The sequence below is a fragment of the Cyprinus carpio genome, chromosome A20 (assembly GCF_018340385.1).
Source record: "Cyprinus carpio isolate SPL01 chromosome A20, ASM1834038v1, whole genome shotgun sequence".
Classification (NCBI taxonomy): Eukaryota; Metazoa; Chordata; class Actinopteri; order Cypriniformes; family Cyprinidae; genus Cyprinus; species Cyprinus carpio.
In genome coordinates, this window is record NC_056591.1 from 7,076,969 (window position 1) to 7,149,057 (window position 72,089).

General features: G+C 36.3%; 1 long non-coding RNA gene across 3 annotated transcripts; it reads right to left on the minus strand.

Annotated features, from left to right (window-relative positions):
* Window positions 1-15,828: 15,828 nt before the first annotated feature.
* On the minus strand, window positions 15,829-32,262 carry LOC122148940. Of its 3 annotated transcripts, none has more exons than XR_006162729.1 (4): window positions 32,120-32,262; window positions 21,745-21,922; window positions 16,632-16,689; window positions 15,829-15,968 (listed from the first exon to the last, which is right to left on the minus strand). It is a non-coding gene; the product is annotated as an uncharacterized LOC122148940 (long non-coding RNA). The 3 variants fall into 3 exon arrangements; XR_006162728.1 differs by having other exon boundaries at window positions 21,745-21,954; XR_006162727.1 differs by lacking the exon at window positions 21,745-21,922.
* Between the last annotated feature and the right edge of the window lie 39,827 nt (window positions 32,263-72,089).

Here is a 72,089-nt window from a genome sequence, read left to right on the forward strand (position 1 = left end):
CTATTATTAATAGTGCGCAATAGGCTATACATGGTTACCATGACAACTTAACACGCTGGCTGCTGCTCTTTATTCTGTATTAATATTCTTAATTTGATATATTTTTGTAATAATTTTAATATTTAAAGCAGATGTGACCGCCATCCACACTACTTTGTAAGACTAATTTACGCCAGTGTGTCCAATAGCCTAAACACTTGCGTTACAGAGATGGATTTGTTATTTTATAGGCTATAGGCCTACCTCCATTTGTGTCCATCTGAAGAAAGAAAATAATTTAGCCTACATCTAGGACAGCATGAGGGCAGCTTGGGCAAGTAGATAAGAGAATGGTCTTTTTTGGGTGGTGCATCCCTTAAAATGTTAAATGTGGTTAAATGAGACATCAGGTTTTTCTCGTAGGCTACTGTTTTGACTTAGGTCTAGCCTAACTGTTATCGCATACGCTTTAAGGGAAGCCACAAACATCTTAAATCTCAGAAGGAAAGGAAAAGAGAAAGGATGAACTATGTGTGTAATGAGCTGACAGCATTATACGCCTAATTCTATGTTTGTGAAGTGTCAGTGAAAAAGATTTTGAAGAGGCATGCTGGGACTCTCCATACACACATTGTTGGCTTAAAGGAAAAACAAGACGGAAAATTTAAATATTGTTAAATAATGAAAACATTATGCTGTTTCCAGCACCTCAGTAAACTAAATATCCATGAACCTTTGCAAGCACTAGCGTGTAACATCTGTCCATGAATATAGGCTATAATCTGGAATTTTATTGTGTATCAATCTAAGACTGTGTTAAAAAAAAATAAAAAATAATAATAATAATTGAAAGACGTTGGCCGACCATCAAGCTGAATAGTTGACCAAAAAATTAAAATTATACCAAAAAAACTGTTCGGTTACCACATTCTTCAAAGTATCTTTCGTGCAGAAGAAAAGGATAAATAAAAAGATAAATAAAATTATATTTATTGTAATTAAACTAGAATATGTTGTATGAGAGTGCTCAGTATATTTAAATCATGCAAAATGCATTAATAATAATACATTTATAATATTATATTTTAATTTAATATTTAATATTATAATAATATTTAATATTATATTTTAAGTTAAGTTATAATTATTATTATTATTATTATTATTATTATTATTATTATTATTATATTATTATTATAGAAGACTAAGAGCTTTTAGCCGGCAATCTCATGTTGCATCGGCCAGCCGATGAGGTAAGTGTGTAAAAATGATTGAGGCTATCGGTCTGAATAATAAGCCAAACACAGTTAAACTAGAGCATCCTCCACACACGGCCTCTGGCTCGATGCGTTTGGAAGGGGATGGTTTTTTCGGGGTTTCAGTCTGCTCCCTCCTCCGCCTTTCACAGCTTATAAAGGCGCGGCGTTTCTTCTCAAGGCAGTTGAAGTCAATCCGTCCGTCAGTCGGTATGGACTCAAAGGATGCTCAAGAGAGTTTAGAGAGCGGCGGCGGTGGCGCGCGCTGTCGCTGTAGCAACGGGCGGAGGTCCGCGGCGGCGGTGTTCGTCATCCAGAGTTTATTAACGGCCGCTTGTGCCGCCTTCAGCCTCAACGTCTTCCTCAACCAGCAGCACGTAAGATTTCGTTTCTTTTTTAATTTGTGTTCTTTATATATATATATATATATAATATATATATATATATATATATATATCATATATATATATATATATATAATATAACATTGATTTGAGTGTTGTAGATGGTGTACGAGTGTAGTAAGTGCGTTTGAAAGTCCTTTAGAGGGCGGTGTTGACCGTGGTGATGGTTGGCTTGATGAAGTTCTTCAGACCTGAGATTATTACAGGAGATTTCTTAATGTCATAATTGTAGATTATTTAATGGCTTTCAATGACTGCCGTTTGTGTGAAGTCAGTTAAACCACTTGTCTCAGGTGTGTTCTTTCATGTGGTCATGTTGTGTATCTCCAAATGTGGTGTACTTGAGCTTTGCCTTGGCATGTCCCATCGGGGAAACCCCCTGTTTGACATCTCAACCATCTTTGTTTTTAAAATCATCCATTAAATGAATGATAACTGTTGAGGTCAGGAGACTAACTTATTTCAAATTCGGCTTACACTGATTTCAGATAATGGTACCCACAAAAGACACTTACTAAATGATCCATTTAAGTCAGGATGCGCACACTGTTTGGGTTGTGTGCCAAGTCCTGAGAAACAGCCTGAGAGGGCATTTTTTTGCTGGGCAAAGATGTTCCCCTTTCTCTGTGCAGGCCTTTTCAGCCCACATGTTCCACAACTGCCCTCTGGTCCATGAAAGTGTTTGTTTGTGATTCTGTTCGATTTGACACGGGATGGAATTTTCCATGTCTTACAGAATGAGTGTGTCTGTTATTTCTCATCACTTTGATCATAACCATTTCCGTATCTTGAATCAGCTTCACGGGCCCAAATTTTTACACTGGAAACCAAGTGGTGACCCAAAACAGTAACAAAAGTGTTTACTGTGAAAAAAAGTCTACCCTCTGGGCCTCTTCGGTCATTTTTGCCCGAAAATTTTTATATTTTGACATTTTTTAAATCATAGCTTCATCAGAATGAGATGACATTTGGTGGCTTTTGTTGCATTAGCTATGTGAACACACACACACAAAATCATGGACATGATTCGGGTATGTTAAAGAATCAAAAAAAAAAAAAAAGTCACTCTTGGGTCCTTCGTGGTCAAAAATGACAGACATAGGAAATGAATGGGAAATGCAAAAAAATACAATCTTTGGTGGTACAAACTACAAATCAGCCACTGGGCAGAAAAAAAGTGCACAGCAAACAAGGGGTGACTAAAATATCAAGAGTGCAAAATCAAGAGACGTACACACTCACAGAAATGACGTGGTAAGACTGCAACAAGCTAATTTTGAGAATATGTGAAGTAAAATGAATAAATGAATCTCTCTCTCTCTCATAGACACACACGCACACACACATAAAATTGCAAACTTCTACTGAATTACTCTCGGTTGCATGTGCAGCAATGCATAGTTTGTATGTAAATTAGATTTTTTTCAGAATTTTACTGTTTGATAATTATTGTGTTTGTTCTTATTTTAACCTAACAGGTGTTCCGTGATATCTGAGTAACAAAAATGCTTCCCACGTAATACCTATACAAAAACATCTAAATGTAAAACCTAATAAAATAATACAAAACCTGATATTTATCTAACCAAAAATATCTAAACCTTGACAAAAAGTAGTCTTTTAGAATATCTATACATATACATCTAAATGTAAAACCTAATAAAATGATGAAATTATGTCTAAAAACAATAGGAATCCAAAAGCCTATGTACAGGGAGCTATACAGGAGGTTACGTGACATTACATACGTTTTTATTTTTTTTAATGCCACCAGATGGCACAATTCCCTCTTCAAAAAATGTATTTTAAACGCTTTCATTCTGTTTTAATATGAACTATTGCATTTTTTTCTGAAAACGAATGAATTAATAATTAAATGACAAAAAAATATATTAATTCTAATGGAAAAATAGCTTGTTAAAATTTGTATAAATATTGAATAAGTATCATAAAATCCCATTAAAATTCTAAATAATAATCAGAAAATATTATTGAACAAAAATATATTACATTAATTTTCCTGAAGAAAAAAAAAAGTTACATTTCAAGGTGTATACACACACACACACACACACACACACACACAAACACACACACACTTGCATTTGTGGTTTACGGGACTCTCCATAGGCGTAATGGTGTTTATTCTGTACAAACTGTATTTTATATCGCTCTACACTAAAACTACTGCCAATTTTTTGAATTTCATAAATCATTGTTTTGTATGTTTTTTTTTTTTTTTTTTTTTAAACCTTTTGTTTTACGGGGACACAGGAAGTGTCCTCATAAACCATGTTTACGTTGTAGTACCCATGTCATTATACACATTTATGTCATCATAAACCATATATACCAGTACACACACACATACCATATCATGGCTTTATAGCTAGTAAATGGCTGATATTATAAATATGAGGTTTTATTACCATTTTTTAGTTGTTTAAAACTTTTTTTTTTTTTTTTTGGCAGCATCAGCAGCAACCGGGTCAACAAAGGACAGAGGGATATTCATGCAAATAGGAGGTAAGTGTTCCTATTATCCTATTATTCAGATTTAAATTCTGTAAAGAAATAATAAATTCTCATATAATGAGTTATAATTCTCATATAATCAGGACTATGCTATATACCACGGAAGTCTGTGATAATTATATACTAGTAAGTCTTTAATTAGTGACATCATCTGGTCTTTTTTGTCAGATCTATGATTTTATTAAAAAAAAATAGATTAAATTTTTTTTTTCTCTCTCTCTCTCTCTCTCTCTCTCTATATATATATATATATTTTATAATTAAGATTTAATTACATGTATGTAAGGGTTAATGCAAATATTTTATTACTTTTAATTTTTTTTTTTTTTTTTTTGGTTACACCCAAACATTTTAAAAGTTGTAATTAGCCTGTTTATGTCAATCTTAGAGGATACCACATCTAGATCTAGAAGAAAACCGAACAGCCATTTAATTCTCACCTCTTTCTGTACGTCTGTGTGTGTGTATGTGTGTGTGTGTCAGGCACAGAGTTAGGTGAGCTGAAAATTCATGGCGCTCTGGAACCACAGTGTTGATCTAAACAATGAGAAGACGGTGAAGCTGTCCTGTGCCGGACCGTACATTGTCTATCTGTGGGCATGTGTGAACAGCTACAACACTGACACAGTTGTCAACCTGACATTGGAACAGGGGAATCAATCCTTCCACCTGCAGACCCTGCAAAAAAAAGAGTGCAAGGAGATGCAAGGAGTTTTCATGCTCTCTAATAGAAACGAAGTCACGTTGAAAGTCAGTCACATCAAAGACACCTTCAAGATCGAAGACCTCTTCTTAGGCCTGCACTACATGCTAGGAGCACAGTGCTTCCATCATCCACTTCTTGATGAAAAATAGAAACAATTTTTGGATATAAAGCTTTTTAAGGTGCTCGTTCTTCAGAAGAGCTGTTTAAATGATAAAACTATGACATGACCCTCAGTGTGAGTTACCATTTAGAAATATCTCTTGTTTTCCCCGATTTGAAACTTTCCTGTGTTTGAAGTATAATGATGATGCCATAGTCAGACTTTTCCTGGACCAAAAGTATAACCATGAAGCTAAAGAAGAAGATTCAGAGAGCTGCAAAGACATTTTTTATTTTAACTTTTTTCGTAGTGGAAGAGTGTGTTATTTTTCCACACTGTACTGAAGCGTCCTGGCTCTTCAAGACGGACTAGTTGTGAAACACCTACTGCATCACAGTGGAAGTGGGCGATGACGTGGTATCAACCGTAATGGCACTATGTCAGGGTCAAAGAGATCACAACTCACCACAATTTGGATTAGTGGCGGTTCCATAAGCTCATTGAATGTATTGATACTCTGTGGATGAAAGAGAATTTATATGAAGTAACCAATTGCAGAAAATTTTTTCAAGCTACTTCTGATCAATGTACATAGTACTGTAATTTGAGCAGAAATTATTAGAACACCCTCAGATATTGTCCTTTTACAGTGTTCAAATAGTGACATAGCAATAATGTTCTCAATGTTTGTCATTATCATTATATTTATGTAAAAACTGAAAGAAAACCCCATGTATGAAAGGAAATACCAAAGGGTGACATTTCTATTTTAGTTTAGGCTTTGGAACAGATATAGAAATTAAGGTTTGTTTTTTAAGATTTTTTAATGATCTAAAACAGTTTAATTTTTGTAAACTGTATGTGATTGAATGTTTGATGATTTATTTAAATCAGAGTCATTGGATAATGTAAGGATTTAATCCACGCTGTTAGAAACTTTTGATAGTGTGCTTTCCTTTCAAGAGTACATGTTGGAAAATGTATTTATTGAAATTAAATTAAAGTATGTTTTTTATTTAATCAGACCACTATTATTGTGATGGCGAAGAAAAGCACTAAAGACCTCAAAAGCAAAACCAAACAAATCTTGTATCATCCACATCGCATCCATTCACTCATCACATAAACAAATTACAAATCTTAATTACATTTTCATCTATTTTTAGTTTATCAAGCATGATCTTAAATGTCTAACCTGCTCAATCAAACCCCTGCTGCAAATTCTCTAGCTATGCTTTATTTATACAGCAAAGTTTGCACTTTTATATCATAAATATTATTATAAACATCAATAAAAATGCAATATGCTGAAATATTTAAGTCGTTTTCATGTATTTTACAATGTTGCCTAATTTAGTATATTCTTAGCTAAATATCTTTATCTTGTTTTCCAGTAAATTTCATTCTTAAACAAGATAAATTTACCTCATAAGACATTGAGACTTGCCAAAATGCATGTTAAATATGCGTTTAAATATCGTCTTGTGGCAATAGCTGATTTTTTAAAAATACATGGGTAACACTTTATAAGGTTCAGTTCATTAAAGTTTGCATTAGGTATTGTGAACTAACAATTAGCAACAGTTTATAATTTACAAATACGACATTGTTAATGTTTACAACTTGAAATGTAGTTTATGTTGAAATTATCATGATTATTAAATGCTAATTCACAATACCTAATGCATTATAGTAATGTATTATTCTAATCAAATATTCATGTTCACTTATATTCAATACATTCTCTGAAAACAAAACTCAAGTTTTATCAGGTCAATCAATCATGTTCATTTTTCCCTTTTTACCTCATAGTTATTGTCAGACTAGCATGACAATATTGTCTCCTTTCGCCTCCCACTTCACTCCCTCATTTCAGTCTTTCCTGCCAGCACATGCCCTTTTTCTTTCTAGCCAGTGAAAGTGAAAATACGTTGTTCGTGTTTGTGTACTGTTTTCCTTTGTGAATGTGCCACTGTAATATTACACCATGCTTGAGTGTGACGTTGTACAGAGGAATCTCCTGTTGTTCACCAGGGAATGACGTGGAACTACACACAGTCTAGACATCACACAGACCCTGAAAAAGTGAAAAAAAGTGACGTGACATACAGCCAAGTATGGTGACCCGTACTCAGAATTCGTGCTCTGCATTTAACCCATCCAAAGTCCACACACACAGCAGTGAACACACACCCGGAGCAGTGGGCAGCCATTTATGCTGCAGCGCCCGGGGAGCAGTTCGAGGTTCGGTGCCTTGCTCAAGGGCACCTCAGTCGTGGTATTGCCGGCCCGAGACTCGAACCCACAACCTTAGGGTTAGGACTTAAACTCTCTAACCACTAGGCCACGACTTCCCCTACTGATGTTGCATCGACCCCTATAATGTCGCTTTAGTTATAATGAAAACTTTGAACCTGATTAATCTGTAAACATATAGGTGTGAGTCTGCTGTAGTCATATGACCAGTGTCAGAGAAATAAGTATGCCTAAATTTAAAATTCCATTGTACAATTACAGAAAATAAAGGAAAATATAATGCAAAGCCAAGATGTTACATAAAATGAGTGAGACGTTTTTAAGTGACAAATAAATATGTGACTTTACAGACAATCAGATGCAATAGGATCATTCAACACACAAAGTGCAAGGTTTCGATTCCCGAAGCATCAATTTTTATCAACTCAGAAATCAGATCACTTTCTGTTGCATCATGCTAGGAAGTGCCACTCACTCTGCAATCTCATTGGTAAAAAATCCTGCTCCACATAATTGCAAATATAAGTGTAAAGCATGTTTCAACATGTTCTGTCAAACCCTGAGCTTCAAGAATCTGACACATTATGCAACTATTCTTAGTAAATCCACAATGAAAAGCTCAGGAGCACACACACACATGCACATGACTGTTAAGATTGCACAAGCAAATAGGCACACTCTTTATTCAGTAAATGGGATACGCTCAGCGTATAATAATAATGTCATCATTAACACACGCTCAAGTCATTCCAAACTGGCCAAACTTACTTCTCTGGAAGATTTCTGTCCCTCCACTGACAATCCATGTTAGACTTTTTATTGTAATTTTGCTAATGTAACTGCCTCTTTAGAGTAGCTTACCACAATTACATTTTACAGTATAACGCTCTTACCACGATTTAATTTTACAGTACTATATACTTACTGTTACCAATGGCGCGGGAAGGGGGGTGCTGCGGGGGCTGCAGCCCCCCTCGTCATAGCATCAGCCCCCCCTGGTGGGGGGCTGTGGATTAACCTAATATTGTACTTAAAAACGTGAAAAAAATAAAAAAAATAAAAAACAGACATAACAATGTGTTTAATGTGGGATTAAGATATAGTGTATAAGATATAAACTAATGATTAATTATTTTAATATTTCTGTGTCGCTGCAAAGACGATGCGGACTCGCCATGAACGCCAGAGAGAAATGCACATTTCATATGGATTAGGCCTACATATTCAGAGAGTAGCCTATTTCTTTTCGTTTTTGAATATTTTCGTTTAAAAGTAGACATTTTTAAGCTTTCTATAATAGATAGCCTATATTTCTCAAAACTGTCTGTGAGGCACAAGCTGTGTTTCTGCGCCCTCCAGTTCACGTGCAATACAAGTGATGTGCTGGCACCTTATTACATTGTCTGCTAATATATTTGCTTGTTTATTAAATACAGACAATGGGTTGATAAAATATTGATCAAAATTAAGATACAATTTATACAAAACGAAAATCTTTTAAACAGAGTCTTTCTACAAAAACAAAACTCAATAAAGTGGTCAAAATCATGTCTTACCCACTCCATGTCTCATAGGCTATTGCGCATGATGTATCATATCTTTCTCATGCTGCATGCTCACTTTCATAATAAACATTTATTAAATAAATAAAAAAATTACATTAGCCTATAATATTTAAACAAATATGAAACCCAAATATGTTTTCTTTAATGGCTACAACACATAGCCTAAACACAGTACAGAGATTTTTTTTTATTATTATTTTTTTATTTATCTATTTTTTTATTAAACATCAAAGTACAAGTACATCAAGTAGGCTACAATTTTTGTGTATAAAACAGTAACAATCACGCCAGGGGAGAAGACTAGTAAGAAATTTCATGTCGTCAGTCACAACATAATGACGTCACATATTTTCCAACCCAGCCCTCAGCCCCCCCCGCATGAAACAGCTTCCAGCGCGCCTGACTGTTACTTAGCTTTATATTATATTATAAGGTATAATAATATTACAGTAATTTACTGTAATTTATATTACACTATTTATTACAAAACCTTTCAATATTTTACATGAATGTCATGTATATATATATATATATATATATATATATATATATATATATATATATATATAGAGAGAGAGAGAGAGAGAGAGAGAGAGAGAGAGAGAGAGAGAACTGAATTCATATCAAATCAAAGCACATATCATGAAAATATGGCAACAAAAACGGCAACAAATAGCATCCCAGTTGGTCTTGGCTAGCATCCATAGCCACTGACGGCTGATCTGAAAACAAAACAAAGTGGAAATGTGTGGGAAATGATCACAAGTTTCTCTCATCTAAATTTGTTGATGGACAGACGAGGTAACAACTTGTGCAACAGCAGTTATTCCCAGTACAGTACTATTTAAACAGTATAGCATCCTTGTCAGTGAACTTCATTACTTGGCTGAATAACCAAAATGAATGCTAGATCAAGGTTAATTGGCTGGCATCAAATTCTCAGAAATATTTTCAAATACTTCCAAACGAATCAATCCAATTAAATTTTGTGGAAACTGGAATCAGAATAAGAGAATAAGAATAATTATAAATCAGATTGAATAGGGTGTCGAACATCCCCTGACCAAACCTGGAAGACAGGCCTCATCACTCCCACTTGTCCGAGAAAGTGCTAACAGCCGTATTAAATAATGGCGATATCTACAGACTTTTTACGTAATGAGTTAAACTAGCTAGCTGTTTTTTATCATTGACGTTTTTATTCAATTTAATATCTAAATGTTAGTGAAAGAATAAAAATAAAAAAACTTTTAGATATCAATCCGCATATGTGATGGATGTTGGTTATGATCATCTTTGTATCTACTTTGACTGAAGGCATCTTGAGTAAAAACAGCTTCATATTTAATGAAGCATATGCAAAATGCTTGAACTGGAAGCGATGAGACCTATTTAACAGTTTACAGAAGTTTGTTGAGCATAGAATTTAAGATCAGAACTGAATTAAGAACTTGTGAATCAAATGGAATCGTGAAATTTGTATCAATCTATATCAATATATATCACATATATATATATATATATATATATATATATATATATATATATATATATATATATATATATATATATATATATTTGCATTTTAATTTTTTTTTTTTTTTTTGCAAAACATCTCTTTATTTATTAAGACTTTTCTGAATACTCTAATTTGCTTCATAGCATAGCATAGCTGCAGTAATGTCTAATACTGAGTCTGATAGTTTAAAACAAAAACCCATACTTACAAAACCAAATATGCTCAGTGCTGTAGCTCTTAAAAGAGCCTTTGGGGTGTATTAGCTCCTGTTGAAACAAGCAAAAGAGAGAAAAAGAAGAATCTTCATTTTTACTCTGTGATTAATGAGTAATCACTATACGTCATAAACATGATAAACCACAGATCTAGGAAGACTGCTAGATTGATCACTAACGCAATCAGATGACAAACAACACTGAAAAAAGAGAGAAGAGAATATATACAAAAACATGTAAAAATAAATTAATATGAATATTCAGAGCACTGACTTTGATGAGACCTTGCTTCTATTAACAATTAAGAAGCCATAATAAGGAATGCATTTAAAAAAAAAATAATAATGAAACAATTTAGTCTATAATAACCTACAATACAGCAATTGATTAAAGTAATCAAATTTAAAAATAAAACACTGTGTAGACTTCACCATTTAAATTAAATTGAATCATAACAAAGTAATACAATATTCAACAAAGATCAGTGAATAATTATCTCATTTTCTTTTGTTGTTTGATGAACAGATGACAGACAGCAGCAGGTTTACACAGTAGGATGCTGTCAACAGAATGCACAGATTCTGACTAGCATTCCATTACTTTTCAAACTGTTTTATTTTCACTAAAGACATAACTGACTGTGTTAAGTGAAATCTCATCCAAGACCAAATACAGTCTATGACCAAGACAGACATTTTAACATATACAAAGCACAGCGTAGCCAATATTTGTCTGTGTTTCAGTCATTCTCGAATCACGCACAATGTACTTAAATACACCTTGCAGTGCAACCTGGACACCTCGTCAGCAATGGTCCCGGGGTCATAGGGTGTTTCGGGTCTTACATCAGACACCCTCACCCAGGCGACCCAGCAATTACAGACTTGTTTGGATGATGCTGTTTGCTGATGTTAATACCAGTGCAGATGGCGTCTGCTACTGCCTTCAGGATCTGGTCATGGCACCAACGATAACATCCATTTTCTAAGGCTTTGAGCAGCAGCTGAGGATATGCTCTAATGATCCTCTTTTCTGGCAGAGTTGGCAAGCAGGTGAATCCACCAGGCCCCAGGTGAACAGGTTGGCAGGACTAGGGAGGACATCATACACTGACTGAACCAATAACTTAAAATGGTGTGGTTCCGCCTTCCAGAGCTCTGCCCAAGTGATCTTGCAGCCAGCTGTTTTCTCCCACCTTGTCCAGGCCCCCTGCTTGGACATGCCTACCACTCTGCTGAAGCGAGCTTCCTCCACCTCGGCCCGTACCTCCTCCTGGATAAGATTCCGCTTCTCCTTCCCTCTGGCCTTGATGTAGCATGGCTTGGGATTGCTACCAAGCCCAGCCCGCCCCGTAGCCACCGTACCCACCAGGGTGCTATGCCGCAGCCTTGCCTCTGCCCGTTCCACTGCATCCTGGGCACGCCACTTTCTTCCTGTTCTGACCTCTACCCCTGCTGTGGAGACCTTGGTGTCAACTGAGTCTCAATAGAGCAGGACTTCTCTGGCTCGTGTGACCTTGAACTCCTCTGTCAGACTACTAAAGGGAAGCTGTAGCTTGGTGTTATGGCCAAAGAGAGCAATGCTGCTTAGGCTCCGTGGCAAGCCCAGCCACCTGCGCAGAGATCTGCTGACCTTCCGCTTGAAGCCCTCCACGGTGGTAATTGGGACTTCGTAGATCAGCAGTGGCCAGAGGAGACGAGGAAGAATGCCATGCTGGTAAATCCAGGCCTTGAACCTACCAGGAAGTCCTGACTTATCCACTGCCGAGAGCCATGTGTCCAGGTACATCGCTGGTACCCTGCCGAGCAGCGGTGTCCTTCAGATTGTGAGTGAAGAGTTTGCCCAGGCTCTTCACTGGCTTTTCCGACACTGATGGAATTCTGGTGTCTCCCAACATAAAGCGGAACTGATCAGCTACTTTTCCTTTCCTCAGGACCAGGGACCTGGATTTCACAGGCTTGAAGCTCATTCTTGCCCACGTGATGATCCGTTCGAGGCCTTGCAGAAGCCACCTGCATCCGGGCACTGTGGTTGTGGTGACCTAAACCTCGTCCATGAATGCTCTAAGGTCTTGCTCCCTCTTGCCATCGCTATAGATGTGGTGGATATAACGGTTGATATCCTCCTCAGGACATGAGAGTTTGACCGCTACGTTTTCTCTCCCAGCAGCTTCCCTTGTAAAACCAAATGGATCCGCAATGAAGGCACTGCGCCTACGGGGCTCTTTCCTTGCCCCTCTTCCTGTGCCCACTCATCCCGCCGAAGGGTAATTAGCCTCTTCCTTACCACACCCCCCTAAGTTCTGCCAGGGCTGCCTTCCTCCTCCTCGCTTGCCTTTCGGTACTGGCTCCTGAGTGTCCTCAGGTCTTGTCTATGTTGGGTAATCTTTGACCTCTCGTCGGGTCGGAATTGGTGCTGCAGTAGACGTCTTGGTGGCGCGTTGTTCCTTGGCGCCAAATCTTTCTGAAGCGATGCTGATTATGAACATGCTCATGGTTTGGAGCCTCTGGTCCACACCACCCTTGGCTGTTGCTTCAAGGGCTGCATCAACATCTTCATCAAACTGTCGCCACACTGACTCTTTGTTGGCAGGAGGCCACAAAAACTGGCGCCGCTCTGATGGTCTGCTCTGAAGTGTAGCTTGTGGTGCTTGGAGGCTCTGGGCACTGTGGTGTGTGTCCGGGCCTGGTTCCTCTTCCATCTCACCAGGTGCCGTACTGAGTACTGGCACTGTGCATTGCATCACAAGCTTCCCTAGGCAGCCCATCTTGCTCTGGTGTATTTTTAGACCAGTCTTGTTTTTGCAGACCTTGCAAAAAATACATACTCCACACCTAATTGAAAATCCAACTCCATTATAAGTAACCAGAAAAAAAAGCTATCCCGAAAAAGACAATCCACCACACATCATTTCAACGGCGAGCCTGTATATGACAAGTCACGGTACATGATTTGACTGATTTGGATGTTACATAGAAAAGGTGACAGTGACAGCATGAAGTTTGATATATAATGATGATGCCATTGTTTCCCTGGGCCAAAAGTATAACCATGAAGCTAAAGAAGAAGATTTGGAGAGCTGCAAAAGCGTCCTGGATCTTCAAAGACGGACTATTTGTGAAACACCTACTGCATCACGATGGAAGTGGGCGATGATGTGTGATCTCTAATGTCTCTTTAATTTTCCCCGTAGTTATTGTCAGACTAGAATGTGATTGTCTCCTTTCGCCTCCCACTTCACTCTGATATATGTCTTTCTTGCCAATGCATGTCCTTTGCTTCTAGATAGTTATTTCATCAGCGAAAGTGAAAGTACGTTCCTATTCATTTTTGTGTACTGTTTTCCTTTGTAAAGGTGCCACTGTATTACTACGCAATGCATGATTGTGATGTCATACAAAGGAATTTCCTGTTTTTCATCAAGGAATGATGTGGAACTAGACACACAGACGCTGCTGTTGCATCAAAGCCAACTCTCCTGACCTGAACCCCATGGAGAATCTGTGGGATATTGTGAAGAGAAAGTTGAGAGATGCAAGACCCAACACTCTGGATGAGCTTAAGGCCGCTATCGAAGCATCCTGGGCCTGAAATATGCAAATTTTTTGAGATAGGAATTTTGGGTTTTCATGAGCTGTATGCCAAAATCATCAGTATTAAAACAATAAAAGACCTGAAATATTTCAGTTGGTGTGCAATGAATCTAAAATATATGAAAGTTTAATTTTTTATCATTACATTATGGAAAATTATGAACTTGTTCACAATATGCTAATTTTTTGAGAAGGACCTGTATATATATATATATATATATATATATATATATATATATATAGAGGAGAGAGAGAGAGAGAGAGAGAGAGGGAGAGAGAGAGAGAGAGGAGAAAGAGAGAGAGAGAGAGAAAGAGAGAGAGAGAGAGAGAGAGAGAGAGAAAGAGAGAGACAGAGAGAACTGAATTCATAAATCAAAGCACAGATCATGAAAATATGGCAACAAAAAAGGCAACAAATAGCATCCCAGTTGGTCTTGGCTAGCATCAATAGCCACTGACGGCTGATCTGAAAAACAAAACAAAGTGGAAATGTGTGAGAAATGATCACAAGTTTCTCTCATCTAAATTTGTTGATGGACAGACGAGGGTAACAACTTGTGCAACAGCAGTTATTCCCGGGACAGTACTTTTTAAACAGTATAGCATCCAGTGAACTCCATTAATTGGCTGAATAACCAAAATGAATGCTAAATCAAGGTTAATTGGCTGGCATCAAAATTCTCAGAAATACAGGTCCTTCTCAAAAAATTAGCATATTGTGAAAAAGTTCATTATTTTCCATAATGTAATAATAAAAAATTAAACTTTCATATATTTTAGATTCATTGCACACCAACTGAAATATTTCAGGTCTTTTTATTGTTTTAATACTGATGATTTTGGCATACAGCTCATGAAAACCCAAAAAATCTCAAAAAAAATGCATATTTCATCCGACCAATAAAAGAAAAGTGTTTTTAATACAAAAAAAGTCAACCTTCAAATAATTATGTTCAGTTATGCACTCAATACTTGGTCGGGGGAATCCTTTTGCAAAAAATGACTGCTTCAATGCGGCGTGGCATGGAGGCAATCAGCCTGTGGCACATGCTGAGGTGTTATTATGGAGGCCCAGGATGCTTCGATAGCGGCCTTAAGCTCATCCAGAGTGTTGGGTCTTGCATCTCTCAACTTTCTCTTCACAATATCCCACAGATTCTCTATGGGGCTCAGGTCAGGAGAGTTGGCAGGCCAATTGAGCACAGTAATACCATGGTCAGTAAAACCATTTACCAGTGGTTTTGGCACTGTGAGCAGGTGCCAGGTCGTGCTGAAAAAACGAAAATCTTCATCTCCATAAAGCTTTTCAGCAGATGGAAGCATGAAGTGCTCCAAAATCTCCTGATAGCTAGCTGCATTGACCCTGCCCTTGATAAAACACACAGTGGACCAACACCAGCAGCTGACACGGCACCCCAGACCATCACTGACTGTGGGTACTTGACACTGGACTTCAGGCATTTTGGCATTTCCTTCTCCCCAGTCTTCCTCCAGACTCTGGCACCTTGATTTCCGAATGACATGCAAAAATTTGCTTTCATCCGAAAAAAAAAAAAAATACTTTGGACCACTGAGCAACAGTCCAGTGCTGCTTCTCTGTAGCCCAGGTCAGGCGCTTCTGCCGCTGTTTTCTGGTTCAAAAGCAAACGCCTGTGCATGGTGGCTCTGGATGTTTCTACTCCAGACTCAGTCCACTGCTTCCGCAGGGTCCCCCAAGGTCTGGAATCGGTCCTTCTCCACAATCTTCCTCAGGGTCCAGTCACCTCTTCTCGTTGTTTTGAGAAGGACCTGTATTTTCAAATACTTCCAAACGAATCAATCCAATTAAATTTTGTGGAAACTGGAATCAGAATAAGAGAATAAGAATAATTATAAATCAGATTGGATAGGGTGTCGAACATCCCCTGACCAAACCTGGAAGACAGGCCTCATCACTCCCACTTGTCCGAGAAAGTGCAAACAGCCGTATTAAATAATGGCGATATCTACAGACTTTTTAGGTAATGAGTTAAACTAGCTAGCTGTTTTTATCATTGACGTTTTATTCAATTTAATATCTAAATGTTAGTGAAAAGAATAAAAATAAAAAACTTTTAGTTATCAATCCGCATATGTGATGGACGTTGGTTATGATCATCTTTGTATCTACTTTGACTGAAGGCATCTTGAGTAAAACAGCTTCATATTTAATGAAGCATATGCAAAATGCTTGAACTGGAAGCGATGAGACCTATTTAACAGTTTACAGAAGTTTGTTGAGCATAGAATTAAGATCAGAACTGAATTAAGAACTTGTGAATCAAATGGAATCGTGAAATTTGTATCAATCTATATCAATATATATATATATATTTGCATTTTAATTTTTTTTTTTTTTTTTTTTTTTCTGCAAAACATCTCTTTATTTATTAAGACATTTCTGAATACTCTAATTTGCTTCATAGCATAGCATAGCTGCAGTAATGTCTAATACTGAGTCTGATAGTTTAAAACCCATACTTACAAAAGCAAATATGCTCAGTGCTGTAGCTCTTAAAAGAGCCTTTGGGGTGTATTAGCTCCTGTTGAAACAAGCAAAAGAGAGAAAAAGAAGAATCTTCATTTTTACTCTGTGATTAATGAGTAATCACTATACGTCATAAACATGATAAACCACAGATCTAGGAAGACTGCTAGATTGATCACTAACGCAATCAGATGACAAACAACACTGAAAAAAGAGAGAAGAGAATATATACAAAAATATGTAAAAATAAATTAATATGAATATTCAGAGCACTGACTTTGATGAGACCTTGCTTCTATTAACAATTAAGAAGCCATAATAAGGAATGCATTTTTTTTTTAAAAATTTTCGTATTCATGTTTGTGTACTGTTTTCCTTTGTAAAGGTGCCACTGTAATACTACGCAATGCATGATTGTGATGTCATACAAAGGAATTTCCTGTTTTTCACCAAGGAATGATGTGGAACTAGACACACAGACGCTGCTGTTGCATCAAACCCTATAATGCCCAAGAACTTTCAAAGAAAGAGATAAAAACCTTGGTTATGATACAAACTCTGTACCTGATAAATCTGTAAACATATAGGCCTTGGTGTGAGTCTGCTGTAGTCATATGACCAGTGTCAGATAAATAAATAACAAAGAGAGCAATTATGAATGTTTAGTATATTATGCAGGCCTAAAGAAACTGTGGAGTCCACACAGTAGACCTAAATTTAAAATTCCATTATACAATAACAGAAAATAAAGAAAAATATAACACAAAGCCAAAATATTACATAAAATGAGTGAAACATGAGTGAGGACTCACCAAGACCTAATACAGTCTATGACCAAGACAGACATTTTAACATATACAAAGCACAACGTAGCCAATATTTGTCTGTGTTTCAGTCCGTCTCGAATTGCGCACATGGAAAGTGCTTGCGAAACAGTGTCTCTTCTGCAGCTCAGTGCAAATTTAACCCATTTTTTAGTATCAAGCAAGAACAGCAGGAGACTGTATTCGACAAGTCACGTTACATGATTTGACTGATTTGGATGTTTCATAAAAAGGGCGACAGCATTAAGGAAAGGAACATTTATTACATTTTCATAACTGCTGGCCAAAATCAAAAACAAAACGAGAGTGAGGGGGCCCCTTCGTGTTTCGGGGGACCTACACAACATGCATAATAAACGTATAGGGAGGATCGGCTCTGTTACATTTGTACTGGAAAAAGGCAGTCAGTCAGTTGTATGACAATTTTGGTAAGTTTCATGAAAACGGCAGTTTTTGAGGAAAAGGAACAGTTCCCTCTGACAGTTAATAACCTATAATTAGATTTTTATTATTTACTTTATATTAAATTGATATTGGTAATGGTTTACATTTTAAGAGATTTATAAGTAAGTACTTGCCACAGGAAAACTTGCAGCTGAAAATAAATTTGTGAAGAGACGGAAATCAGTACGGCTACGTTCACACGTCAGTTTTTTGGGACTGCATTTACTAATAGGTGTGAGTCCAAGCTGTCTGGATACTGTCTGTATGAACGTGCAACGGGAGTCAAGCCCGTATTCCCAGAGCCATTGAGAAACAGAGTTACAACACTCCCATATCTTTCATAGGAACTGAGGAATGCAGTAGTAAAGCATGTCATGGACCAGCCAATAGTCCCAAACAACCAATATTTTCAGAATAGTTTCAGAAACAAAAATTCATGTTACATTTTAGCCTCTGATAATAAACATGTTAGGTGCCATTCAAACAGAATGCCTCTTTGCGTCTAAAAATGCGAGGAATGGTTTTTAAAAAAGCGCTGCGTAAAACGTGAGGGTCTCGAGGCATGCTTTTGAGATGTGATGGAATAAAAACAATAACAGAAATAATAGAAATAGGCAAACAGCAGCACTGATAGATAGAGTTTTGACATGAAAAAACCCAACTGTTTCCCAGTTAAAAAATTGCGTTCTGAAGGTAAAATACATGTTTTGGCGGGGTTCCCCTGCTAAAATTTGCATTCCAGGGGATAAATATCATGTAATTGGAGTTGCTTCAACCCACAAACATGAAAAACAACCCGTGGCAACAGTGAGAAAGTACCCTATGGGAAAACTGCAGACTTGGCAACATTGGTCAGAACAGAAGTTGTGGACGTAATGTGAAAAGGGTCTACTCTGTTTCTCAACAGCTCTGTGTATTTCTTAACAGTAACCATAGCAACAGTGTCCAAAGTAATTTCAAAGATGGTGACATCCATAAAATTGAAAGTCTTATCACTTTCTGACATGGCAAGAGTCCAATCGAGCCTCAAGTTCATCTATCAAATCTTCATTAACCAACAGCAGCTTTTAGATTTGGATGGAGAGCAGAATATTTGAGTCACGTGCAGAATGCAAAATTGACGGCAGTGGCTCCGGTGGAGACTGGATCTATAAATTTCAGATGACATACAGCTCATTTCTTCAACACTGTAAGTTACTGAAACCACACATGAAAACACGCAGCACACGGTAGTCACGCATATGTGCAGCAGAGCAGTTCTCTCTCGCACTGTATGACATGACAGACAACTAGTCCACTCCTGTTCTGTTCATACAGCGCGTTTTTTCCAAAAAGGCGGTTGTGTGAGAATGGTGAGTCCTGGAAATTTATGGGTGTGAGTTCGGTTACAGAATGCGGTTGTAAAGCCTGTAAATAACCTTATTGTGTGTGAACGTAACCGTATTAAGGACTCAAATACAGGATTGACAACCATATTCTGCTGCTATTTGAACATGGCCTGCATGTACCGCAGAAAAGGCATGATGCAGGGGCGGTTTCTTCATTAGGGAGATGCACCACCAAAGTGTGAAAAGGAGGATTTTTTTTCTATCACATTCAACCACAACTGTCACTGTTAATTTGTTTCCACCGGTCTGTTTTCTATTCATGATTGCGTTCGCACCGCACCAGTTGCCCTGAGGTTCTGGTGGGAGGTCACTCAGTTAAAATGACATTCCGAGGTAGTGGGGGACCATTGCCTAGGGCATAGCAACGAACAACCGGGGTATGGTGGGGGAGGCTAGGGTATGGCAATTGCCATACTCTGCCATATGGAAATGCCGCCCCTGGATTTGCTCTGTTTAATAATTCTGAATGGATCCGTATATATCTATAAACAGTCATGTTAAGGCGAGTGGTATAGTGGTCTGTTGGCATCTCTGTGTGTTCCTGTTTTGTATTGCAGCTTGACTTGTTATTTTTATGAATAGTAAATGCTCTGTCTGGGTCCGGACCTCTGCTTGGCTCCAACCGGACTGCAAGACACAAAGTAATGGCAGCACCATTTCTAAATAAAGTAAGCAGCACTTCAAAACAATGGAGTGGTTCAACACCACAAGCACTCAGGGTTGTGTTACCCCCAGCAGAGGGTTTCAATAATTACTACACTTACATTAAATTAATTCATGTGCCAACCAATTATACACACTTTCATTACACAGCAAACACCAAATACATAAATATCCATAAGTGCATCAAAATAAATAACACATCAATAGATACACACCAAAAATCACACAATACATGCCATCGAGACCACTCTGGCTAAATACTTAGCCGTCATCAATGTACAACATGAAAATGGCACATGAAAAATAATAGTAACCTGCCCTAATACCCCCATGTTCACGCACACTCACAAACAGACAACAAGCGCCGGGGGGGCAGTAACAATCAAGCATTCACATTAAATCAGGCCTCCCTGGCGAATAAGATGCTCAGCAGCACTCACATACAAAAGACCCCCCTCACAACAGCAGATATCATACCTTTATCAGTTTCCTTACAAATGCAGCACAGGTGTTCATTTCTTTCCCCCAATGAGATGTGAGGATAACATTATGGGTGCTACTTCCACCACCCATCCCCTTGCCTAAAATGAAGGGCGTACATCCATCCCCCCTACTCTAAATGTGTACAGACATTCCCAAATACTTCACATCCTATAATGTTGAGGCAACAGGCCCTTTGTGACCCATGTGGACTGCCTCAAGTACTCAGTCTGTGACACGGGGTGGGCTAAAGGGACCTTCCCTTGGTGCAGTCTTTAATGTCCCTTCAACAATGTCCATATTAGAGGCTGCCTCTCCTTTACTCTGTATGGGGTCTGGTGGCCCTGTGAGACAGACCCCCCACTCAAGGCTTCATACAGCAATTGCTGTTCATAGGATCGACACTAGAATCAGAAGGGTTCCCTTCTGTTATAAAAATCCATTTTATTATGGTGATGCACCAGCTGCCAACTGTCCCTGAAAATCTATTTCCCCGGCCCAGCATAACATCAGCTGGCAATTTTGCATGATGGCAAATCATTAAAAAATAAGGGGAATAGCCCGTAGAAGGATGGGGTATGTTATTGAAGGTTTGTACCAATTCTGCAACATACTGATCCCAATCCTATTTTATGATCATTATAACATTTTAGATATGGATATGTTTCTTACAAAAAAAAAAATCACCGATTCACTACAGGATGTCTTTATTCACCCCCCAGAGCCATGTGAGGCACTTTTTTAATTACAGATGGATGCGCTTTATTGGACTTTTTTTTTGGACTGTTGAACAGAAAACATCCGTCCACTGCCATTATAAAGCTTGGAAGAGCCAGGACATTATAACTCCGAGTTGGATTCGTCTGAAAGAAGAAAGTCACATATACACCTAGGATGCCTTGAGGGTAAGTACATCATGGGATAATTTTCATTTTTGGGTGAACTATCTCTTTAAAGTACCCAGCATACTCAACAGTGTCCGATTAAAACGTTCACATTGTCCATTTCCTGGGTGATAGGGAGTCGTATGAGACTTACTGATGTTATACAATGAGCATAGCTGTTTAATGTCTCTTGATTCAAAATTGGGACCCTGGTCGGAATGCAACTGATGAAACCCCTCAAATGGCTGTATAAAGTGTTTGCAAAACATTAATCCGCAGTGGGCACTGCATCTGCATAACTAGTGAAGTGGTTTATCATAAATAAAATATTACTCATCCCACTACATGCAGTCTCCAATGACAAAAAAATCAACTGAAACATCTGAAGGGGGTACTCTGATTGTATAGATACAAGAGGGGCACTTACTTTATGGGCTGGAGTCTTATGCAAGTTGCATTGAACACACTGAAGGCACCACTTATCCACTCTTTGTGCCAATCCTGGCCAAAAGAAACTTTGATGGGCCAAGCCCAGGGTCTTCTCCACTCCCAGGTGTCCTGCGTGGTCATTCACTCATTCAACCACTATGGCACCACCATTTATCCTTGAGAATTAAATGCAGCCTTATTCACAAATCTGTTTAATAGAAGCATTTGTACTGATTTCAGTGATGAAACTCTTTATAGAGATAAAAAAAAACAAAAAACAAAATGAAAATAAGTGGTGTCAACAGTTACTAATACCACCTGTGTTGTTGTCATTAACTGAAACTCTCTCTCTCTCTCTCTCTCTCTCTCACTGAAACTCTCTCTCTCTCTCTCTCTCTCTCTCTCTCTCTCTCTCTCTCTCTCTCTGTCATTCACCCCTTTGCAACTAAAAAAATGTAGTAGGCCTTAACTTCTTTTTCTGATTTACAAAAATGACAGGATTGATTTGTTGACTTTTTTATTTATTCTTTCATTGGTGTAAAGTCAAAAATGTAAGGGAGATACAACTGTCCTCACATTCTTATGAAGTACAGTGCTTTAATATTTGAAAAACATTTGTGTGCTGAAATAAAAGTCAGATAATGAGACTTGCATGATGGCACAAAACAAATGTGGTGAGGACCCCTCGGACCTTCATGAAATATCAGGTAATTTGACAAGGTTAATAAGTTTGACTAATAATTCAGAAAACTTAAGCGTTATTTAAATTATAATTATACAGGACAAACTTTCGTAAAACTCAAAAACTTAAATCACATTTGTAATCCACAAGTTATCCATTTATAGTTAGAAAACTACATTTCTGACCCTTCTTTTAACTTATCCTGACTTTGGTGTGCCTTTCAGTTGAACTTAAAATAGGAAATCAATATAAAATCAAAACCAACACTAATAACCTGAAGCAGTAATGGAAAATTGTTTTTGTTTACCTCTCAACCATTCCAATCATGTCTTCCAAGTTGTTTTTGTATAGGGAAATTTCTTTTTGTGAAAAGTTAAACAAACACTGATAAGAACATTCAGTGGAATGAACTGTTTTTTTATGGTGTTATTGTTACAGTGCTGACTGTGTTAAGATAGTAATGAATGGAGGTGGTGTTTGTAGATAGTGAGGTGGAGTAGGAGACGTGAACGTGAGTGAGTGCGTAGGTGGGTGTTTCTATGGGTGGGTTCAATGGGTTTGGGCTCTCTGGCTAATGATGAAACAGTTAGTGATGATGAAACAACTCTCTGGCTGTAAAAAAAGGGTTTCACTAAAGTATGATGCAACAATCAAAGAGAATTCCCCCACTCATTATTAGTCTACTGCACTCTCTCTGTCTTTGTAATTTACTGTTTCTCTCTGACCTCTTCGCCCACACGTCTTTCTACCAGCAAACTGTAAAATCAATATCAATATGCAGCAAGTTTCTTTTCTTTTCTTGTCTTGTCTTTTCTTGACCCTTTAGCTTGTAACAGTACAGGTCAATGCTGACTTGCAAAAACAAACCCGAAAATCTGAACCATTACTGGAGAACTTCTTCTTCTTCTTCTTTTTATTTGCTTTTTTTTTTAAAGCTTCCCTTTTCCTGTAGTTCCTTGTGAGTTCTGTCCATTTTATGGGAAGGCACAAGCTTTGTGGTTAATAGCTTGACTAGAAAAGACTAAAACACTAGAAACTGTATATTCAAAGGAAGTAGCTTTCTGTAATTCTGATCACATGAATGTATTGCATATTTTATTTTCAGGCAGTATCACATGATCTGATTGCTATGCTGTAATGACATAGATTAGAATGTGATGATTAAAATAAATTTCCACCCTTCCAGTAAATCTAAAAATAGTGCAAAATGTGCAATACATCTGCAAGATGTTTGTGATGTATTAAACACTTTTAAGAATAGCCTTAAGACATGCCATGCTGGCAACAATAATTTTTCTTTACCCATCCTTGACATGTTTAGTGGGGGGGTTACAGGTAGACCACACTTTAGCACTAGATCTGATCTCCACTTTTTTGTTGTGCAGAGGTCATACAGCAATACTACAAGTTGTGGGAGCTGAGAAACTATATACCCTGTGAAGGCTTTGGAGAATGGATGGATGGGTGAGAAACTGTATTGCAGTTTACAACTGTAGGTTGAGAAAGATGAATGCTTTTGTCATAATGTTTTTTTTATACTATGGCTAACTATATATCCTGAACATACATTGGCCCCAAAAGGTTTTTGGATACTAAAAGGAATAGTTCACCCAAAAATGAAAATTTGGTCATTACCCTCATGTTGTTCCAAATATTCTATTTGTTTTTATCACAAATAAAGATATTTTTAAAGAAACCTGAGAGGTTTCTATCCTTCCATCTAAACTGGTATGCTTAAAAACTCATAAAGACATTGTGAATACTAATCCACATGAATATGAGCAGTTTGATCCAAGTCATTTAAAGAAACATGATTGTGTACCTGAACAAATGAAAGATTGACCAATGCACTTAAACAGAGCACATCAAATATTGTAAATGTGACAAGCAAGCACATGAGCTATGTATATATTTTTTATGTGCATTATGTATGTGTGTTGATTAATGTTTATAAGTAAATAAAAACCCAGATTAAATCTGTTCATCATATAAAGTGATCATGTCTCTTTAGAAAACTTGGATTGAACTGCTTGATTCATATGCATTACATTACTTTTACTAAGTCTCTTGAAGTCCCATAAATTAAGTCACACTTTATGTATGAATGTCTTTGCATTATTTAACAAATATCAAATCATTTGGTATTTATTTTAAAGATCTCAACCACACTTTAAAACATTTTACAAAAAAGGTTTATTAGGTTTATATCAAGTGATAGAACAGGTCACAATATATATATATTATATAATATATATATATATATATATATATATATATATATATATATATAATATATATATATATGTATATATATGTATATGTATATATATGTATATATATATATATGTATATATATGTATATGTATATGTATATATGTATGTATATATGTATATATATATATATATATATATATGTATATATGTATGTATGTATATATATATATGTATATATATATATATGTATTATGTATATATATATATATATGTATATATATATATATATATATATATAATATATATATATATATATATATATGATATATATTAGGGCTGTCAAATGATTAATCACGATTAATCACATCCAAAATAAAGGTTTTGTTTACATAAATATATGTATGTGTACAGGGTATATTTATTATATATATATAAATACACACACATAAATTATATATTTAGAAAATATTTACATGTATTTGCATTTATATATTTATATTCATATATTTTATATTATATATAAATATTTTAATATATAAACATAACATATTCTTCTTAAATATATACATGCATGTTTGTGTATTTATATAAACATAATAAATATACACAGTATACACACATATATTATGTAAAACAAAACTTTTATTTTGGATGTGATTTAATCGTGATTTATCATTTGACAGCCCTAATATATATATATATATATATATATATATATATATATATATATATATATACAAATGATAAAGTTTTCATTTTACAAATTTCTTTTTTTTTTTTTTTTATAACTATATATATATATATATATATATATATATATATATATATATAATATATTTTTTTTTTTTTTTTTTTTTTTTTTTAATTATGATGTCAGGACAGTTACCAGACTGAATTAATTTATTTTTTTTTGTTCCCATCTAAAAATATCAAAATGAGTTTTAATTCAAACATTAAGAAAATGTTCAACACAGAAGATGTGTGTAATAAAGTCATTGTATATATGAAGTTCATGTTTATTGTATTTTGGAGCTAGACAAACAACAACAACAACAAAAGTTTAATATTGTGGTCTTCATATGTTTTTAAGTGACCAAGTATTTTTTTGGGGCCAATCAACTTTGCATCATTTTCATTGTCTATCCACTGATGAAGTAGGAACATCTCACAGTTTAACACCTGCAACTGGGTTTGTGTATATGCACAGGGTTAACGGTGAACCGCTGGATGGCTATCTTTATTTATAGTGACATAAAACACTTTATGGGATGTGAAAGGGAGAGATTCGAGCACCGGCACAGAGTTCCTGATTGTTCATGCATATGCCTGCAAGCATTTGTGTGGGCGTTGGGTAATCCCAGCTCTCTCTCTCTCTCTGTTGTCCTGGCACTTTGGAGGCATGCCATAGCAGCATGCTGCCGTTTGTCTGGTTTCAGTAAGGGAACTCTCTGAGTGGGCAGATCCCTTGCATAAAAAGAGGCCAGGACTACAGGGAGATGCTCATTCAGCACCTCGCTCACTCATTCATTCAGCATGGCAACAGCTTCTTTCATCTGTAATGTGGAGGACTCTGAAGAATCTCTGAAGGCTGCTGTCAGCAGTCACCAGCTCAGGCATCGGGTCTGTTCCTACAGTCTCCTCCAGGTCCTTGTGGGTTTACTGGCGGTCTTAGTGGTGGTGCTGACTGGAGGTGTCATCTGGATGAAGCTGGGTCAGGTAAGGAGCCTGGGACTTTTTGTCTTTATGATACTTGCTTCAAGGTAAACAGCATGGATAGCGAATAACAGTATCAAGAATTACAATACTACAGAGTGGCTCAGAAAAAAAATCAGGTGTATCCATGCTGTCATTTTATACTAACAGCAGGTGAACAAAAATAGTTGAATAATTCTTCAAAATATCTTTTCTTTTCAGGAGAATAAAGTCATACCAGTTTGGAACAACAGGGTGAGCAAATATGACAGTTTTCATTTTGGGGTGAACTGTTCTTTTTAAAGCCTAAATTTAGTAAAACATAATAAAGAAAAGCATGAATTAAAACTAGACTGTTTCTCATTTTAGACAAAGTTCTTCAGTAAAAAATGTGCAATCCAAATAATGCAACAGCAATACGATTAAATGTACAGTTCAGTCAATTACATTTTATTCACTATTTCAATTCTACAGGATTTCCCCGAGAGGCTTTGGGACTGTCAGCATCACTGGTGAGTGTTTCACATCAATGATTGTTGTATACCATGTTGAAACTATGTTCTCTATAAAGAGAACTATATTCTCAATTAATGGAGGTTCATATGATTTTGTAGAAGAGAGCTAAATCTAGTAACTGTAACCTAACCATGAGGCTCTCTGTTTTGCTTCACAGGAACAAAAACAAACTTCACTTCACCCAGAACTCAGAAATACACAATCTTTGGTAAAATCTTCACAAAAACTAATCCAGCTGGATGTAATAATACCTTCAAGCTGCATGCTAACGCTACATCAAAAAGTAAAACAGAGATCATGAAACAAAAGATCTCTGTGATGTTTTGCTAAAGATGACGTTGAGCTTATGGAAGGAGTAGGACTAAGCATACAGCTCAACTGTGAAGTGAAAATTGATGAGGAGAAGTCCAAACTCTTCGTTTATCAACAGAACCCATGACCTTGATGAAGATGCCAGATACTATTTGTTGCTGGTATCCGGACCAAGGGGAAAGCCCTGTCTTTATCTTTTAAAGATTTTACCCCAAAGATTTTACACACACATAGCAGCATCTGAATGAACAGAGACCTACTATCAACATCAGTGTTAAGAGCTTAGCGGGATCCTGACAAGGCTTACTTGTGAATGTTTGGTTAAGCAAAAATGTTCACGCTTTAAAATGACTGCAGAATTTGTCAGTGGAGTTCAGGAGAGCTTTTCTTTGTTCATCAGTGTGAGTGTGGTTTAGATATTGTTTATTTAAATATTTTATAAATCATGTAAAATCTATTTTTAGATATTTGCTGATTTGTATTTGAATTATATTATTTCTTTTTTGTTTTTGAAATGTATTAACTAATGCAAACTGATTGTAATGACACCTATGGTGTCCACAACTTTCTATTGGTCAGCTACATAAATCCGGTGTTTGTATTCATTACACGTTATTAAACAATTTTCCTAACAAATGCATGTTTGCTTTCAAATCCTCATTCTTTAATAATTTTACATTTTTATACTGAAAGGTTTTTATTTATGAAGGATCTAAGCAACCATAGGTTTGGGATTTTTCTTCTTCTTCTGTTTTATACCATTTAATCATGTAGTATTTAACAATTTGTTAATTATTATTAATTTATCATTAACTTATTACTATTAATGCTTGCTATTATGTTGCGAGTATGCAGTTTTTATGGGATTTTTTTTTTTTAAGCTGGGGTCTCTATTTCAGTGTTGGAATGCTACGGGATGCAGTAATTTTCTATTGCAATCTCTTTGGTATAACAAACCGTGCTGAATTTGTACAAAGTCAGAACAGGCGTTAAAAAAGATACAACTACATGTGATACAACTAATGTGAGAACCACGTCTTTATCCCCACACTCAGTGATTGTGCTTTTTCAGTGTGGAAGCAGAAGGGTATAGGACATATCAGCTCACTCTACTTGAATGGCCTTTTTTTCCTGTCCTTTAAAGAGCTACAATCAAAGTTTCAGCTACCCAGTTCCCACGTTTTTTTTTTCTCTTTTTTTTTGGTAAATTAGAGACTATGTCAGAATTTTTTTTTTCCCCAATTTTGAGTGATTATGAATGCATAACATATTAGAGGAAATAAATATAGCTTTAATGCTGGTAACTGTAAAGCAGTGTCTGCAAAAAGCTGTTTCTACAAAATATTAATTGGCCAGGTGGAGAGTGATACAAATGTAATCAGGAAAGAAAAACTTAAAGCTGCAGTCCATAATCTAATCCTGATTAAAAACTATAATCAAATAAAAATAATTTGAGCAAGTACATAACCAGCCATTGTTCAAAACTACTGCCTTACCTAAGCCTGATTCACAACGGTAAGCTTATAATAATGTTTTGTAATTTGATCGGTAGGGGTAGGTTTTCGCTGGAAATTCGAGCATGCTGCCGCATCATTACGTCACGACTGTAAACATAAAGAAGTTGTCCTAGCTACTATCGCATGTGAGGAGGATTCTGCAGGTGACGGATCGTTTATAGCCTTTTCTCACAGCAGCTAGAATAATTAAATGTATCATTTTGATGGCCGATTGTAATCCAGAAAGGATTATGTGTTTATGAAACACGTGTGAATGAAATAAATTATATTCCAGTTTTAAAATGTGCTTCTGAATACAGATAGCCTGGGATATACACACGAGATTTGTATTTTAAAGACAACCAGCTCCAAGGGAGCATATTTTTAGCTTTTTGGGTTAAAAGTCATCATATATCAGCCCAGACAGCAACATAGTGTTGGCCCAGATCCAGCCCACATCTGGCCCGCATGAAATCCATGCGGGCCAGATGTGGGCAGTATCTGGGCAAAAACTGCTTGCTGTCTGGGAGTGATATTTATCTCTGATAATTAATACTATTTTCTGTTTCTTTCCTTTCCTGCAACTCTTGGCTTTCCTGATGTGTTGGATAGATCTAACATTGAGAACATTTTTACATTTTCCAAGAAATCTTTATCTTACGTGTCATATTTCAGTGGATTTGAAAATAAAAATAAATAAATAAATTATTCACTCCTAAGGGGATTTGTGTTACTGTTTGTTCCATGGATTTTTACCTGACTCATGCATGATAAGATCTTAGTTTCTTGCCAATTTGCTGTATTTACCCAAGTTCTCTTGTCAGAACTTATCCTAGAATAGCGCAAGATAATTAACTCCACAAGTGTTCATCATGTGTCTACGTTGTTTGTCAAGAATGTTACAAGTCAAATTTATTTCTGAATATGACCCAAACAATTCACTATTAACTTTGGTGTAGAATATGCGTCATCCTTAAGTTAGATGGGTATTTTTCACTCTTTCATCAATAGTTGAGAAAGTTAAAATTTACTGTGAAACACTATCCACTCTAAGACATAAGCATAGTAATAAATATAGGTATAAATGAAAGCAAATAAAATGGGGTTAACTGTGAGAAAATGAAAGGAGTGAAAAATCAACAAAAACAAAAGTTCAAACATCTATCTATCTATCTATCTATCTATCTATCTATCTATCTATCTATCTATCTATCTATCTATCTATCTATCTATCTATCTATCTATCTGTCTATCTATCTGTCTGTCTATCTGTCTGTCTATCTGTCTGTCTGTCTGTCTGTCTGTCTGTCTGTCTGTCTGTGGGATGATGTACTGATAAACTTGAACAGATTTAGCTGAACAGTCCCTGTGGCTTTCCTTAGAAGGTTGTGTCTGATCCGATGTGCTAAGATGGGGACAGAGGGTGATGGCTGACAACTGTCAATGAACAGGTAAGGAGCCAGGTAAGTTGATACATGTAGGCAAACAACAAGACCAGACACTGAGGTGGTGACGGGAAGGAGGCATGTGTACTATGGCTTGATTGATGCGGACAAGTGAAGTGCATCAGAATTCTGATGATTATGAACAAATGGGTGGAGCTGAAGGATCTGGCATTGCTGGTGACTCAGGCTGCATTACACTTGGCATAAAAGGGGTACTCCACCCCCAAAATGAATCACTTAACCCCCATGTCGTTCCAAACCCGTAAAAGCTTCTTTCGCATTCGGAACACAATTTAAGCTATTTTGGATGAAAACTGGGAGGCCTGTGACAAGTAAGTAACACTGTCAAGGTCCAGGAAAGTATGACAGACATCATCAGAACAGTCCATCTGCCATCAATGATTCAACATGAATGTATGATGCGACAAGAATATTTTTTGTATTCTCTCTTCTTTTTGTATTGTCTCCTCCATATCACTGTATGCTGTGTATGCTCTTCTGTATCAGCCGCGCCACAAGGTTGTGCTGTTTTCTTTCAAATTAAAGCTAAATACACATAGAAACAGCGGATCCTTGTGGCGCAGATGATACAGAAGAGCATACGCAGAATACGGTTATATGGAGAGACACAGAGGAGACTGTTGACAAAGGAATTGTTGAATAACTTACAAAAAGTGTTCCCGTCACTTCATAACATTACGGTTGAATCACTGATGGCAGATGGACTATTCTGACGATGTCTTTCATACTTTTCTGGACCTTGACAGTGTTATTTACTTGGCAGTCTATGGGACAGTCACAGGACTCACGGTTTTCATCCAAAATATCTTAAATTGTGTTCGAAGACGAATGAACCTTTTACCTTCACGAAATAAAAAGGGAGTAAACCACTAATCAAAAACACATGCAATTTGCCTAAATAAAAAAATTAACATGCAACCTTTCCCAGATAGCACACTTACATCTGCAACATGTCTGTTAAAGATCGCTTTATCCGTTGTCCACATACATATTGAAAAGGCAAGTGTAAAACACGCTTCTGCTCACAATGTTATCAGATCAGCAGCTGCGTTTACACTTGGCATTAACATGCGATTAACATGATCTGATCTATCAGTCAATCAGGACATGGCACATTTACACTTGGCAACATCAAATGACTTCTCTATCTGGATAGCCGATCGGATCTCTCTTTCGTACGCAATTTAAATAGGTTTTATTCACTGGAAGCGAGTGAAGCAACAAAATACTATAGAACCCATTTTAATCAGTGATGCTGTCTACACTGGATGTCTGACATGACAAATCGCCAACAGTAAACTGTTGCCTCGATCTGTTTGACGTACTGTTTCAACGTTTTGCAATGGTTACTTTGTTGTGTCCAGTGTAGACTGCCTAACGTTGTTGCGGTGTGGCGCGACAATTGCAGGTGTGTAATAATTCAGATATGTGGGAATTCAGGTTCTTGCTCTGTTGTTCTGTATCAGTTCTGACAGTTTGGGAGAGAGGGGGGCGGGGTTTGCGTGATGTCGACCTGCAAAGGCAGACACGAAGGCTGGATTGCATTATACTGAGATCCGATCACAATGCGTTCCCGTCTACCTCTGGACCAGGACACGCTGATCAGATAACATTCCCATCTGAAGCGCATTTACAGTTGTCTTTAATGTGTATGTGGACAACATACGGATACAGGTCGCATGTTAATGCCAAGTGTAAACGCAGTCGCTAGCGTGTCCTGGTCCAGAGGTAGCCCAGGACACATTGTGATTTGTCTCGCGTAGCCAGACCTTCATCAGACTGACGGCTGAAGGTCTGGAATTCATGGCAGCATTCATTGGTCAAGGCCCACCCATGAGGCCGTTTGACCGACATGTCAAACAACCAATCACAGTTCGTTTCATTCAGCGTCACGTTTTGGGTTGTGGAAATGTCGTCACAATAACAGACTGGTATGTAAAACTCTCGGTCGTATTTTAAAGATTCTATGCCACGAACTTTAAACATTTCACATACCTTTGAAGCTCCAGTGTTTAGCTGATCCTGATAAGTGGTTGTCTTCACAGTTGTAAACACTATGGCTTTCTTCTTTCGTGAGGGGATTTGGCGGCACAGCATCTTTGTTTCCAGGCAGAACGTTAAAGAACGTGACACACACGTCTCCCGGAAATTCTGTAGTATTCAACCAATCCGATGACGACTTTGACACTCCTGAAGTGTTTCCACTTTTGTGTCCCATATGCATCAGACGTCTAGCAAACGGTCCGTGGGCGTGACATCTGAGGCTGAGACTACATTGTGATAAGATCTAGTGTAATCTAGTTGTAATGTAGTGCAATCCAGCCATCTTGTCTGCATTCACAGGTCAATATCACGCAAAAACCCACCCCCTGTCTCCTGAACTCTCTGAATTTATCTAACCATACATTTTTAACATTTTAAACATTTTTTTATATTTTCTTGTAATGTCCTGAGAGAGAAACTAATGTGTTTTTGTTTTGAAGTTTTTCATTTACAATTCTCAATTACACTGGCAGTATAATCTGTCCTTCACCTTTGTATTCTAATGGCATTGTGAAGTTTTATGGGTTAGTGTTATAAAACTTCCCCATGTCTTCAAGACATTCCAGGCCAAGCCTAGTTGAAACATTGAAGGACTAGTAGAAACAGAGAGTAATTTATTCTTCGACTCTCGGTTTTCCTGCAGACAGTGTTTGTCTCAGTGATTTGACGTACGGTATATGCAGCACTAGTGCACACATGGTACTTCCTTATACCAAAAATATACAAAGTCATCAAACAGTAGTGGGAAATATGGTTCTCACAGCTCTTAAATGGTGGTATACTCATTTGCTTTAAAGTTGTGCTTATACTAAATGGCCAGAAGCAAAGCAGTTACTATGAATTGCTAAAGAAAAGAAAGTAGTATTAGTGTAGTCAATCAAATAAAACGTCCTTGTCTAACACGCTTTCTCTAATACATGAGGGTATGATGTAACAATGAATTCCTGGCAGATAAATTATGTGGTCATGTATGTGTGAGTGTGCATACTGACACTATTGTAGGTGATGCAGCAACTGCAGCTACTTTTAGTTTCTTATTGTTTACACTTGTCCTTATTCAGAATTTTCATGTGACATCACACCCTTACAGGAATGGCCACATAAAGGGCAAAACAAGGCTTTCCGTCACTGACTGCCAGTTATTTTTGCAAGGTTTGCAATAAGTAGAAATGTAGTAAGACAGTGATATTTAAAGGTCAAATTCAATACACACCTTATTGATGATGCATACTTTGTACAGGCAAGCAGATGAACCCAGAATATAAATGCAATGTGCAAAGTTTATTATTAAATGTTTTCCCATAGAACACCATTATAAAGAAGATGCTTAACCATTTAGCGCATTGCGCTCATATTCCGGCTTATTTGCTTGCCTGTATAAGTTATGCATCATCAGTAAGGTATGTACTGAATTTAATCTTTTAATATCACTGTTTTAAAGGCCCTTTAAGTGTTTTCACATGAAATGTTTTAGAATGTACCTCTGTTTTTACTGATTTAAATATTGCGGCGGGTGATTTATATGGATTGCTAATGGCCAAAACTTGAATTTTGTTCACATATCTTTGTTTTATTCTTTTGATAGGTGATCGAAATATTTTTGGAATGGAACAGATAGAAAATTGATGGGATTGTGCTGCAGTTCTATGGATGTTTTGCCCGCCAAGTCTACGAGCCAGTCACGTGACGGAAAACTATGAATTGACCCTTGAGACAAATCTCCGAATTAAAATGTTTTTACTCAGTGGGTTCTTAGGCTGTTTCAAAATTCAGGAGATTTGGGTTATGCATCAAATTTGTTTCAGCTAAAATTCCTTAGGCTAGATAAAAAATAGACACAAATTGTTGAAGTACAATATTCTATAAGCGTGTTTACACTTGTCTTTTCAATGTGTATGTGGACAATGTGTTTAGCCAAGCTGCTGTAAGAATAATTTGATGATTTCATTTGAATTTCATTGCTGTCTAGGAGAAGATCTTATGGTCACACTTTAGTTTGGGGACCAGTTCTCATTATTAACTAACTATTAACTATGTCCTTTGCCTCAATAAACTTCTAAATTGCTGTTTATTAATAGTTATGGTTATGGGTTAACGGATCTCAAATATGGTCAAGCAGAATAAGCAGGCATTAATAGTAAAAAAAATAAAAAAATATATCCCTAAACAAAAGTATTACAATCCTCATTTGTGATTTTGGGATTATGAAAAGGGAAAGGTTAAAGTGTTAAAGGGGTCATATGATGCGATTTCAATTTTTCCTTTCTCTTTGGAGTGTTACAAGCTCTTGGTGCATAAAGAATAGGAAAGACAAATCAAAAGTGAGATCTCTTTAACATCTCAAATATTTCTCCTAGACAGAAATTAGGTCACTTTATCTTTTAAATCTCCATTCAGATTTTGCTTGGGTCTCCTGCTTCTCAAACTTGTCTCCTAAGACAAAAACGCTAACACTCTCACAATGGTCTCCTTTAAAGCTTTAAAAAAGATCTCAACAACATCACACACACTGTGCTCAGATTTTCTCCTTAGCTAAAGACTCTGGATATCTCACATTTGCCTCTTTTAAAGCTTTAGAATAAATCTCAACAACACACACTGTGCTCAGACATTTCTCCTTAGCTAAAGACTCTGGATCCCTTACATTTGTCTGCTCAAAAGTTTAGATTAGAGATCTCAAGAACATCACACACTGTGCTTATATTTTTCTCTTTAGCTAAATAATCTATGGGTCTCATATTTGTCTCCTGTAATGCTTTAGAAGAGATCTCAACAACTTTACAAAGTGTGCATCAAGTCAAGTACCTGAAAGGAACTAAATAAATGGGTGAAAATCATAAATTCAGAGTTTAAGGCTATATTGAGAGAGAAATTATGCAGAAACAAGGATAATAGTAATGTACTGGATGCCTTAATCAGAACTGATCTACAGAAAATGTAACCCTGGAGCTTTCTTTGCTGAAAGGCACATGAATGGCTTATGACTCAGTCTTGATTATTAATTGACTAATTTGATTATTAATACATATTATATACAGTAGAAGAAATGTTTGAGCTCATATTGAGGCATTTGACTTGGTGCACACTTTGTAAAGTTACTGAGATCAATTCTGACATTTAGAGGAGACAAATGTGAGAGCTCTCGAGTCTTTGGTGTAGGAAAAAAATCTGAGCAGTGTATGATGTTGTTGAGACCTCTTCTAAACCTTTGAGGAGACAAATGTGAGAGATCCCAGAGTCTCTAGCTAAGGAGAAATATCTGAGCACAGTGTTTAAAGTTGTTGAGATCTCTTCTAAAGCTTTAAAGATGACCATTGTGAGAGTGTTTGAGTTTTTGTCTCAGGAGACAAGTTTGAGAAGCAGGAGACTCAAGCAAAAGTTTCCATTCAGTCTTAAGGTAACCTCATTTCTGTCTAGGAGAAATATTTGAAATGGTAGAGATCTCTTTTTATTTTATTTTTCTTCCCTCTGGTTAGCTTCAATGTCATTTATCTACACCATTTCAGTATTTCATATTTGAAGTTGTTTTAGGTAGACAGTGTTTTATTGCACAGTGATTTAACAGAGGAAACCATAACCTATATTTACATACATGCAAAAATGGGCTGTATAAGAGAAAAATCAAATACTAAACAAAGCAAAAGCAAAAGAAAAAAAGCCACTGGGAAACTTACATTAGTAAAAAAAAAAAAAAAAAAAAAAAAAAAAAAAAAAAAAAATTATTCACACAAAAAAAAACCTTGCTCTTATAGTAATCATCTTGCACTTGTAAGTCCTTTCTTGTGTGTGGAAAATGTGGTGAACACAATTCTGAACACTGAAGATAAATTGAAACATTTAAACTAGTAACCCTTGATATTCTGAATTGTTTAATGCTATTTAAATGATAGTTTTAGTATTTACAATATTAGTAAAAGTTTAACCTTTCTCCTAAAATAAAATTGAAGACATCTTAAGACAAAGCTGATATCTCAATGAGACACATAAGAGAATTATCCTTAGTATCCTGAGCATAAAGTAACCTCCGTCAGAGCCATAGCCTTGTGGGCAGCACATCAACGTGAAGCACAACTGCATCTTAGACAACATGGGTTTGAATCTCAGCTAAAGGTACTTTCCTGCTCCTGTTCAGTTGTTTCCTGTCTGTACTCCTACTGTCCTGACCATTAAAGGTGAAAAAAACCCATTGCAATAAAAAAGCAACAGCAACCTCTGAGCAGTAAGACATTTTTATAATGGAGTCTCACAAGAGATTACAGAAAGACAATAAAGAGATCTCCCATGTTACTCTCCCATGATCATTTTGGATTCCTTTCTTTCAGAACTTTCTCATGTCTCAGTTGTGTCTACTTTTATTTATCTTAAGGATTTTCAGGAGAAACATCTGAGACACTGTTGTGACTAAAATGAGAAATACATGAGAATCACAACTAAGTCTCCTGAGATTAGAAAGAGCAACCACTGAGCAATAAAATATCCCTATAATGGAGCCTTGATAGCAATAGCAGCAAGACAATAAAGAGATATACTATGTTTCTTCCAACACATTCTCTGTTTTGACTCTTTTTTTCTCAAATTTTTCTCATGTTTCATTAGTGTCTACTTCCATTTCTTTGGAAGGAATTTTAGGAGAAACATCTGAAATACTGTTGATACTAAAGTAAGAGATATATGAGTATCTCATCTAAGTCTCCAGAGCTTAGGAAAAGCAACCACTGAACAATACATTTTTCCTATGGGTAAAGTTGCAAAGACTAAAGTCTCAAATCCAAAGAGATATTCTTTATAAAAGTTGAAAGTCTACCACGCCTACCAAAAAACGGCTCATTCTAACACGCCCCCACATGTCTATGTCACGATGTGGGAATATTTGCATAACGCTACCCAAATATTCACGCAAAGAAAGAAGGCGTAATTCTTGCTGTTGCCGCTGCTGCCATCTCGTGGAGACGCTGTGCTTCGTTGTGAAAGCAAAGCCTTCCAAAAGAGGACACAACTAGAAATCAGCGGTTAAGTTGTATCTACAACACGGTTCCAGAACAGTTCAACCCAAATATTCAGATGTGTGCAGCGCATTTTGCGGAGGACCAGGACCGTTTCATGTGAGAGTAGCCTACAATGCTGTTTCTATAAAGTGGGGCAATTTCAAATTTCAACTATTTCAACCCATACATTTCAACTTAGTTTCAATTTACCAGTATTTAATTACAATATAGCTAGTTTTGCTCTCAAACACAGTATTTTCTAATAAAAATGACAAAAGTATCTTCATACTTGGCCCAGCCTATCACAGGTAATGAGGAATAACAACTGACTTGTTGTCCTCATAATAGAAAAAATGTAATGAACAAGAATGCTGATGTAAGTAATAATGGAGACAATAGCTGGTATGTTAAACCCGACTATTTCTGTAAACTGTCATTTTCCAGGGAAGAATAAAGCAATACTTGTACCTAATGATTTAACATACAGAGTAGCATATTCTGAGACCAAAAATATGTCAGTTTTATGATGTAGTACAAATGTGTACAGAATCATCCTTTCTGATCTTTTCATTTGGGATGAATTTAAAATTGCCATTATTTATCATGTAGGGTGAATTCAGGTAAAGTGAGCCTCTTAAGCTTGATTGAACTGTGCTCAATGGGTTTACACTTCATAACAATGGTCTTTAAAGAGCATAACATAAAGAGCATAATTTATTTAATGATGAAATAGTTTTGGCTGATGCAGTATGACCCTGGTGATTTGTTACACCTCACAGTAGGACTTCTAATCATGATAGATAGTAAACTGTTTTCATTTCTAACTTATAAGGTTGCTCACTAAATGAAAACAAATATATGAAATATTGCTGGCCCACTTTGGCTTAATGTACTAGATAAAATGGGCCACCTTGAACTTTTCTACTTTTATTCATTAAATAAATGGACTTTCACTGATTATTTTATAAATGACATGTATAATAATGGACAAATAACACATAAACCAAATTTAAATGAAAACATTACAGCTGAAAGAAAGACAGGAAGGCAGGAAGAGGAAGGGGGGGGGGGGTCTGGGTATTTTATTTACAAGTTTAACCAAAAAAAAAATGGGCCTTCTTACTTGTATTCACCCTACACTACCATTCAGTAGTTTGGAGCGTGTAAGATTTCTTAATGTTTTCGAAAAAAGTCTCTTATATGTTCACCATATTTGCTTTTATTTGACTGAAAATCCAGTAATATTTTGTATGTGAATGTACAGGCCAAAGTATACTTCAGCAGTCCGTGTACAACAACCCATGTGCGAAGTGAATGTTGAGACAGAGCACAAGTCAAGCTGGTGGTACTGTGCATGTGTCTAGCTCATCCGTCCGTACTCATCTGTGGTTGAGTATACTTTGAAAGCTGTGCAGACGCGGCTGTGCACGAGATGGAACGGAACACTGAAAGTGAAGTATACCGGAGCCTTAAAAACATTCTGCAAAGTTGTAAAGCTGAAAGTGCATCATAATAAAGTTATTGTCTCTCAAAAGAAAGATTCGACTTTGAACCGCTGAAATGAGTCATTTTAAAGGGGTCATATGACGCTGCTAAAAAGAACATTATTTTGTGTACATTATTTTTCATGTACTGTACATTATTGTTGCTTCTCTATGCTCCGCCTTTATGAAACGCATTGATTTTTACAAGGCTCATCGTTCTGAAAAACGAGGTGTACACTGATTGGCCAGCTATCCAGTGCGTTGTGATTGGCCGAATTCCTCAAGCGTGTGACGGAAATGTTACACCCATTAACATACTGTGATGCTGCGTGTCATAATTACTTATTATAATAACTTATACTGCCTTTTTACGTGTTGTGTATCGCACCGCGTAAACATAAAACCCATGTCTGCATTTGTGATCAGAGAAACGACAAACAACAAGCTCTACAATGATCACAACTCGCGACTGAATCATCAGTGGCAAATTCTTTTAAATATGCAAACGTACTCACATACTTTGAGTCAGAATTGCCAGACTGTCCTTGCAAAGTTGGAACTGCCCCACTTTATAGAAAAAGACACCGGCATTGTAGACTACTCTCCCCAGGAAACATTCCTTGTCTTCCTTAAAATGCGCAGCACACATCTGAATATTTGTGTTGAACTGTTCTGGAACAGTGTTGTAGATACAACTTAACCACTGATTTCTAGTTGTGTCCTCTTTTGGAAGGCCAAAGTAGTTTCGTTTTCACAACAAACACACAGCGTCTCCACAACATGGTGGCGGCGGCAACAGCGAGAATCAAAGGTATGCCTTCTTTCTTTGCGTGAACATTTGGGCGGCATTATGCAAATCTTCCCACACAGTGATGTAGAGATGTGGGGGCGTGTTAGAACGAGCCGTTTTAGGAGGGTGTGGCTGACTCTTAACTTTTATAAAGAATAAACCCAAAAAAAATAAACTAAATTATAAAAAACATAAAAAATCTCCATTAAACACAAAAATAATCTAACATTATAAAAAAAAATAAAAAATTTAAATCGCATCATATGACCATGCACTGTGAATGTGAATTCGGTTTATTTTCACTTCCAAAGGATGAGGCTGTGAAGAATCAATGGTTAAAATTCATCTTTACTAAGATATCTCCGCGAGTTCCATGCCAGATTCGTAAACCAATTGTCTTTAAAAGATGGGTCAGTGCCCAGTTTGTTTGGACCAGCTTGCTTTGATGTTCTGTTGAGTGTGCAAAATATAGTTACACTCAGTGCAGCTGTAGTTTTCTGGTTAACTCCCATTTAGTTCTGCTAATCAGTTGTGGGCCTGTTGTCTAGAAATGTGTCGATTAATGTAGAATGTCTGTTGTACTTGAAGTCATGATAAAGGATGGCACATTACACTGGTTTACAAATTGTAATGCTTTATCAGTACTCCTTGTTTGTGTTTGGCTATTGTTTGGGTCTTTACTGCCAAGCTGTGGGTCCAAACGAATCTTTGTCGTTGAGAAATAATGTCAAATTAAATGCATATGAAATGAAAATGAAAATGAAAGTGTTTTTTGACCTTGCATGCATGTAAACCTGTTGTTGGGGACTCCTAAAACCAAATTATAAACGTTTCAGATAAAATAATAGGGGCACTTTGAAATAGCTGTTTTCTATTTGAATATATATTTGAATATATACAAATATATACAGACAAAAGATCTTTCATATTCATCTGTTCTTATGTCACAGCGTGTCATAGATTAATATCAGTATGTTTTTCAGTGTTATACAGTAATCCAAAGAAGAAATTATCTATATCAACCATTCAGAGCACAAGAACACACAACCTCATGTAACATTACAAACCCATTAACATTACACTGGTTACACCGGTAGTGAATATCAGGTAATAAAATATATATTTTGATCAAAAGCACTTTAAATCAATACTTCGGATCAAAAAATAAAAAAAATCAATGGTACGTATCTGACATTTAATTTTCCGTTCTGATGAATTTAGGAAATTTAGTGGTATTACGTGCGTCACAGGATGTCCAATTTCCACTCCATGCGAGGCGTTACAACAAAAAAAAGAAAAAATTTAAAAAAAAAAAATAACCTTGCATGTCCTGTATCCTCTGCTTTCCTCTGCTGTCCTCCACTCATAATGGTCCTATAGACCGGCACACTTTCCACTCCAGTGCAAGTTTGATGCAGCTGATTTAAAAACAAGAGGCGTGTAAATGCCTTCCTGTTTATTCTGCCACTATCTCACTTCAGAAAAAAAAAAAAAAAACTATCATGTCTGAGCAGCCCTCTACCACAAGGGTCAGCTGATATCCTGTGACCTCCGAGTAACTTCCTGTCTAGGCCTTGGCCACAGATGTTTATATGGTTTCACCTGAAGCTTGAGCTGATACCTTTTGCAGACTACAAGTTACTCAATCAAAACTCTTTTTCAGATGTGAAAGCCACTCCTAAATGAGTCAATATCCAGGAGTATTTGATAATACGAAGCCAGTTTTTACCAGCTCATACAGCACTCCAGTTACAGAGTTGTCTGACGTGATGTTATTATGTGATTGCATAAACAAACTTGTCAATCAGTTATTTAAACCAGTTTATCCAAATAAACGGTTTGTGGAAAATAATTGGATGGTGTGTTGTCCAAAAGGGGGTGTTGTCAACTTTTTTCAGCACTTGACTGTAATGTTGTACTCCAGGCCTGGAAGAAAAATACCATCCTCCCCTGCCAGAAAAAGCACATGCTAATGAATTTTAAGGATTATAGGCTAATGGCTTAAACATCTATGCTCTCCAAGTGTTTTGAGAGAGTGGTCTGTCAACAGTTCTCCCAGGAAATGATTGGTAAACTTGACCAATCTGCTTACAGGGCCTGGAGTACAAGATGCCACTCTCACCTTGTTGTATAAGGCTGTTAATTTGGACCTGACAAATTCCTATGTTAGGATTTTATTTATGAACTTTTCCCTCTGCTTTTAATAAAGAGAACACAAACACACTTCTGTTGTGTCTGGAAGAGATACAGGTCCGTCAAATGCATAAAGTGTTTTTCTTTTTTCTTTTTTACAGGAACGACCACAACAGGTGCTAGTAAATGGTTGCAAGTCAGAGAATGTGGTTTTAAATACTGGCATGTGTTTTATCTCCATTTTGTCTAGTTATCCACCTTTAACCTGAATGCACAAGTCTCGTCTGACTCAACTGATAGAACTGTGCTTTATATTTCTGGTATCTTGTATTTCAAATCAAAGTAACATATTTACTGGGCTTACAATGTAACGTTAAATCTATGAAAATGGTTTAATAATGCACATGACTCCATAGTTTCATTACTTTACACTAAAGGGCAATGCCCTTCTTTTTGCAGTAACACACGTCATAGTTTAAATGAGTGGGTAGATCACAGCAGCCCTTGGTTATATGCACTGAAAAAAACATGAGAGTTCATATCCTACACACAGCTCCAAATCTTGGTGAAGTTTGGAGAATTTTGCTCTGCAAAGGATGTCATTAGTCATGAAAGGAGCAGTTTTAAGGGATTGTGGCCAAATTACTGAAAAAAACTTGTGTCTTAGTTCTATACGTAACATTTCCCAATCAGCTCCCTGTGCAAAATCATAATAATTGATTATAAAAAAAAAAAAAAAAACAAAAAAAAAAACAAAACAGCATAAATACAAATAAGACCTTTTCTATGGACCCAGAGTTGGTTTTGCAACTATAACAGTTTCACGAGTTCACACTTACAGATAATGAACAGAGTAAGGTTATGCGTATTTGGCATGCTGTCTGGGGGAGGGCTCCGAGCTCGGTAATTACCCTAGAGCCCGGGATACTCCCCCTGTCCGGGGAGAGGGGTCTGAGCTTGGCATTTAGCCCGGACCCAAGCGCTCCCCCCGAGTGTTCCTCCCTGTGCTGGGGTAGGAATTGTCTAAAGGTGAGGAGTCGGGGTGGTGGAGGGATGCTGAAAGACTAGAGATAATGAAGGTAAGGCTGCTTTGATTATTTATAGGGGTTCATATCATTAGTGATATGATTTTTATTTATTTGTTTACAACCTTTACAAAAAAAAATAAAATATTACGCAGGCATTACAATGCCAGATTCAGAATCAGAAAGAGCTTTGTTGCCAAATGTGATTACACAAACAAGGAATTAATCTTGGTGTCAGGAGCTTCCAGTACAGAAAGTACAAATGTAGTGCAGGCATACATATAATTTAAGGTAATAAACACACTAATAATAAAGTGAATAGACAATAAATTATAAATAACAATGTAGAAATAAAATATAGAGAAAAATAAAAAATGTCAGTAGCCAGAATTGTGAATGTGCATGTGTGCTATTTACAGATGAAAGTTTTGAGGAGTTATTTACAATTGTACAGTCCTGAGGTGTGTTATGTGTGTTACAGGTGGGATATGGCCAGGGTGGTGGGGGGGGGGGTACCTGTTCTTGTGTCTGACTGTTTTGGTGCTCAGCGCTCTGTAGCTCCGGCCAGAGGGCAACAGTTCAAAGAGGGAGTGTGCTGGCTGTGTGGGGTCCAGAGTGATTTTACCAGCCCTTTTCCTCACTCTGGAAGTGTAAAGATCTTGGAGGTTGGGCAGGGGGCACCAATAATCCTCTCAGCAGTCCTGACTGTCCGTTGTAGTCTTCTGATGTCTGATTTATAACTGAACAGTTATGGATGAATAAAGGACAGACTCAATGATAGCCGAGTAGAACTGTGTGAGCATCTCCTGTTGCAGGTTGAACTTCCTCAGCTGGTGAAGCTGAAACTTCAGCAGCTTGACAGAGGGGTATTTAGAGGTGCAGTCATTTGTATACAGGGAGAAGAGCAGTGGGGAGAGCACACATCCCTAAGGGGTGCCAGTGCTGATAGTGAGTTTTCCCAGCCTCACTAGCTGGTCAGGAAGCTGGACATTCAATAACAGATGGAGGTGGGTACAGAGAGATGTGTCAGTTTGTCTGATAGAAGGTATTGAAGGCCGAACTGAAGTCCACAAAAAATAAATGTATAATTGTATAATTCCCAGGTCTGTCGAGGTGTTGCAAGATGTAGTGCAGTCCCATGTTGACTGCATCATCCACAGACCTGTTTGCTCTGTATGCAAACTGAAGAGGATCTAGCAAGGGTCCAGTGATGACCTTCAGGCAGGCCAAGACCAGTCTTTCAACTGACTTCATGACCACAGACGTGAGAGTGACGGGTCTGTAATAATTAAATCCAGTGATCTGTTGAAGATTTCTGTGAAGATGGGGGCCAGTTGGTCAGCGCAGACTTTTAGACAGGCTTTTCAAAGTAGGTCTTTTTAGCCACCCTGATTTGCTTTGTTAGTCTGTTTTCTTGCCTGGTTATACAAGATTTTATCTTCTGTAAGCATCTTCTTTGGCATGACGAAGCTGTTTGTGTTTCCCAGTAAACCATGGTTTATCATTACTGATTGAAGATGAATGTCCTGGTGGGAATGCACATATCCTCACAGAAACTGATATATGAAGTTACAGAGTCTGTGAGCTCGTCCCGATCAGTGGCAGCAGCTTCAAAAACACTCCAGTCAGTGCAGTTGAAGCAGGCTTTTAAATCCTGCTCTGCTTCATTAGTCCATCTCTTTACAGTCCTTATTACAGGTTTAGCTGATTTCAGTTTCTGCCTGTAAGATGAACCAGACAGTGATCAGAGAGCCCCAAACTCTGCCCGTGGGACAGAGTGGTATGCTGTTAACTTTAACACATACATAAGTGTGCTAATGTTTAGTAGCAAATATGGCCAAGGCAAAAGAGCTCTCACAAAAGCTATAGAGAAGAAATTGTTTTATTACATAAGAAGGCCTATGGTTACAAGAAGATTTCCAAATCCCTAAAAGGCCTTATCAATAAGGTTAAAATGTTTGATCAGAGAAACTGAGAAAAACACTCAATGAAAAGAAGAAACAACTGTTTAGTGCAAGAACACTAAACCAGTATGGCCAGTATGGTCAATTCCCCCTGTTGACCAAGATAAAAGGCCATATATACCAAACTGTATTTGGTCTGAGATCAAACTGTAACTTAGACCTATGGATCAGTGTTATGTCTGGTGCAAAAAAGGCAAGCATTATGAGCAGAAGAACACCGTCCCAATGGTCAAATATGGAAGAGGGCCAGACTTGTTATGGGGGTGTTTTGCTGCGGCTGCTGTAATTGGAAATTATGACTGCATGAAGAAAATCATGGCTTCTTTGAAGTGTCAGAACATTTTGGCAAAGATTGTGATGCCTTCAGTGCACAGATTGAAGCTTGAATGATCATTGGACTTTCCAGCAGGGCAACCATCCCAAAGTATACATCCAAATCTACTGAAGTTTGGTTCTAGCAGAGGGGTGACAGCAGCTTGTGAGCATTAGAGAAATAAAGAATAAAAAACTTTTCTAAAATGTAGCTTTTAGGGGTTGAATAAATGTGTACATTGTTCAGTGACCCATTAACAATTATTGCACACGCACTTGTGTAACAGTCCTTATAGTATATTAACAGTTTACAGGCAGTAGGCAATTAAGGTCACCGTTATAATAACTGAAGACTGAAGAGATTTTTCTACTGACTCTGGAGCTGGACTGCAGATATGGCCAGAGCAATAAACTGCAATGTCCATAATTTAAGACCCCTAAGACAGTGCTAAAGGGAGACAGGAAGGACAACTGGACGTCCTAGCAGTGGCAAACCATGTCACCATGTTTCTCCTCAGACTTGGTGGTAGCTTGGAGTAACTTCTTACAGCAAGAATGGCAAATCTGGTGAAGTTCATGAGGATGAGATGCACTGTCATAATTAAAATAGCTGGTGGACACACAAGATACTCAATCTGGTGGCCAGGAGCTCCCATCTCTGAAATTGTTGAAGCAAATCTTTATCAACAAACCACAGACTAAGCAACCACATCCTTGCCTAAAAAACGTTTAAAACTATGTTCCGTGACATAAAAACTCCTCTTTTTATCTTCTCTTATCTCGAAAAAAACACTTATACTCTGTAGGATTGTGGAAATATACCACAAATCTGAGATAAAGTCATCTTCAAAAACTGTCCTTAGATAAATGTACTATATAACAGCTCCTGCCAAATCAGTTATGAGGTTCTCACACATATACATATATGCCACTCCTCCAGCATGTTCTGACATCATGCATCTCACAGAAGCAATGACCACATTCCATCTGATGCACTGAACCACAAACACAACCTACTCACCCATTAATCAATCGCTGAGTTGAGGGGGTTGTAAACTCACATGTCCACACAGACTTCAGTGGACCTCTTACACGTTTTTGTGTTTTATCTGATCACAAGTGGTCATAGGAAATGTATTTGACATTCTTGTTAATACTAGGCTTAGATGTCATGCAGCGGAAAATTTGATGCTACAGGTTTTATGTGGGCAGATCTGATTAACCCCACCTCCCAAACACCAGTCACTTTTATTAGCATATCTTTAGTGGACATGAGATGACCTGCCTACTATCACTTGTTATTTGTTTAGTTTTGGTTGTTTGAGTCCTGGGGCCCATTTCAATAATGAGGTTCAACCTCTATAATAGACAGCTCTGAGTTAAAACTTCATAAGTTTCTCATCTCAGGGTCTTAGTATTTTAAAGTCCAGGCTAAAGACTTTTTTAATTCTTTATTGCTTTATTGCTGCTTAGTGTTTTTTTTTTTTGTGTGTGTGTGTGTGTGTGTGTGTGTGTGTGTTTTAATGACTTGCTGGAAAGCACATTGTTCAACGGAAGCTGTGATTAAATGTGCTATATAAATAAACAGTCATTGTCATTGTCATTATATCTGGGTGAAAACAGTCAGAATGTGAAATTATTTAACTAATATTCATTTTAATGGTATGCCACGGCAAAAACAAAAAACAAAAGCAAAAAAATAAAAAAAAATATAAAAACATGATTCTATCTGGTAAAGCTTTAAGGAAAATAAAAGGTTCATCGGTATAGGCTACGTCATTGCATCATTCAGTGTCTATTTCAATGTGCAGCAGCTTTTTCCACAAATCCAAACTCTCTCTTTACATAAATAAATATCCTCTATTCAAACCTGTCACATTTCTTAATTAAGGTAAAGAAAGGGGAAAGTCTGCACCAGCACCACTGACAGATGTAGAGGATACTAATATTAAATCCAACAGGAAAAAGAATAACTGTTTCATTTGTATTTATAGGAAATAAAGATGACCAAATAAATTGTGAATAATATATATTTATTTAACAGCTGTGGTGGTGGTGGTTACAGCATATACCTTGGATCCTTCCATCTGGCATCCTTCCATTCCATACAGCAGGGGTGTCAAACAGCAGAGTTTAGTTCCAACCCTGCTCCAACAGACATACCATGTAGTTTTCAAATAAGCATGGATGACTTGATTATCAGTTGCATTTAATTAGGGCTGAAGCTAAACTCTGCAGGGCTCCGGTCCTCCAGGCACTGAGTTTGACACCCCTGCCATACAGTTATCTGTTTAATTTAGGTGCGATGATGGGAATATGCGTTTCATCAATGCATCCAATCACGTTGGAAATCCTGAAGGAAATTCTAATTATTAGTTTAGTTCCAGAGGTCACAGCAAGATGTTATCAAGTGAACGTCATTTATCAGATTAGCCTCATTAAAATTTATTTCTACTGCAATCCTGTGAAACTCCTCTTTGACAGGTTTATGCCTAGCAAACAACACAAATACCCCCCCACCCATACGAAACACACACTTCAATTCAACTTTTCTTACATTTTTTTTTTTTATGGATGGGCGCTTTTTATTTAATTTCTTTTGGACTGATGCATGCAACACCTGCTGAGTGGCATTAAACAGCTTGAAAGATCAAAGACAATTTTCAATATAACTGTGACTGGATTCGTCTGAATGAAGTAAGGCATATACACCTAGGATGCCTCTGGGGTGAGTAAAACAGCCTAATTTTGGGTGAACTATCCCTTTAAGATTATTTTTCTTACCCTATGGCAGATAATTTTACTTATTTTATGTAAAATGCACTTTAAATGCACTTAACCATGTTAACTGACTCTAAGTAATCTCTCAGTATCAGAAACAGGCTTGACTTACCCCGCTTTCTCAGTTTTGGCGTACATGTACCTCCCATTCTGAAATGGAAAACCCAGAGTTTCAAGGTTGATATACTCAGAGTTTTCACTTAAACTCCTTTCTGAAACAGGCCTCTGTTTCACTACCTGTGTTTAGTCCCAAATGTTACTTGTTTTTCTCCCTCATTGTCCTGCAATCATATCCCCTGTTTGGTTCAGTTCTAGGTCTGTTTATTTGTTAAGCTGGTTAGCTTTGCTCTCATTTTTCTATAAACAATTTCAAGGGGACATGCAATGGTCACTTCAAAGAAGTAATTTTATTGTTTATGGTCATGTGACCTGAATGGCGGGTCCTCACAGTTCATTTTAGAGCTAGATATGGGGGGAGAGTTTGAGTTATTGTATAAATTAAACCATTCAAAAGTTATTTTGTTTTGTTGTGATATAATACCTATTTAAACTTCATATGAAATGCATCACAAAAATGTGTACAAGAAATGTGTTTAATAGGTGAATATAATGAGGATATTATGTTGTATTTCATTGCTCCCTTCGCCAAATGTGTTCCAAATAGCTTCATTATGACATTAAAGTGCCCTGCTTCCTCTAGAGTCCCTCGCTTAAAAGGCTCTGCCCTTCAGAGTGAGAAGGGCATGGGGGGCTCACTTCTGTTCAGAATTTGCCCTCAGTTCTTGAATTTCATGTGTTGAAAGCAGGAAAAATTAAGTGAATTTGACAGGTCAAATAGTGGCATAGTAGTTCCAAACCGCTTTCCATTGGGAACCAATTAACTAGATGACTGCTTCAGAGCATTTTTAAAATGGCAAGTCTTGTGGAATGTTCCTGGTATTCAGTGGTAAGTACCTGCCAAAAATTGTGCAAGGAATGACAATAAAACAGCATATCCTGGTTAGGTATGTTTTGAAGCATGGCCACTGGTTTGAGTTGGTTTAAGCTGGTCCTTAGCTGGTCATGAACTGGTTTAGAAATAAACTTTAGTGCTAAAAAAACTTTTGATTGTAGTAAAACAATGGTGCATTAAGAAGCCTAATGAACAATAAAATCCCTAGACATATGCAAAGAGCAATGTGTCTTGATTGCCCACTTGTGAAGGACCCCTTGTGATGACTTTACATATTATTACATGCCACCATGTAAGCGTGTGCTCATGGCCACGATTTTTCTAGGGTCAAATTCATAGCTCTCAGTTCATATAAAACCAGGTCAGACGTGGTCAAGCATAACTTCCTTTTCTTATTAAAATATCTCTTGAATCAGTAACGGTCACAGGCTTTGCTTAGTAATGCCCTGGTTTGATCTAAATTCCACCTTATACAACCCCCTCAGTAATCAGGGGTTAAATGCTTTAAATTATGTTATTTCCTGTATCTCATCGAGCGTGGGTTGTTTCTCTGTGTCCTGCTAAAGTTTTTTTTTCCCTGCAAAAACAAAGGTCAGTGAATACCCTATCCTCCTACTGCTAATCAGATAAAAGAAAAATCATAAAAAAGCTAAATTTTAAACTTCAGTATGAATAAGACCACTGCCACTGAATGATACCAGGAGTCCATCTGAACCTGAAACAGACATATTTTCTCTGATTTGCAGAACATTGATGGTCATGCTCCTTTATGACAATGTTATAAAGGCAATGTTATAAAGACAAAAGTAGACAATGTTATAAAGACAAAAGTAACCTATAAGACCAGATGTTAGAGCAAGGGCGAGAACCATACATTTTTTCATTCCATACAACTTATACTTTTTTTAGACTGATAGCACTTTGATCTCCCAAATGTGTTTAGTACTGCAAAAGCAACATAAAAGTAGTCTATTCAACCTATGACACCAGATGTTCCTTTATGACAATGTTAGAGCAAGGGCGAGAACAATACTTTTTTTTCATTCCATACAACTTGTACTTTTTTTTTACTGATAATGCTTTGATCTCCAAAATGTGTTAAGTACTGCAAAAGCAACATAAATGTAGTCTATTCAACTTGTGTGCTAATCTCAAAATCTTCTCTACCCATGAAATAACTTTGTGTGCTCAAGACTGAAATTTATTTGCTGGAAATCTTGTACTAAGCTTAGGCCACAGCTCCAAATTGGATCATTTTAATGACACTCTTGTTCAATCTCATTCATCAAAATGAACTAATCTTTATTTTTAAATGTCATTTTGTTCATTTGAGTGCCGTTAAATGTTATCAGTGTTATCATGTTATTCCCCCAAAACATCCACTAACATAAATTTTAACTATTCCTGAATTAGGAAATATATATATATATTGTAGCCAAAGAAAATTTATAAGGAAACAATCAAGAAAATAATTACCTCCCAAGTCTTTCATTCATTTGTCATGTTACAAACACAGTGGGCAAATTCATTCATGAATGACCCATTACTAGTGCATATTCAAAATAGTTGTGCTGTTATCAGTCGTGTGAGGCATTTTTCTTCTTTTGTGTCCAAAAAAGGTAGCAACTTTTACAGGTTTGGACAACATGACTAATGATGACCAAATTAAACTATTTCTAACAATTTATCAGTGAGAGATCAGAAGACTAAAATCTCCCTGTACACTTTCACAAAGTGTACCTCAGGGTTCTGTCCTTGGTCATCTACATTTCATCATCTACCTGCTGTCTCTTGGTCATGTAATTTGTTGTCTTTGTCACTATTACATTTACATTTACATTTAATCATTTAGCAGACGCTTTTATCCAAAGCGACTTACAAATGAGAAAAACAAAAAAAACAACAACAAAAAAACAACAACAAACAAATACAATTACAATTACAAGTCACACTAATACAAAAAAAGAACACATAGCCATTTTTTTTTTAATAATAAAATAAAAAAAAAAACAAAAAAAAGAAAAGGTAAGTACAAGTATTAGTTGGTTAAGTGCAGCCAAAAAAGATGAGTCTTTAGATGTTTTTTGAAAATGAGTAAAGACTCAGCTGTTCGAATTGAGATCGGGAGGTCATTCCACCAGCTGGGCGCAGTCCAGGAAAAAGTCAGTGAGATTGATTTTGAACCTCTTTGGGATGGCACCACAAGGCATCGTTCACTTGCAGAGAGCAAACTTCTGGAGGGCGCATAAGATTGAACTAATGAGCTTAGGTATGTTGACGCTGTGCCAGTGGTAGTCTTGTAGGCAAGCATCAGTACCTTGAATTTAATGCGAGCGGCTACTGGTAGCCAGTGTAACCTGATGAGGAGAGGAGTAACATGAGCTGTTTTTGGCTCATTGAAGACAACCTTCGCTGCTGCATTCTGGATCAGTTGTAGAGGCTTGATAGAACATGCAGGAAGGCCCGCCAGGAGAGCATTACAATAGTCCAGTCTGGAGAGAACAAGAGCTTGGACAAAAAGTTGGGTGGCTTGCTCTGACAGGAATGGTCTAATCTTCCTAATGTTGTATAAGGCAAATCTGCAGGACCGGGTCATTGTAGCAATATGGTCGGTGAAGCTTAACTGATCATCCATCACAACTCCTAGGTTTCTGGCTGTCCTGGAAGGAGTTATGGTTGACAAACCCAGCTGTACAGAGAAGTTGTGATGAAACGATGGGTTAGATGGAACCACCAGCAGTTCAGTCTTAGTAAGATTAAGCTGAAGGTGATGGTCATTCATCCAGCTAGAAATGTCACTCAGACAGGCTGAAATGCGAGCAACTACCGTTGGGTCATCTGGTTGGAATGAGAAGTAGAGTTGAGTGTCATCAGCGTAGCAGTGATAGGAAAAGCCATGCTTCTGAATGACAGAACCTAATGACGTCATGTAGATGGAGAAGAGAAGTGCTGAGCCTTGAGGAACCCCAGTAGCAAGTTGTTGTGACTTAGAAACTTCACCCGTCCAAGACACCATGAAGGATCTATCAGAAAGGTAGGAGTTAAGCCACTGGAGTGCAGTTCCAGAGATGCCCATCTTTCTGAGGGTGGACAGGAGAATCTGGTGATTAACGGTGTCTAAAGCAGCAGACAGGTCCAGCAAAATGAGTACTGAGGATTTTGAAGCTGCTCTTGCCAGTCGCAGGGCTTCAGTAACCGAGAGCAGGGCAGTCTCAGTTGAGTGGCCACTTTTGAAGCCAGATTGGTTGCCATCCAGGAGGTTGTTCTGTACAAGAAACATAGAGAGCTGGTTGAACACAGCTCGTTCAAGTGTCTTTGCAATGAATGGAAGAAGGGATACCGGTCTGTAGTTTTCTAGAAGTGCTGGATTTAGAGATGGTTTTTTCAGCAGTGGGCTTACCAGAGCCTGCTTAAATGCTGAGGGAAATGTTCCAGAGTGAAGAGAGGAGTTGATAATGTGCGTAAGTGAAGGTATAACTGAAGAAGAAATCGCTTGAAGGAGGTGAGTGGGGATCGGATCAAGTGGGCAAGTAGTAGGATGACTGGACAGGATAAGTTTGGAAACGTCCGTCTCTGAGAGTGGAGAGAAGGAGGAGAGAGAGTGCGCATTAGTCGTTGTGAAGTTATCCTCAATCTGTGGTGTGGAGAATTGGTCACTGATGATTCTTGTCTTATTTGTGAAGAAATATGCAAAGTCGTCAGCTGTAAGAGTCGATGGAGGAGGAGGAGGAGGTGGATTATGTCACTGATACTCTGGAGGCGGACTATGTCACTGATACTCTGATACTCATGATACTCAAGTGATACTCAAGTTTCTCAAAATAGACCCTGCTAATGGACCACAAATGTGTATTTCTTATAACACTAACTAGTTCTTTTAAAATTGTTTAAAGACTTCAATACATTCAAAACAACGTTCCTAGTCCACTCTTCTTCCAAAGGTGACCAGTAACATTACCTATATTACTGTCTTCAAAATTATTTTTATAATTCATTTATTCTTTAAGTACTAAAGTGTTTTCTTTTCACAATTTTTGACTCTTTTGTATATAGATGTTTTGATTTGACACTTGATTCTAAATTGTTAAGTATGCTTGAGCATTTGGAAAGGCACTGTATAAATAATGAATTCAATATCACATCACAATATCTACATGCAGAACAACCGCATTTTCTGAAAATATATAAGATTTATATCTGTATCTATCTATATATAAACAATTCATTTTTACTGAAAAAAAAAACAATACAAAAATACAGATTTGTCCCATTTTTCAGTGTATGTAATGAAACAAAATGAGTTTAATGTTAACAGACAAGACTACGGTCTTAGGTAAATAGGGCGAGTCGAAGCCTCAATGTGTTCAAGCAGGTCGTCAGTCATGGTGTTTTAATCTAGGACATTTTTGTGTGGCTGAGTCATTATGGACCTGAAATAGGTTTGTTTACAGGGGAAAGCAGAGGAAGTCACAGCTATGTAAGCAGTGGCTTTCATGGAAAATAATGTTTTTTTCATCACTCTCTGTAAAGATGCACATTTGAAAAGGATCCCTCCATCTTTGGCACATAGGGGAAGCCCGAATCTTTCACGGGGGTTGTAGGTGTTGGGAACCAGTCTGTCTTTCCAAAAATGAGTGTTTTTTTTTTTGTGTTTTTTTCTTTTTTTTTTTTTTTTAGCTCAGTGATAACTTACTGATGGTGCCGATGGTGGTGGAGGGGGCTGTTACACTATCGCTCCCCTCTGAAGCACCATTCTCGAGGCCATGCAGCGATCGGGACTCCCCCAACTGAGTCAGTTGAGGCCTGTGGTCCATTTATGTACCTGCACCTGAAACCCGATGAAGCCCAGACCTCCATGAGCCTTATGTTTCTGCAAACGCTTGCACATGCAGTGGAAGGTTTCTGTATTGTTTTACAGTATATTACATACCCTGCTTTATGTCGGTGCGTGTGGTTTGACCCATCACACTTTATACAAACGCTCCAGGCTCAAGTCAGGCGAACGTATGTAGTTCGCTACATACTAGTCTATATGCTTATCTGTCTGCTAAAAGTTCTAGCTGTAGTTTCAGATAGATTTGACATTAATATGCATAAATGTATGTAATTATTTACAGACTTCAATACATTCGAAACAACATTCCTAGTCCACTTTTCTCCCAAAGGTCATCAATAACACCTATATCACTGCCTTCAAAACTATGTTTATAAATCATTTATTCTCCAAGTGCTACTGTGTTTTCTTCTCACAATTTTTGATTCTGTATGAGTAGCTGTAATGTGGAGATTGTGGACTCAAATACCTAGGGCTCTACACTGACAATAAGCTTAACTGGACTAAAAACATGGAGGCAATATACAGGAAGGGACAATGTCAACTGTATTTTCTGAGGAGAATTAAGTCCTTCAATGTATGTAGAAAAATGCTTAATATGTTCTATCAGTCTGTGGTTGCCAGTTCTCTGTTTTACGCTGTGGTGTGTTGGGGGACTGGTATGAAAGAGGGTGATGCTAAACGGCTGAATAAACTCATCAAAAAAGTGAGTTCTTTTATTGGACAGGATCTGATCCCTCTAGAGGTGGTTGCTGAAAAGAGAATTATGCACAAATTGCTAGTTATCATGGATAACACCACTCATCCTCTAAATGACATGCTTGTTGCATTGAGGAGTAATTTTAGTTGGAGACTAATCTCGCCTCGGCCCAATAGTGAACAGTATAGAAGGTTCTTTTGTACCTACTGCAGTTAGACTGTATAACACATCTCTCAGGTGCAAAGGCATCTTTGACTTTCCATTGAACTAGATAGTTAAACTTATCCTATATCTATATATACCTTATTCTTATCCTATAATCTGAAGAGAAATAACCTGTTTACATAATGTGTATATTTTGTATAGTGTATTTTATTATATATATATATATATATATATATATATATATATATATATATATATAATATGTATATAGTGTTGTATGGTTTATGTTTGGCTGCTCATGCAAACCAATTTGTTCTCAAGTGATATTTAACTTGATTTTACTTTGTTTTTATCAGACATCTCAAGTCATTTTACATTAAGCTTTATTGGCACCTTTTTGTCCTTGGCAAACAAGTACACTAACTATTGATAAAACTTTATTACAGTCAAAGCTGTTAATTTTTGTAGAAATTACACCACAATGGTGACAGCAATAAATCTGAAATAAGGATAAAAAAAGGTCTGAAATAGGGATAAGAAGTATACATGACAAAAAAGAAAAAAGAAAAGTAGTACAATTATTGCATTGAAAATATGAAATTATCAAGAGAGTTTTAAAGTGACATACATACAAAAGAAGAACTGATGATGCTGATGATGCTGATGAAACATTCTTATACTGCTTGAAACAGCTTACAGTCGATCTGTCATTTTGCACTCCAGATGACACATTTATAGCAACCAAATGACTAACTGCAGCACAACAAACAGTGAAGCACAACAAAAACAATATTTAGTTTTACTTTTTTGAGGGGACTTTACATCTGACTCAAACAATAGGGATACTATGTTTTCATTTATCTGTGTAAAATGATTATAGATCTACAACCTTTTTACAGTTGTTTTTTTTTAGCCGGTTTCCTGTAAACTTTCTAAAGGTGTTTAAGTCTGGTAAATGTTTGTGTTTGGTAAATAACAGCTCTCCCCCTGTTTCCCTGCACGCGTGTGCATGAGAGATCGACACTGGCCTTGTGGCATCTCCCTCCCGCAGCACAGTCATTCGAAGAGCTCGTAAATATCAGAACCCATCGCAGATGACATCATAGATAACCTAAAGGGGACTTCACTGACATTCGAGATTGGCCAGGGTGAGCATTCTCAAAGACTACAGAAAAAGGAAGGAAATGTTTCAAGATCAGATGAGGTCATGTCTCTGTACAGACGTTGAGTGATAGCCAACTTTCACTTATATAAAACATCTAATGACAAAATCCATTCAGTTCAAAACTTGTTTGTTATTATGAACGGGAAATGCTTGAATATATACTGTAAAAGCAGTTAAATCCTGGTATTGCAGAAGCCTGTCAACTGTCAAGCTGAACAAATGCAATGCCCTTTGGGAAAGAACAGAGGATGGTAACTAAGCTTGTCACAACAAGTGATGGAGATAATTATATACAAGGTTTCATCCACTTGTCAGTTATCTCTGATATGTAGGAGAGTGGGGAAGATGCAGTGAGGATTTACTTTAAATCATAACATATTTAGATATAAATTTAGCATGTGCAGGATGATGATGATGATGATGATGATACGTCAGCCATTGTGAAATAAATTGAAGCATGTCCTCATTTAGTGCTTATAGCTCAAATGTATACAATTATTCGAAGATTATCTTACTACTGCTAAACTTTTACAGAATGTGGGTGCTTCTTCCAACCTTTCGTTGGTTAAGGGTTTAACAGTGAACAGGGGTCATTTTGATTATTCTAAAGGAACACGGTTCAGTCTGTTTATATTATATTGTTTAATAAATGAACAAGTATTTTCTTTAAAAAAATTATTTGTTTTGTCCTGTTTATTTATGAATCAAGGAATAGCCTGTTTAATGATATACTGAAGAGTAATATACTAATGTGAGTGTTGAGGCAATAAAAGCATTTTTTTTGCACCAAAATTACATCTGTTATTTAGCAAGCATTTAGCTAAACTTAACCAGCCACCCCTTACACAAACCTTGTTACATTACCTAAAAGTCCAATGCCCATAAAGATATGATTAGTAATCGTTTAGAAAGATTTACAATTGATGAATAGTTTCAACCTTAGATTGGCTACTGCAAAAACATGAACAAATGATTAATAAATAATTTGAAAAGATGTGTGAATAGGGTACATTCAGGGCTTTCGGGACACTTTTTGCCATCAAGATGACTGCTCATAAAGGTATCAATGATTAGCAAACATTTATAAACATTTGCAAATGATGAATAGTTTCCACTTTTGATTGCAAAAAAACATAGTTTAATAGATTGTTAAGATGTGAAAACAGTAGAAGTCTACACAACAAACAAAGACCAGCAAACGAAGATCATACTGTATGAACTGAAAGTTTACTGACATTTTTAAGCCTTCAATTTACTTTAAATAATCATATGTTAATAATTAGGTAATGTTAAGTTCATTAGTAAACAGTATCTCATATTTCTAGAATACAAAACAATCAAAACAAAGACTGCCTACTAAAGATCCTTCAAATTCAAATGTCTTTCGATGGAGCTTGATGATGAGACAGCTTAGATATGCAGCCTTATAAGGTAGAAACTGAAATGTATATTGTTATATGACTTATATAAGCATGTATAAGAATATGAATATAGACAGTAAGTTAGCTGCCCATATTTTAATACAAGATCTGTCAAAATAGCACAACACTGTGAATGTTAACCGAATGATGTCACTCGATTAGCCTATAGGTTTCAGTTAATTTCTAAGATGTCTGAAATGTACATCTAACTCATGGAATTATGGAATAATAAGCCCATAAATTACAATAAATATTAAATAAATAATAACATTAGTAACAACATGCCCATAACATATAATTCTGCTTTTAACATGTCAGGAATTTCAAAATGATGCTTTTATTTCAGCTCAGTGACCGAAGTGATCCGCAATTAGCTTCAGAAAACATTTTCTCTTTTTAATCATTTGCGGTGATAAAAACCTGTGATTCATCAAGTTTCAGTATTCATAATTACTTAATTATATGTCATATGAAACACATGACACAGTTGATCATAGTTTCAACCTATCTGGTTATAAATAGCAACGAGATGACTTCAAACAACAGAACAGACTTTTGGACAGACAGTGGCTCCAGGAACATGTTCCAAAATAACATGAAATTCTGAAATGATCAGCAGAATTAGTAATATCTTGCATGGGTGTAGTTTAACTCGGGCAGTGAAAAACATGTTGAACCAGTTCTACATTTTCCATAAACATTTAGAGATAAATATCCATCGGCTCGCACTCTTCAAGGTGATAACCATGCTTAGATGTCACCATTTTTTCATCCCATTAGTCTGTTACTATTATAAAAAATATCTGTTCTTGTGTACATTTAAGAAGGCATGAAAATGCATGTTGTCTGTTTGATAGAATGTGCATGCACAAGCGTGCACAAACAGAGACTCACTGACTGTTATGACATACTGCAATGAAATGATGAAATAGTGTAAGTCACGCGCTGGTGAGAGCATCTCTCAGTAACTCAAGTACAAGCAATCAAGTGTCAGCACCTGTGGTGACTCACATTAAAATTAAAGTTAATTGCTGCATTTTTATCTCACAATTCAGTTTATTTTTCTGGCAATTTTGAGTTTAATTTGGTCTCACAATTTGGACTTTTCTTTTGGAGTTAATGAGAAAAAAAGTCTGAAGTGTGAGATACAAACTCAGAATTGTGAGAACAAAAGTATGAATTGTGAGATAAAGGGCTGGTTCTTACGGTATACAGTAAAGCTGCTGGTTTTTCGTGTTGCATTGTGTTATTCAACTAATCCATAATCAAGTTATCAATTTTAACAAAATTATAACAGAGTGGCCTATGATACTGCGAAATTCACTTTTTTCCCTTGGCATGCACGCTAAAAGTTTGTGTGTCAGCCTATACCTATACATTAGGCTTTATCAGTGCACTAAATGCAATAATTATTACAACCACAACTTGGCATGGCACCTTCTGTTTTATTGAGAATTTGCAAGTACTTCTGCCTCAAGGATTAGGTATAAACTCTCCGAAAAAAAGGTACAGAAGCTGTCACTGGGGCGGTACCTTTTTAAAAGGTACACTTTTGTACCTAAAGAGTCCATATTGGTACCTTAAAGTAGGGCTGTCACGATATTAGATTTTTCACATCACGGTTATTGTGGCCATAAGAATTCATGGTATCGATATATCGTGATATCTATAGAAACCTTGGGGGATTGGTGGGGGGGATATCAGTCAAAATATTTTTTACTTTGTTTAATGAGTTTTTCTTTTTCACCCAACGAACATAAGGATACTGATAAACGCATGGTGCAAGACTCTGGCTTTCTCGGTCTTCTTTGAAGCTCCTATGAAATAAAAAGAGAAAAAATACCGTCAAGTTCAACAGTATGATGATTAAATATTAATGATAACACTTCACAATAAGATGTCATTTGTTAACATTAATGTATTAACTAACATGAATGAACAATGAACAATACATTTATTACACAATTTATTAATCTTTGTTAATGTTAATAAAAATAGAGTCGTTCATTGTTCATGTTAGTTCATAGTGCATTAATGTTTACAAACACAACTTGTGATTTTAATAATGCATAAGTAAATGCTGAAATTAACATGAACTAAGATTAATAAATGCTGTGGAAATACATTACAATATAATTTATTATATATATAAACCAAAACAAAAAAAAAAAACTAACTAAAAAAAATTAACCAAAAATAACAAAACAGCGGATGAGGCATTAAGTGCATGGCACTTAGAAAAAAGACATTATGTTACGAGAAAAAAACTTGTTTAAAAAAAAAAAAAACATTACATTTGAGAAAAAAAGGAGTTTCCTTTACAGAAGAAGCACCGCAAACCAACGAATCGAGGGATGGTGGGCTATTCTCCGTAAGCAGAGTGCACAGTTCTGGATAAACCTTTTCCAGACGTTAATCAGTGTTGGACACCTTAGCGGAGACTTTTTGGATAAAAGTCTGATCCAATTCTGCTTCCTTAAAATTATTTTAGAATGCCTAAAATGCCTTTTAAATTTTTTTAAAATGTCTTTTTGTAGGCCTATATATAATTCTATAACCTACCCATTTCAAATAAGGCTTACCAAACAGATTATGTCCTAACAATCAAGAAAGAAACACTGCCTAGTGATTTTAGAATGAATATCGATAGTAGCACTTTCTAAACTATGCCTTACACACCCTTATGCAATATACATATTCTTTTTTATATGTACATTTATTATTTTTCTTTTTCTTTATTCTAGGATGAACTTGATAAAGTTGAACTTATAAGGTTTCAAATAAGTTTTGGGAGATTTTTTTTCAAAATGTTCCACTGTCATTCAGTGTAACATTTATATTTATTTAAAAATTTAAACAACATACTTGTTCTGAACTGTACATATTAAAATATGCAAAAGAATAAGTGAGCATACTAAATTTTATTGCTGAAAAGAGGAATAGTTGCAAGGTTTAAAATTGTAAAATTACAAGTAATTAGTATTTGAGGGAAAGTAATTAGTCTTTAAATATGGAATAAATAGAATTTTGATGTAAATATGCCTGAGAAGATTGTTACACTGAATGACATTTTAGTGGGCATCTTCTGTAAATCATGGTAAAACATCTGTGACCCATGTACAAATGTACATTAAATATATTGTTACATATTTTTGTTGTACTTTCTTTTGGTATCTTTCTTTTGCAATATTACATTTAGATTTAGATTAACTATACTTTTTATTAACTAACTGTAAATAAAACACTAGTAATACAGTGGGTTCTGTTAAAATCAAACAACACTGACTTTTTAATAAAGCACTAGATATTAATATTCATTTTTTAATCAGCTTTTCCAGTAATCTACATACCTTTTCTTCCTCCAGATGTGAAAGTATATCCTCTGAAATACCACGGTCACAGTGATGATGGACATAATTGTGCAGCCTGCTCGCCTTGGGCCTGTCAAACTGATGTTAAAAAAAGCTTGACTTTGTAAACGTCAGTGTTTTAAATCTGTCTTTACATGAAAATTCCTTTTAGTGCTTTAGGTCAATCCGGATCCCAATACAATCCAATATAGATCTAATCAGTTTCGATGCAGCCTTGGTGAGCCTATAAGAGATTCTTTTAAAAACATTACTCTGGCACTAGGTGCTAATTTCCTTAATTACTGGAAAACCCTATTTATCTGGCAGCATTCCTGTTAGGATAACCTTCCCATTTTCACTGGCTTTGCAAGTTGGCATGCCAATCTAAAGTGACTTGTCCAGATGAAGGCCAAAGGGATGAACATTTCAGCAACTGCAAGAGAAGTTGTTTGTTTCAAATTTGTGCTTTATAGAATACTGCAGCTTTACAATGACAAAAATTCATTCAAGTCCCCCAAAAAGGCTTGTCGTCCACATAAGACAAATGTATGAGAAGACAGGATAATGCAGAGGCTCTCAATGGGGAATCTGTTCAGCACTGCAGCTGGAATTGCTCACCAGTTCAGTGCTGTACACAATAAGAATCTGCCTCAGTATACCTTTGCTGAGGAGCATTTTGTGTGGAGAGAGGAGAACTGGTCCAGAGTTCACTTTTGCGAATAGAGCCTATCAGAAACATTGTGTTCAGGAGGAAAGACTTTACCAAAGGAAAGACTGAACCCACAGTGTGTGAAGTCAGTGAAAGGCGTGGACATTTGTGTAAATGAAGAAAGTTTTGGGTTAGGCTAGTTTTCTCAAGATGATGTCATTGATCATTACCATCTGAGTCAAAGATGGTAATGAGGTGGCGCAACCTTAACACTTCACAAGGTGCATGGAAACAAACTGCATACAAAAATCTAAAAAACAAGAAAAAAAAAAACTATTTGTGATACAGAGAACTTTAATACTTTATTTAAGTACCACTCATTTCAGAGCCTTCTTCAGGGTTTTTTAACACAACATCATACACAGACATTTTAAAAACATCTCCATATTGGATTACTCGTTCACAAATAAGCAACAGCTGACAATGAAAAAAAAGTTGACCAATTAGCCAGTTTTGAGTAGAATCAAAGGCAAGATACAAAAAAAACAGTTGACCTTGTGATTTTTATATCTAAGACCTAGGTTACCTTTGCATACAAAGACAATCTAAACATTGACAATTGGTACAAAAGATGATAAAAACGCAACAGACTTCCATGTTCTGTTAATCGGGTCTCGTCATTTCCGGTTAAAGCATTTTGCATAAGCAAATATAAAAAGCAAATATACCCAAGATCACTTCAAATTAAATAACTTAAAACAATCTCACCCAAAGATGCCTTCAAAGTAGATACCACGCGTAAACATAAAACCATTTCTGATATCAAAAGTTTTTGATTGCCGTCAACAATAAAAGTACAATAGTTTAATGATATCTTAAAAGCACCATTGATATCGCTAACTGCTCAAAACAAGTGGAAGCGAGAGGACCTGTTTTCCAGGTTTGAATCATCAGTGGCAAATAATTTGATAATCCTGAGTTTTAAAACATGTGACTGCAACAAAATATATGTTGGTGAAACTGTATGAAAGGAGTCATAGACGCGTTGCCTCAAAAAACATATTTTGTGTACAATGAAATGTGTTTATGCGGGTTTTAAGGTTCAAAAAACAAATTAGTTTCCACATACTGTCATCTATCCCCAGAAAAGGCCTCGATTTTTACAACGCTCATGTATGTTGATTGGCTGCATTCTGTGATATTTGAAACGTGATGCTACACAGTGTTTGTATCACTACACTAAAACCACTGCATTCTACAAAACTCGCGTTTGAATCATCAGTGGCAAATCCTTTAAATATGAAAATGTACTTACAGACTGTGAGTCAGCATTACAGTTTTTGTCAGAACACCGGCATTGTAGGCACACATCTGTATATTTGGTATATTTTGCTGTTCTGGAACAGTGTTGTAAATACAACTTAACCACTGATTTCTAGTCGTGTCCTCTTTTGGAAGACCAAATAAAGTAGTTTCGCTTTCACAATGAAACACACAGCGTCTTCATGACATAGCGCGGCAGCAACAGTGAGAATTAAAGTTACTCCTTTCTTTGTTTAAATATTTTTTTTCTTCTATAGAATAGCATACATAGTTTGCGTTCAGCGGATGTTCTCCAAAATTGAGCTAAAGTGATGTGGGGAGACACAGAGGAGACAAATTGTTGAATAAATTCATTATTTATGTTTTCTTCACGTACAAAAATAATTCTCGTTGCTTCATAAAATTCAGATTGAACCACTGATGGCAGATGGACTATTCTGATGATGTCTTTCATACTTTTCTAGACCTTGACAGTGTAATTTACTTGGCAGTCTATGGGACAGTCACAAGCTTCCCGGTTTTCATCCAAAACACCTTAATGTAATGTTCTGCCTGAGATTCCCTGGATTCACCACTGGATGGCATACTTTCAACCCCAGATCACCTTTTTATTAGAGACTTGTAGCACACCTGTATTGAATCTCTCCTAATTGCCAACCTTATTTAAATGCCTCAGTGTCTATTGTTCTTGTTCAGTCCTGATGTCTGTTTGAGAATGATGCTGCCAAGGATTTTTGGTTAGAGATTTTACTGTCTTCTGTTGGGGGTTTTTTTTTAAGACTACTTTTTTTTTTTCTCTCTTGCCTGACATTTAAGGACAGGTTTTCTGTTTGGACCCTTTTTTGTATTTCCTACCAAGGATTGCCTTTTGAGTTCCCCTGTGGCAAGTTCCGGTTAAATGCCTCTAAGACTACTTTTTTTTTTTTTTTGAAGTTTTTTTTATTTTGAGTAAAGAACTTTAAGAGTCAGACTCTGAGCCTCTTGGTTATTTCCTCTGCATTTGGGTTTGACCTGCTCCAGTGTAGCAGTGGTTAGCATCAAGGATATACATGCCACAGACCTGAGTTTGATCCCAATCTGGATCTTAACACTTAAATTGTGTTCCGAAGTTGAACAAAGCTTTTATGGGTTTGGAACGACATGGGCTTAAGTGATTAATGCCAAATTTTTAATTTTAGGGTGGAGTAACCCTTTAAAAATGATGGGCGTGTCAGTTCTAAATTTAGGACTCCTAAATTTTTGTTCTAAAAGTATTTCACAAAGCGTTTTAGCGCTAAAACTAGTTCCTAAATCTGTGAAACGTTAGGAGTAGTGAAGAGGACTCCTCAGTCACTAAGACCAAATCTGAACTATCCTATATGGCTGTTGCCAACAATCAGCCTCGGAATATAAACATTTTAGAAACATTTGACAATAATGAGCTTTTAAAAAGGTATCGGCTTTGGTTTGGAGTTTATCCCAACTCCAAATTTTTGATTATATCCTTTAGCTGTTCTCGCGTCCAGTTTGGTTTTCTTTTTTGTTTGCATGTCTTACTATCAGCCATGATTATTCTACTCTGCTAATTAAAAGGCTGTATTTATGCATATTACCAAAATTATATTAGTTGCTTAGTCGTGGGGGGGGGGGGGGAGGGGGGGGGGTATGGGGATTCCAAATGAAGTGACAAATAACGCAGTGCATGACGGACAAATCATTAACGGCTGGTTTATGTGGTAACACAGTACATCGGGCAGGACATCTATATGCTCATCTAAACATATATTAACCTCAAATATGGCTTGTCTGAAATATGTATGTAGTAGCAACTTTACATGGCAGATCAATCTAATGTTAGCATAGAAAAAGTGCGCAGTTCACGTGTTTGTGCGGAGTGTGGAGCTGAACAGCAGCGCGCTTGGGTTACTGCATGACAGATTGAGGCACTGGTGCGATCATTTGCTCTTAAAATACTTCACCATTTTTGGTCATACAGATAAGAGTAATGCATCTTTTGTCTCTGTAAAGACTCTACGTTTATTTGTGTGCACTCAGAATAACAACGAAATGTTTCGCTTTTGTAAAATAATGAAAGCAAACAGGATGCGCTTTCTGCCGTCTCGGACTCTGTGAACTTGAGCGAAACCCACACTGAAACTCTGTGTATGCTTGTCTTATTACAGACATGGAAAATATATCTATAGAGAGTGAAACTTTTAAATGAACAAATTCAAATAGAAAACAAATATTCTCAGAGTATGTAATCCGTATGAAACATGGATACTCCGGAGATGACGAGTCAGTGTCGCCGACTTCATCTCTTAAACTGAAAACAGAAAGCACTAGTGTAATAATAAATTAATAAAATGTTAATTTGCTGTTTTAACAAAATATTAACAAAACAATAATAATTATTATATTTGCTGGTACGCTGTGGCAAGCCTTTGTGTGTGGTTGAGCGCATATTAGGCTATGTAGGCAATTAAAGTCTCATTATTATGATTTATATAGTTTATTTGTAAAAGTGTGACTAATAGTCGACTAATGCTTAAAATGAACGACTACTAGTTGACCAGAAAAATCTTCAGTCGAGGGCAGCCCTAATGCATATTGACTAATTGTTTATGAGAAGCATACATATAAGAGGCTGACAGTTAGCTGAATATATAGCCTACTTGTTTGATTAGTGACACTTAGCCTGCATTTTGAAATCTTTATTTGAATGTGGCAATTAACATTTTTATTTTTAAACCTTTATTTGAATATGGCAACATACTATTGTGCTCTACAATATTTCTATGAATACATCTCTGACAGAGACAATCAGCCAATCACTGTGTGCATAAGTAAGTATGCTGACATCATCCAAAGCAACCGCCCTTACTCTGCCATACTCTAAGCTTAAGACTTCTGTCTTTTCCTTATTACAAGTTTGTCTCAGCAGCTTTGTGAATAGGTTTTAAGAGAAAACTCTTAGCTAAAAACTTTTATTGCTATTTAGGAGATTCTTAGTGGTAAGATTGATGGTGCATTCCAAATGGATATATATCGCTCTCTGAAGGGCACTTCAGAGTGAAAACAATCATGGCCACCATATTGAAGTGTCGTTCCAAATCGAAGTGCTCAAAATTGGCCACTTCAAAGGGCCCTTCGGAATGAAGGATTTCGAAGGGTATAACTGATGGACACAGGGCTCCCATGATCATTTGCGCAGATTCTTTGCATGATGACGGCGCATCTGTGTGGGCACTTGATTATGATGCAGTTCAAGAGCACTTCAAGAAACAGTTGTTTGGTCCCCTACACCCTTCAACCCTTCGAAGCTCACACTGTGAAGGGATTAGGGCATAGTAGAGTCTCTTAGGGCATAGTCGACTTTTTTTTTTTTTTTTTTGTCTGTTTGTTTTTGTCTCTGTGTACTGGAAGCTTATGTCACTAAAACAAATTCCTTGTATGCGCAAGCATACTTGGCAATAAAGCTCATTCTGATTCTGATAGGGATGAGCCCTTCCGGATGAAATGCAGGGAAAATGTTTTGTGAATACAGGTCCTAATGTGGATCTACTCTAATTTGGTGATTTCTACTTTTGGATAGTTAACTCTAATTAATGAGTGTGATGACTTGATTTAGCTTGTCAGCTGTTGCTAATTTCTGAACAAGTAATCTGGGGCCATATGTATAAAGCCACTCAGAGTAAAATTTTAGTTCTAAGTGTGTCAAAATTCTAAGAATTATGTAATTTTACTCTTGTTCCTAGACTTAAGAATAAGAGCGATTCATAAAGGTTCCTAAGTGTTAAGACTAGGTCTCAGCTCCTAAATTATTTAAGAGCGCTGAAGAGGTCTCTTAACCTAGTTAGGAGTAACAAGATGGCAGCAAAGAGGAGACAAACACTTTCCAGCAAAGATATGACATATTGGAGTTATATGATGATATGGAGTTGATAAAACGATACAAACTTGATTGTCAAGATCAATCAAGATTTTATTTTTTTAGTAAGAAATTTGATAACCTCTTCCACCCAACAAAGTCAATGCTCTAACTGCAGAAATGTAGTAATTCATTTTTTTTGGCTGGAAAAATGCAGCAATGCACTGGTGATGACACAGTAAGCAGGGTCTTGCATATTTTGGCACTAACCCCACAAAACACAACAGTGGCCAAAAGTGATGTGTGTGTGTGTATTTTTTTGTTTTTATTTTTTTAAAAGACCTCACATTTCACTTAAATCATTAAAATACAAAGAGGGAAAAAACTGACCAGTGTTGCCCACTTGCTTTCAATTGAAAGTAGCTAAAACTGGTTACTTAATGTTACTAGATGACCTCTTAAAGGTGAGTTCACTGATCTATATTTATATTTATTTTTTGACGTCATGGGAGAGTCTCAGAATGTAGATAAGGTCTGTCCAAGAAATTGATTTTGTTGCTAGTCTTTTGAAAAAAAGTCTCTAAAGGGATGAGGAAGTCACTAAATCTAGTGACAAAATCACTAAATTTGAAACACTGGCACACTGACTACTACATACATTATTTACATTTCATTGATCCTCTTGTTTTTGCATATATTCATAATATGACAGCATGGTCAAAAATTATGACCGCACAATGTGCCATGTTTCATTGCATTATTATCACAAATAAAACAACTGACTAAGCAACTATGCAATTTGCTTACAAAATCTTGCACTTTTTTTTTTTTTTTATCATCACGGTCATCACTTTTGGCCACTACTATATGGCAGTTTATTGACTTTTCAACTGACCGCCAAACTATATTGCATAAAGCCACTTTTATGACAATTCTGGGCTTTCCTGGAGTTATTGGAGCAATTGATGGAACTCCTGTTCACATTATTGCTCCAACTGTAAACGGGGAGACATACCAATGGAAAACAAAGCATCAGTAATAATTTGTGATAATTTTGCACAATGCAAAGAATTAAAATATACATATATATATATATCAGTGTCTTAATTAAATTATTTTATTGAAGCTACATTCAATGATTGGTGTTGTGCTTCTGTGACGTTACATGAGCAGGTTCACTATTGAGCCATTGAGTACTTTTAAAGTATCACATAGATCAAGGGTGTCACAAACTCAATTCCTGGAGGGCCGGAGCCCTGCAGATTTTAGATTCAACTCTAATTAAACACACCTGATCCAGCTACTCAAGTCGTTCAGGCTTATTTGAAAACTACATGGTATGCGTGTTGGAGCAGGGTTGAAACAAAACTCTGCAAGGCTCCGGTCCTCCAGGATTTGAGTTTGATACCCTAGACACAGATGGTAAGAAATTTTAATGATATGAGTGTTGCTGAATCAAGTGACTCATGAGATGGTATAGTATCAGGCACCCTTGGTGAAATTTATAGTGTTTAGATGTTGAGCTGTTCCATTTCTTTCTATGCTGTTGACCCTCAAGTTTCTATAGATTCCATTGGCTTACCGGATGTTTGCACTAGTAAACTTTGAGTTTCTGCTGCTCAATTGACAGCACTGTCTCAAACAATATGCAATTGCTACTAACCCTTTCTGTGTAAAGTTTTATAACTTTTTTTTGTCATGACAGCATAACATCTAAAAGACCAAAACTGCCACAAAAATGATGAGAACAATTTTAAAGCTAAAATACTATACAACATTGTAAAAAAAATGTTGCTGCAGTTAGTTACAGCAAGTTAACATTTGTTGATATAAACCAAACATGAACTTTTTTTTATTTTAATGTTCAAATTTAAGTTGATAACTAATTGCAGAAGTCAGTTTTACAGTGACGTTAATAGAATTCATTTAAGTGCTTTTATAAAAATTAAGCTTTATATTTTTCATGAATATATTTCATGAAATATGTTTATATTTCAGAAGTGCAGCTTCTCTCCTGGAGATTTTTTAGATAGATAGATAGATAGATAGATAGATAGATAGATAGATAGATAGATAGATAGATAGATAGAAATCTCCAGGAGACTAAATCTTGTTCAGCAAAATGACTTAATTTTATTATTATTTGTTTTATATATATATATATATATATATATATATATATATATATATATATATATATATATATATATATATATATATATTTATTATTATTATTATTATTATTTATTATTATTATTATTATTATTATTACTACTACTACTACTTATAAGTAATTACTTTGGGGCAGTATTGTCGTTCCCCTTTAGCTGTCCTAACTTCAAAATGAATTGAAAGCTTACGGAAAACCCGCTTACAATTGCGCTGTGCAACAATGGTATTACATTTATTAATAATTGAAAATGAAGAACTGAGATGTTTAATGGTAGAAAGACTCTTGGAGGACCCTGAAGATGTGTTACATTTTGATGACAAAACACTTTATTAAATAATTAGGCTACAGACTGACGCTCAACATGATATTACAAGTTAGCACAGGAATGCAACCAGACCGATAAAGCGTCACAGAGCAGTAAAGGTTATACTGACTAATGTCTGAGGATTTTTTTTATTTATTTATTTATTTTTTTGCAAAAAGCGATTATCAAAGTGAAGTAAAGTAGCTTCTATTATTTTGCTGACCTCATCAGCAGCTCGCGCAGTGTCCATAGCTGATGTTACAAAGAGTGACACAAGGTATACATCTTGCTTTTGGAAACATTGGACCCGAAGCCTGTATATGTTTTAATGATGCCTCGTCTGCATCGTTCTTAATTTTTTTTTTTTTTTTTTGTATTGTTTTATATGTATGTATATGTATGTATATATGTATGTTTATGTGTATGTATATATATATATCTGTATTTTGTTGTCTCTATGGACCTATGTGTCTTGAATAAAAGTTGATTGTTGGTTGCTTGTTAACAGACCTGAAAGTTTATTGTCGAGCTTGATAACGCAATTTAAGATTTCCTAACTAGAGATAAGATACGATTTTGTAAGATAGGATGAGAATCCCAAATCAAGCTTCTCTAATACGAATTTCTGAAAAATCCTAACTGAACATATCACATCTTAAGTTAAGACCTAAGATAAACTTTGTGTAATACGCCCAGGCCTATAATGTAGACGCATGTGAGATTATGTAGCCTGTTAATTTAATAAATAAACCCATATGATATTCATACTCATGTTTCAGTTAATGTCAGGCTCTATTTGTGATGATTAGGTGCTTTGAGACTGTATTTATCCCTTACAAAAGCGCTTTCGGGTTAACCTGTAATATGTTTAAATGGTTTTTTAGTTGCAATCGAGCAGCACCCTCTACTGATCAAAGAGCTTGATATATTTTTGGCAGTTTTTGGTAGTACTCTTGTGGATTGGTTTGTGACCACTAGGCTAAATGATTTCTCATTTTTATATGGATGCAAATCTCAATCGAAACTGTTAAACTTATGTAGGTTTGTTTGAAAATTCTGCACATCATTGTCCACTTGGTAATTATATTTAATGCTATCATTATCATCCTGATTTTTTTTGTATTATTATTTATTTTCCTGTGTTTTTACAAATTCTACATGTCCCACTGCATTCGATTGCAGGAAGAAAAAAAAGCATGAATGTGATAAATATTTATGTATAGGCTAGTAGTAGCTCCCAGTATGGGCCGTGTTTTGATATTTTATTTTTTATTTGAAATGAAATGAAATGAGCAGAACCGAGAAAATAGCGCCTTTATTCGTTTGTTCCAAAAAACTGATTTCGGCTTGATTTTTCGTTTTTTGGTTCACGGGTAGAAGAAACTGTTAAACGAATCCAGAGTTCGTTTAACACCTGTGGGCGGTCATGAAACGCCACTTTCCGCCGACTGGTCAACACTGTGTTCGAGTGCAGGGCTGCAAAAGTCTGAGACAAAGATTCAACATTTGATTCTAAGTCTGGAAATAAAGTGTGTTTTTGAAATTCTCAAAAGGGTTAGGATGTAAAATGGTCAACAAATATTTATCATTGTGCGCTATTATTATTGTCAAAGAAATTATTAATAACTCTTTTGTAGCTATAAAAGCTGTTTGGATAATTATAAAAACTCTTATTTTGTTTAACTGAATCTGAATTAAGTAAAGCAAATAAATAAATCTGAATAATAATAATAAAATAAATGCGCAACTGTACATTTCATTTTCAATAAATGTTTAGCAGCTTTAGATTATTAAGAAGGGGTGTCTCAACTGTACTTTATGTTTATGAGCTAATTGTAGAAAATATAAACGATAAAGTATGATAAACTATAAAGAAATGTAAAGCAAAATAAATATCATGTGAAAATCACTTAATTTCAGCATCTAGTTTTTGTGTAGTGATGTGTAATAAAATGTTTTTCTTTGTGTTCAGGTTTGACTGTAGCTATTATTAAAATGAATAAAAAACTGAACTGACATTTCACACCAACATTTCAAACAATTAAATCTTAACCTTTACAAAAAGACGTCTTTGAGAATCGCTAAATATAAATCCAAATCCACAAAAAAAAAAAAAAAAAAAAAGGATTTATTTGAGACCATGCGCCGCGCGCCGACCGTTTCCCCCTCCTTAAACTAGAAAAATTCCACCTTCCCCAAACTATCAAAACTTCACATAATCCACAATATAAAAACCATGCGCTTAGAACAGTAAAATAGGGCCCATTGTCTGTGTTTTAACATGAAATACTGCCATAATTGACAATAGAAAAATATTAGAATTATTTTTTATATTATTTTCAGTGGGAAAAGTTATCATAATTAGGCTATTGCATAATAAAAATCTAAAAAAAAAAAAAAAAAAAAAAAAAAAATAAAATACTATTGAACAAAAATATATTATTGATTTCACTGAAAATAATAATAACAATATGGTTAAATGTAATTCTGTGATAATCATAATTAATGATTTAAAAACATAATACCATGTGACTGAAAAGACTGTGAAGCTGTTTCACTCCTAACATGAAAACTGATTTGAATGTTTCGATATGACTTTGTGAACAGTGGCGGTTGAATTACATCCTGGGCAAGACCCCCAACAAAAACACAAACAGTTATATTTTATGATAACAACATTAGTGAAAGAGAAAATTATATTTCTCAATTGCACAAATCCTTCATTAGAACATTTGAAAAACACACTTAAGAGAATCCAGTTATTTAACTATTACAATTACAACAGGAAGCACACTTTTTAAATTGCACATTCTCCACCTCCAACATTGCCAAAAGACAATGAACACAATTCTGCACAAAATATGACAGTATAAGTTATCAGAACTTAAATAAATATACACTATATACATAAATGTGCCAAAAAAATATATACAATCAGATATCTAAAAAATGTAACAAGAGCAGAGAGCAACAATATAAAATATTAAGAATAATATACAAATAAAATATAGAATAAATATTCTAAATAGCACAACTCCATCATCACACAAATGTGAAAACACACTAAAGAGAATCTAATTATTACACTATTGCACTAAGAACAGAAAACACAAACTAATACTAAAACCTGACCTTTCTGGCCTTCTTTGATGCAGAATCATCAATGATGTCATCGTGTGAATTCTGCTCCCATATTGAGTGACTGATACTGATGACGGCAAAAATGTGCAGGAAATATAGGCCTGTATCTATAATATTATGAATGAAATGTGCGTCATTTGGAAGAAAGTCGAGGTGTGACTGACTTTAGCCCACTAATTCCATTAAAGTATTGCTCTATACAGTGAAAAATGCCCGGTTCGCCCGTGCCAAAAACCGCTACTGTTTGTACGAATCGTTGTCGCGATATTTTGACGATTAATCGTGCAGCTCTAATGCCCTCTAACATCTCTTCAACAACTGGGAAAGAAATTCTATGAATGCATTCTGAGAAGGTTTTAAACTGAAATAAAGGCAAATGGTGATACACACCTTCATAAAGAAATATTTCCCAGCTGGTGTT